General features: G+C 25.4%; 1 protein-coding gene across 1 annotated transcript; it reads left to right on the top strand.

The window, feature by feature from the left end:
• The first annotated feature begins 1,824 nt into the window (after positions 1-1,824).
• Positions 1,825-13,218, top strand: Arl5 (ADP-ribosylation factor-like 5). Its single transcript, XM_077445195.1, has 5 exons — positions 1,825-2,049; positions 4,335-4,543; positions 9,800-9,925; positions 11,360-11,469; positions 11,545-13,218. The coding sequence occupies exons 1-5, from the start codon at positions 2,004-2,006 to the stop codon at positions 11,591-11,593; spliced, it is 540 nt and encodes a 179-aa protein (XP_077301321.1). The 5' UTR covers positions 1,825-2,003; the 3' UTR covers positions 11,594-13,218.
• Positions 13,219-57,667: the final 44,449 nt, after the last annotated feature.

Raw genomic sequence — 57,667 nt, 5'->3', positions numbered from 1 at the left:
AATAGTAAAAACATAAAATATAAAAATATAAATTGTAAAAATAAAAATATAAAATATAAAATTGTAAATACATGAAATATAAAAATATAAAAAACATGAGAAATAAAATTATAATGAAAAATAATAATATGAAAGATAAATATATAAAAATATGAAACATAAAAATATAAAAATTTGAAAATATAAAAATGTAAAAATATGAAACATAAAAATATAAAAATTTGAAAATATAAAAATGTAAAAATATGAATATAAAATGCAAGATGTTACAAAATGCTACGATCTCAAACTAAACAGTACCTCAACCAGATCAGTATCAGATCAGTATCTTTCTCCTTTTCGCGTTCCTTTTCCTTCTCTCGCCGATCGCGATCAGCTCATTTAAAGCTGAACGCAATTGGTCGGTAGAATCGCTGCTCGAAGAGTGCAGCAATCGCAGAGCTTGGCAAATGGTGGGGTCCAGCTCTAAGGCACACATCGTGACGTCGTAGACTGACAAGCTGTGACTGACGAAAAATTAACTGAAGGCCAAAGGTTGTCAGATTTAATCAATACTTCATTGGGATATGGGTGTATAATGGTCGACTACTGCATGACTTGTACAAAAACCAACTGTTGCTCTTTATTGCGAATCATCATTAGACACGATGTCAATGAATCTCACTGCTATTTTATTTAAGACACAACAAAGTAACAGGTGTTTTTCTACAAAATATATTATTTATTTATGAGAATACATGGGGAAGACGGCGGAAGTCGATAGGTCCACGGGGCCTAATCGCTTAGTATAGATAATGAGATAAAACACTAATTACTCATAACATTAATTTGGTAAAAGACAAAAAAAGTAAAAACTATAAAGGATATGACTAGAGATGATAAAAAATCTGTATAATGGAACATCTGGCAGCCGAAAAGTCCATCTTACTAACGATAACTATCATACTAACGAGAACTCGAGTGCCAAAAATTGTGTATTTGCGATTTTCATGGCAAAAGTTGTCTTTGTGACCACCGCAATGTGACGAATAGTCCAATTACCTTTTAGTACATAGGTAATAATTAAAGAAAGGTCATATTAATTTAAATATAAGACTTTTTATAAAATTATTTGAATGTCAAATATCATATTTATTCAAAATTTATGCATAAAATACATTTAATATATGTAATACAAGATCCTCTTAAACATTGAAAATTTTATGTATGTATTTATATTTTAACAATAGATAAAGGACAGTTTGATACATATATTGCTTTAGCAAATGCTCTATAAAGTTGATGACATTCAGAATCAGTAATATTGTCAAAATATGATTATATTCGCCTATGGTTTATGCTAAGTAAACGTGCAGTAGATTCAATGCATGAAGATTCAGAAGTAGTGGACTGGTCTATAGCATCCAAGTCAATAATATCTGTATCTACATATGTATTAAAAGTGATGTCTCAACTACGTGATTTTTTTTCTATTTTCTTGATATTTAGTGCAGGTAGATATGTATGTATATGATTTATCGCGCTCACATACGCACACGGTACGAGAGAGGGAGACAGAGCAGAGCCATCATCAGCGGAGACAAGACCACAGACGACGAAGGAAGACACCGTGAGGCCAAAGCCACGCTACTCTTACCGCTGAGCAATTCTACAAACATCACGTCCAAGTGGCTTCTCGATTGAGAACCCCCGGTTTATTCCTGGGAATAAAACGGGTTTTTCCTGTTGGCACAACTCTAGTTACGACTACCTATTTTTTATTCAATTATTTTAACTACAACACTGATCAATCGCGCTGACAACACTGTATCAAGTAGTAGCGCTCAGTAGTTGACGGCTCGTCGTCGAGGTTGGCTGTCGTGTGTGTCGTCATCCATGATCGCCCGCCCATTCACCACCGCAAGTGTCACCGATCGCACCCCGTCTGCGCCCCCATCGCCATACAGTTGAGATGACAGGCGTCGCTTACTCGTGAAACACCAACTAACCAGTCACTGCCGACCATGGGGCTCCTGTTTGCCAAGCTGTGGAATCTGTTCGGAAACGAAGGTTCGTACATTCATTCATTCACTCACAATAACACAATATGTCAAAATTTCGCGGCCCTCTAGCGGCGACATTCTACAACACTCGTTCCGCTCTACGTGGATAATATAATTGGAACAACTTTCACCTAACCCTCCATTCTAATATGCTATTTGCACAACAATACATATTTCGCACGCAAATTATCATCCTACATACTAACACTACCATATGTTTCAATTTTTATTCCATTTGATGAAGCTGTGTTTATATTATCTTTTCAACTTGATCTGCATACACATATGACATTCTTATACTCTACCATAAAATTAAAAATTTTATTATTCTATTATAATATAAATTCATTTATTACGAGGCTTTGAAAGGTTGAACGTTCATCATATCAATTTCCATGGCACTACTGTATAATAATAAACATTGTTTTGTAAATGGAAATATTGTATCATGCTATAGTGATTCAATTAAAAAAAATTAGAAAAATTCACGGCTTTAGCGACACAATAAAAGAAAAAGTGCTGAAATTTTTTACACAGATGTATGTATTCAGAATTGTATGCTTTTGTACAATGAAATGAAAGATTAAATCAATGCGAGTGAATATTTCCAATAAAAATTGATCGAATCATTACCCATATTTGTCATCATCATATCTTATTATCATATTAATCGGCTCATTTATTGAAATAGAGCTTTTTTTTATTCTAGCAACAGCTAAATTGAAAAAACGTATTTTATTAAATGATACCATCAACATATTTCATTGTGAGTAATTTTATATTAACATACATTTAATATAACACGTATATATATTTATGAGTTAATTTAATGAAAAAAAATATATCAGCACGACATCTCCCTTAAATTTATGTTTATTAAATTATAAAAATGATTATTTTTCAATAATAATAATATAATTGGATTATTTTTTTTATAATTCAAAAAGAAAAAAGCTCATTATTATATTATATATATATATATATAAATACGCCTCTGCGATAACGCTTGCTTCAATTCAACATAATTGTATGCCACAGTTAAAACACTGCCAGCAAAATGTACGAATATAATACGAACATAACAACAAATCAAAAAAAAACTTCTATATATACTGTTTGCTACCAAGGTTTCCTCTAGGGCAATAGTTTCAAAGCATTATTCAAACTATCTATTGAAAATTTATTTAATTAATTAATCTTTCTATTAGTGTTTTATATTGTTTATATGTAGGTAGGTAGGTAGATAGTTTATACAATTTTTTTTTCATATTAAACAATTAAATTAAATATATTTAAAAAAAATTCGACCGCATGCGGATCAAACACAGCATATTTCTTTTATTTAATAACTCAATATGCCATAATCCATGCAATGTACAATTATATTAACAATTAAATATTAATATGATTGTACATTTAAAAAAAATTTTGCTTGTGATGCCCGTTTTTATTTTTTAAATATATATATATATTTATTTTTTATATATAGTACCAGGAAAGCCTAATAGGTAAACCCCTATGGGGCTTCCTTAAACCCTAAGTCGCTGAATTACGAGACACTGAAAACTCGAAATTAATAAGACATCTATGAATATTAATCATACTCAAATAGTGTTGACATAATCGAGGAACCGTTTCAATAATGAAATCAGAAAAATTGGCAAACTCTGTTAGAAAACGGTCGACTTGGAGTCACAAATATCCAAGTCTGACCAGCAGAATTACAGATATACTCGGAATAAACTCTTTTCGATCGAGATCGAACCCGGCGCCTCTCGGTGCTAGGCAAAAGCCATGCTTCCGGGTTATATTATATATCTTCTCATTTCGTATAGGCTCCTAAACCACTGAACCGATTACTGTGTAGTCAAGGAAATGTGTTCGTTGGTGACCACATTACCAGTTGGTTTATGACGACACGGCGTTGAAGAGACGTTGTTGAGTTCCAAATATCACTTATGCATGCCTTATTCTGGCATTGTAACGCATGCCGGGTTCAGCTAGTATTCTATATAATGTTTTAAATAGTATAATACAGCCAAGCTTCCTACAATTTTTCCACTCTCTTGCTAAACAGATGTGAACAGTTGCCTGTATATGAATCTGCTTATACTTTTTGATGAAAGCCTTGAAGAATTACTTTGGTTTCAAGTGTAAGAAGCCATGCGCTTATATGTTATAAGTCGTACTTACGCATAATTCGATTTTCGGCTGAAGTGCGTTGCTTGTTCAGATGTTCCCCGACACTGTCGACTGCAAATATTTAACCGTGGCAATTTCACAACGTTTCAGAACACAAATTGGTGCTGGTGGGGCTCGACAATGCGGGAAAAACGACCATATTGTACCAGATGGTCTTGGGCGAAGCCGTGCACACCAGTCCCACCATTGGATCGAACGTTGAAGAAGTCATATGGAAAAACATCAGGTTTATAATGTGGGATTTGGGCGGACAGCAAAGCTTGAGAGCGGCGTGGACCACATACTATACAAACAGTGAGGTTAGTTCACTTAACACTTTAGGGACCGCGCGATTACCATAGAAACTTACGCCAAATACCGCTAATTTTTTGCGAAAATCGGCAAATACGAATGGTTTTACTAAAAACTTTGTAACTTTTAAACCAATAGACATATATGTATAAAATTTTCAGGAAATGTTTTCATGACCATAATGGATCGAGGGATGTCTTTCATTCATTGGTTATTAACCCCTTGCCTGCCGTCTAACCAATAGCATTTCATAAATTTTCGTTTATCAATATTTTTAAAACCATATTTTTTTTTTCTCTTAAATCTTGTTATTATTATTACATAAACTGTCTTTATGTATAATCAGAATGACCATTTGCGTATGTTTAATTTTTATAATAAAAAAAAAGGTAAAAAAAAAATTATGATCCATGATCGATTTTTTATGAGTTTATAAAAACGTCTACACTAATTAAATGCACTATATTTAAAAATAACTATATTTATTATAAAACTACGAAAAAAACACTAATATTTTATATTTCTGGTATAATTTTCCTCTAACAGCGTATCATCTCCTGTATTCTCCGTGATCGATTTTTTATGAGTTTATAAAAACGTTTACACTAATTGAATGCACTATATTTAAAAATAACTATATTTATTATAAAACTACGAAAAAAACACAAATATTTTATATTTTTGAAATAATAATCACTAGAGTAAAAGTTACCGAAATGCTATTCGCGCGATGGTCCATTGGATTTTTTCAAATATTTTTGTGCCTTCAGGATCAAGTTGAAAAGTCATCCATGGATAACAAACCATACTATATGGAAATATCAAATAACTTGCATTCAATGCATAGTGAATAGTCGAAGAAACAACGAAAACACATTTATATAAATGGTGCAGGCCGACTGCAAGGGTAGGTCCATAGCATGTGTTTCGGAATTCCGAATTCTGACACGTCTGTAACACATAATTCACATAGTTTATAGTATAGGGGTGTGTATTACTGGACCTTCCAAGAACTTCATAGATATTTTGATGGGAAAATTTTTTAAATAATCGATTTTGTATCGATACACAATCGATTATTTATTTTATTATTTACATTATTTTTTTTTCTTTTATTTAAAACAAATTACACAAATGAAATAAATCATACATTATCGACAACTCTGTCATCTTTCGGCTAAATCATAAATTCCTTTGTCGTAAAATCTTCCTGGTTTAGATACAAAATAGTTGGGAGGAGCTGATTTCACTTCGTTTGCAGAGTTAAATTTTTTTCCTTCAAAATATGTTCCATCGACCGAAACGAATGGTAATCCGATACAATAATGCGACTAAACTAAGGGATTTTTTTCACACGAGTCAATTTTGTAATGTGAGAGTGGGCGTAACTAGACGATACTTTTGTCTATTCACAGTGCTCTTTTGACACAGATGTGCCGAAACAGATGTGTCGTTAAATAATTCTTCGGTGGTCATTATCGGATGCGCTGTATGCATGATAAAATTAAAAAAATTTCATGTTTCAGTATTTAAAAACACGAAATTTCAAAATGATTGACATCTCCCGAAAATAGTGAAACTTATAAATATTTTATCATTAATTGATTTTTCGTATATATATCTAGACATCTCTTGATAATTTTTCGAAGCATAAATGGAATATCCATATTTTTTTTGTTGGCAAAGTTGTATGTATTTGAGAACGCCACTGTGGCGTCCGCGGGCGCCAACGCATCAAATATCCAGGACGCCAATGTGGCGTCCGCGGACCCTAAAGTGTTAACAACGTAACAATGTCGTATCGAAACCTCTCTTTAAGTTTTAGTTTATGCAGTTCATATAATGCAAGTACCGAAATACATATCTATAACTATTGACAATCCTAAAATTTATTTTTTTTGAAATCTCTATACTTGTCGATCGACTTGCCACATACACACATACATCATCCATTTTTTTTTAATATATATATATATATATATATATATATATATATATATATATATATATATATATATATATATATATATATATTATTATATATGTGGGCTGCGAATTTATTCAAAGCCTTTTTATTTTATGAATATTTATCCGATTTTATTTTATTTTTACAATCAATATACACTCGTCATTACAGATCGCTCCAATGCGACGAGTGTACGATAACGGTCAGAAATACAATAATACATATACAATCAGAATACATAGCATATAACAATTAATCAGTACAGAAATAATAAACATAGAGACATCTATGGATTATTTTTAGATTTTTCTCTACAATTATTATTACAATTTTTAGAGATATCTATAGATTTCAGATGACTGTGCATAATTTTTACAAATTATACACACAGATTTTGTGACAACAGGAAATGATCTAATACCAATTTTCAGGAACCGTTTCAACAATGATCAGATAAAATTGGCAAACTCTGATAGAGAAACGATCGATTTGGAGTCACAAAACCCCCAAACCTAACCAGCAGTTTGACGAGGACACGAACCTTCGACTTCAGTGGTGCTAAATATATACGCTACCATTAAGCCAAACTGCTGGCTATGACCCTATGACCCTTTACTTATATTTAACCCTTTGAATGCTGACCAACGCCGATCGGTGTTTTACCAACAAATCCATGGGCTTGAAATACGCCAATAGGCGTATTTTGTAAGTTTTATTTTGAACATGTATAAAGTAAACAAGAATACTATCTGCTAAGCCTTTCCAGGCAGCATTGAACATGGGTCGTGTAATCCGTTTCAATGTTTATAAAGACTGGTTTACACTGGAATATCTGAATAATATTTATAACCATAGCAGAATATCCCTAACTGCTTAGTATTTTAAATTGTGGCTTGGCATTTACAACAATGAAGAAGATGGAAGTAGTTTTGGGAAATACATTCATCAATAGACTTCTTTTGTATTGTTGCAAGATATATTAGAGAGTCTAAACACACCTTTACAAAACTCGAAATCCTCGGCGCTAGTTATCTAGGGTAGTGATCTAGCGTTTGTTTGGATAAGCTACAATTTTTATATCTGCTTTCAGAATAATTCTAGTTAGAAATGTTGGCGAAATTTTCGGCATGGCGAGCTTTCATCAGAAAAGACGCCAGCACTCAAAGGGTTAATAGTATAAATATTATATTATTTCTAGCAGAAGATTTTGTATTTTAAAATATATTATGTCTTCGACTTGGGATCAAGTATCGATATTGGATACAAATCAGTCGAAGTCTCATGGTCAAAATTTCTTACACACACACATACACAGTATTTCATTTGAAACTTCTTATGCAGATAAAGTAAAAAAAAAAAAATGTCAGACTAAACATCGTGAACGGTTCAAATGTGATATCATTGAATAAATAATTACACAAGCATACACATTCCGAGACCGAATTGAGTATGGAACGTTAGTGAATCTTTCCGACATGGCTAAAGCGATAACTGGGATTGTTTGTTTGGAATTCAATGGGCAAGGTTCAATTTCTGACAAAGGTCTCCAAAAAATGTATATTCTATCTTTATATTATAGATTTGAGTACCGAACGAGCGAATATCATATGCACAGTTTTCACTGAACGCTTACAACGATTTATAGAAGCTCTGGAAGACACATTTGAACAATTTAAATTTGGTTCTAACATTTTCCCACACAATCGATCGATTGCATTAAATCGCTATTTTATTTATTACTTTAAATTTAACATAGATATATACCAGGAAGGCCTAACATGTAAACCACAATGCGCCTTCCTAGACAATTCAGATATTTGTGATATAGCGGTTAGGATGGTTTTTTGCCAATTTGATGGAGGAACCGTTTTTCAACAATGAAATCAGATAAATTGGTAAACTCTGATAGGAAACGATCGACTTGGAGCACATATATCCAAGTCTGATCAGCAGAATCAAAGATTAGCACGGGATCGAACCCGGTGACCTCTTGGTGCTAAATATAAACGCAACCACCGAGGCATATTCTGAGATAATTCTGCAAAAATGCTAAAAATTCCAAAGGAAAGTTCAATTTTAGGTCCTATTTTGATAAACGAGCTAATCTCCCACATCCTGTATTATGGGAATAATTTAAATATCTATTTTATAAAATAAATGTGCATTTCAAAAAAAAATTCTACATTAAAAAAAGTTTCTGTATATTACAAATAATTTGTGTGCATTTCATAATGATGGATACAGATTGCATTAGAAACTTTGCTTTGATCATTGAAAAAAATATTTGCTACTTAACGCTTCTCTCTACTGGATTCCTTCTTTTTTGCGACCTTGGCTTCGACTCATCATCATTCAGTTGACCTGACTGTTGACTGTTGTCAATGTTAATTGGATTATTAGTCACATCACGATCGCCCTAAAGACAATTTTTGCCATGAAAATCGCGAATACGGAATATTTGGCACTCGAGTTCTTGTTAGTATGATAGTTATCGTTAGTATGATGGACTTTTCGGCTGCCAGATGTTCCATTATACAGATTTTAGTGACTTGGGCGAGCACTTTGTGACGGTTCTACGACATAAGGTCCAATTATATAAGATCCAACGACGAAAGAAGATCCAGACGATAAAAAACCCAGATGATAAAACGTCCAACCGGTTAAAGGTCCAGCCACAAAAAACGTTGGATCTTATATCATTTGGACCTTATGTCGTGATGCGCTTTGTGACCAATAATCACCGAACCGTTGTCAATAGCGGAAGTTTTGCCACTTTTTGTATCTATTCTAATGCTAAATTCTTTAATGGTCACTTTATAATGCCAAAATATTTTATGCGATGCACAAATACGAGATTGTTTAATGCACCGAAAATAATGCAAATTTTTAATGCGCAAACATTTTTTTTTAATATACAAAGTATTTTTCTCAATGTACAGTTAAATCGTACCCCTATATTAAAACGAGCTGGTCTATAATTGTATATATGTTCATATGCATATTTGTCAGGTTTTTTTTTTCGAAAAATAGTCAAAATCCCAATTTCTGGCCTTAAATTTATACTGAAATTGGTATTGACTCATTCAGAGGTGAAATTGCCTAATTATAACGCATCGTTGAAAATTGGCAAACTAAACAATTCAATTTGAAAACTGGAAAAATAGGTTGGCGACTCTTTTCAAGATAACTTATGAGTGTTTCATTGAACACACAGTTTTTGAAATCTAAGTTCTGTTTACTTTCATGTACCTCTTTATATAATATATATATATATATATATATTTTGATTGTTTCACAGTGTGTTATCATGGTGATAGATTCAACGGATAGAGCTCGTCTTAGTGTGTCACGGGATGAACTGAAGAGAATGCTCTCGCACGAAGAATTGAGTCACTCATGTCTTCTAGTATTTGCCAATAAACAGGTCTGTATTATGATAAAAAAAAAAAAACAACTTTGCGATGCGTTCCGTTTACATTTGCTGCGAGTTTGTTAATATTTGCGAATGTTTTTATATATGTACATTCTGGCTGCATTTTTTCATTTCATTTTTCGACTGCTATAAAGCGATGTTTACTGAACTTCTAATGGCATTTTTGTGCGACAATTTTATATTACTTTCAACAAGGAAGTGGTAAGTCACTGATTTTCTGTGGAAAAATTGTCAGTTGACTCACCGTCGTCCATTTAAATAATTGTGCTTATCTATACATTTGTTAATTTTTTCCTCAAAAAGTAAACTGATGGTTTTGCCGTAACTTTAATCCCATAATCCCACTGTTCTGAGGCTGCTTTACAATGCTCTGGTGAGGAATATTGTTGCGTAGGGGTGGGTGGAGGATCCAAATTAAAGGCCAAAGTCGCTTCACAGCATTTATTGGGTGATTAAGGAGATCCATGCACTGCCAGTGCTACGTCCAGAATGCCTTCATATGGCCTAAGTACCTGCTTATAAAGGGCAGGTCGCTCACTGCATCTTCCTCGACGCTTTTGCTTACCTATTGTTATAGTCACGTACCAGATATGCAGTCCCACACATTCGCGCAGTCAATTCTGAGAACTCTAGCGGGAAGCGAACGAATGCCGTCACTGACCACTAAATCCAATCGGGGGTCTCCAGTGTTAGCCGACAGCACTTAAGCCTGAAGATAATCCTCGAAAACCAATTATAACGGTGGCTCCTTTTAGCATATGCCACAGTATCACGGAGTACGCCTCTATGATCTGGAGTCCTTCAGCCGAAACTCAATCTATTAAACTTGAACTTATCCAATGACACTTTCTCCGGCTTCTTTGTAAGGAGCATTATGGGATTTACCCATATTTATTTCCTTCAAGATTGGTCATGGGTATGGTCGGCTTCACTACTCTTGAACACAGGAGAATTGCCCTCATCAGGTTCTTGTTTTCTATATTTACCTCATTCCAGTCTATTCTGGCGGAGATTAACCTTCATGCTCCGGAGAGTTTGATCTGGACCCCCCATCGTTCCATATTTCATATTCCTCTGGCAAGAACTGTGGCATATTATAATTCTCCCATTCCTCGAGGCGTCCGTTTTTTAAATCCACTGGATGGCTCCATTGACAATAGTCATATCTCTTTTCATTCGCTGCACCGCTCTCTAGGTTACGGGGCTGTTGACTCGGCTGTTTTATTATATTTTTATTTATTGTAAGAAGTTTTAATGTCATGATGTATTACATTTAAAATTTGATTTTGTATAATTGTATACTTAGCATCCCGTTTGCACACACACATAAAACGTGCGATTTTAGGCCAAACATTATATATGTGTGTATGTATGTTGCAAATAGTAAATAACGAAACGTTGAATAATGTTTGATTGTCCCAATAGGATATTAAAGGTTCCATGACCGCGGCAGAAATCTCACAAGAACTTCATTTGACGTCTATCAAAAGGCAACAGTGGCACATACAACCTTGTTGTGCCCTCACCGGAGAAGGGTATGATCTTGTGAACTCTATATGTATATTGTAAATGTATTGTGTGGGAACTAATTTTTGATGATGTGATTTCAGATTACTGCTCGGCCTGGATTGGATAGCCAGCCGGATAAAAAAGAAGTGACAATACAATTGGAATTTGTAAATACTCTGTATATTGCTATTTATAAAAATATAATGTCAATAGCTCTACAATAACATTCCGCCAACTTGAAATGTGTATGACATTGAAAAAATCATATTTATACAATATATACATTTATATCAATTTAATAAATGTGTACAAATTTTTCTTAAAAAAGTGAACCGATTGTGATAATAGGATATGATTTAATTTTTGGTTAATTCAACCGGTCCTTCAAAGTCGATTTTTTTTCTACCCACTATTTGTGTAGTATATTTGACCCATATTTTTAGCATTTAAAAATGATTTTCTTTTTCAATTGTATGTAGTATTTTCATGTTTGCTCTTTGGCGAATAGAATGTTCAGTTTTAGCAAGATTATTTACAATAATTCGTAACATGTATGCAATTTGAAGCTAACAACAAATAAAAAGTAATAATATAAAATGACACTTACAAATGTATAATATTAGCAAATAGAAAATATGAGAAAATACAATATATAAATTGGCATTTTTGAGAATTTTTAACATCTATCGTAAATTGATAAAAAAAAATCTCTGAATCAATCAGTTATTTATTGTGCTGATTTTTTTAAAAATATATTTATCCTATTAATGTTAGACTATGCACAGTAATGCCAAACTAGTTATTTATGTTTCTTTTTTTAAGGATGTTTTTTTTTGTGAATGGCAGCTAAAAGCGTTCATATTAATTTACTCACTTAAGTATATATGTAATACATATATATGAGGGTCATTTTGAAGTAAAAGTATATAGTTTTCATATGCAAGTGGATGCGTTGAACTGTAAACTGGCCGGGAACATGTCTGTCAGTTCGATTTAGCTTTTGAATGCTTCAGAAATTGCTGATTGTCAGAAAACGTCAGAACATTTAATAATAAAATTGTTTTAAACATACAGCCCGAACCAAACATCATTGCATTTTCAACTTAAAAACATCCACTAAACTGCTTTAAGTACCAGCGAACGAAAATCCGGCTATTTTGAAAATATACTCATTATAATTTGAATTGTGACGAAAAAATAAAGAAAAATGACCCTCATATCACTATTTCATCGATTCTTTTTAAAATGCTTATATATGTACTATCGAATATCGCTCACTCATTTACCATTAATTTTTTTATTTTTAAGATAAGTTTTTAATAATCCCAAGCCGGTTTATTTATTATAAAATTATAATCTTTTATTTTTTTTTTTGAGTTTACTTTTTATGATAGACGTAGTGAATGTTCTAAATTGAGCTTCCGAAGGCAGCGGAAGGGGCTATTTGTATGCATAATTATGTGTATGTATTGCGAGATTTTAATTGTGTTCTTTGTTTAGTAGTTTGTAATAATAGTAATAATACAATGTTCTAAATACTTAAAAATTCTAACAATTTTGATGTTTTCTAGTTTATACGTACATCGTCTTTTCAATATTTTGCTAATTATTTTATTAAGATATAAAAACATAATTCATAGGCTGTATATATATTTTTATTATAATGTATAATACTTATTGAATCGCTGTTTTAGCGATGCGTATCAGTTTTGTTTAGTGTTTTGCAACCGTCGATGTAAACTGCATAATGATAGATTTAAATGTTCTAGTCTTTTAAAAAAAAAATGCAGAATTACAAGGAATTTTCACAAACCGATTATTATAAGTAATATTTTAATATATTTTTTAAAACGGTTGGCTAATAGTGTTATTGCAACGGGATAAAAATGAAATTCTAAAATTGTCCCATGTAATTTTTCCAAATATGTATTTTATTCAAGTATCATAATTCATACATACGTATCAGTGGCGTGCGGTCCATGGATGCGGTGGATGCGGCGCATCCCCTATAACTTTAAAAAGCCAAGAGTATTTTTAATAAATATTTGAATTTCGCTTCGATGTATTCTTAGTGATGTACGTGATTATGATGTAGTATATGATATATATTTCACATATCACGTGTTTTTTGTTACATGATGCATTATATAGGATCTTTTGATAATTTTTATTAAGGATTCGCATAGGCCGCATTCGCATAGGCCGGCCACAGGCGAGTGACGCTGGCGAGTAGACGCTGAGTGAAGTGCGCGCGCGTCATGGATTCGGAGTCGCGACCGATCCCATTTGCGCATGCGCACTATGAGGCTGTCATATTCGCGCGGACGCGTTGACACTTGTTTAACCTCTACGGTGGATTCGGTTTCTCTGTTTGCTTATCTATTGAGTTTCACTTGGAAGCCGCTGTTGATCGATATTTCCGCACGCTACGCCCCAAGTTATTTATCAAAAAGCTAGCCGATTCATTTCTTTAGACGAAGTTAATCATTTATACTGTAAGTTGGTTATTTTTTACTTTTGAATTAAGTTTTCATTTAAATTAGTTTCGTCTAACTTTATTTTTAGTTTACTGTTCCACTACTTACGAGTTTTCATTATTGCCTTTAATATGGATATCGAAAATAACAATGAGAGTGGACTTGTCGTCGAGATCAATAATAATTGCAATTGTTTAATTGAAAATGTGCTGAAAAGAAGATTTGCTTCTCTCCCATTTAATGAAAAGGAGATTATTGTTAAGAGCCCCAAACCCACACCAATATTAAATATTCAGTCTAAAACAAAAACATTTAAAAGGTATTTTAACACAGAAACATACGAAAAAATTTCATGGATTTGTGGATGTGCTCACTTAACGAAATTATTCTGTTGGCCATGTATTTTATTTTCTCAAGAAGTGAATGTCTGGAGTAAATTTGGATTTTCTGACCTAAACAATTTAAGTAAATCGCGCAAGAGACATGAATGTTCTCAAGCTCACATATGTTCTGCTGCTCAATTTAAAAAATTTGGAAAGGGACCTCGTATAGAAAATTTTTTAAGTGCTCAATTTAAAGCAAATATTGAAATGCACAACAAAGAAGTTACTGCAAATAGATACATTTTGTCGAAATTAATAAGCGCGATCTGTTTTTTAGCAAAACAAGAACAACCTTTACGAGGACATTTTGAGCACCAGGAATCGGAAAATAGAGGGAATTATATTGAATTGCTGTATCTGTTGAGTGAATCAGACATAAAATTGAAAACTCATTTAGATAACTCTACGGTGTTTACTGGACTATCGAACCATATACAAAATGACTTGGTATCCGCAATATCAAAAGTCTTGCTAGATGAGATTAAAACTGAAATACGTGCATAAAAATTTGTTTCCATAATTGTGGACGAATCTACAGATATCAGTCGCAAAGCTCAGCTATCTACTATTTTTAGATATGTAGATGAAAATAATGAAATTCAGGAGAGATTTGTTGGATTTGTCGATGTTAGTCCCAATAGAACAGCTAATGCTCTTTTTCAGCACATACGTGAGACCTTGGAAGAATTTGGTTGTTTGGACAAATTAATTGCACAAACGTACGATGGAGCGGCTGTAATGTCCGGGGAGCATAATGGAGTGCAACGAAAAATTCGAGATATTTGTCCTAATTCTTTATTTGTCCATTGTTACGCTCACAGATTGAATTTAGTTTTGTCGCAATCTGTTAAACATATATCCGGATGCAAACGTTTTTTCAGCCGTATGTTGTCATTTTCAACTTTTTTTTGTAAGTCTTCAAGAAGAATTTCCCTTCTCGATTGTCAAATAAAAAAACGATTTCCCACTGCTGCCCCTACACGATGGAACTACAATAGCAAAATTTTAAATATGATATTAGAATATCAAACAGAATTAATGGAAATATTTAATCAAATAATTAATGACGAAGACGAATGGGATACTGATGCTGTCATAAATGCTGAAGTCCTTCATCGTTATTTAAAAGAGTTTGAATTCAATTTCAATTTGCATTTATTTTCTGCAATATTTAATTCGGCAGATTTTTTATTTGAAATTTTACAAAAAAAAACCTTTGACATATCGTATTGCGTAAGTGAAATTAAAAAATTTGTAAAATATTTAGATAACAAAAAAGACGATTTTGATTCATTGTGGAACAAAGTAATAACTAAAAATTTTAATAGAAAAAGAAAATATGCTGAATGTGAAGAAGATGTGAAAACAACGTATAAACTTCACTATTCTGAAATTTTAGAAACTCTTTCAGTAAATACAACCAATCGATTTCGAGATATCGAAAATTTAAAATTTCTCGAATTTTTTAACGTCAAAAAATTTAAAGAATATGAAAATAATTTTCCAGATTTCCTATTTAAATCACTCCACCTAACTTATGGAAAATACTTTGATTTTATGAAATTAAAAAGCGAATTAATTTACATGTACTCAACGCAAGATTTTCATTTGAAATCTATAAATGACGTAAAGGAATTAATTGTGAAAGATGATCTAATAGACGTTTTGGAACAAGTATTTAGTTTAATACAATTAATTTGTACGATACCTTCCACGAGCGCATCGGCTGAACGATCATTTTCGACTATGAAAAGAATTAAAACGTTCACCAGAAGTAGTCAAAGTGAAGAAAGACTCTCTGGTCTTGCTTTAATTGCAATCGAAAAGAAAATAATGTCAAATTTAAAAAACAATAAAAAATTCTATGATGCGGTTATCGATGAATTTTGTAAAAAGGAACGAAGAATAAAATTAAATTTTAAAAAATAAATTGGTCGGTTTTTTTTTTCAAACAAGGGACAGCATCCCTTGTTTGAAAAGTCACCGCCCGCCACTGATACGTATATATATATATATATATTTACAAATTAGAAATAAAAGACATTTCATACAAATTCTACACCATACAAATATATATAATATATGTATATGTATAATATAATATTTAATAATAAAATTCTGATTTTGACTAAAATAGTGGTTTATTTTAAACATTAGCTCCCCCAAATTTTAGTTTAAACAATAATCTACATACACATATGTATGTACATGCGTTTATAATAAATATTTCACAAATGCATAACTATACAAATGATATATCTTAATTATAAATTGTTAAACGTGTTTATTTTAAACATCGTATGTACATTAATATTCATTCGTTCCCACAAATTTTAGTTTTAACAACAATTTACACACATACAAACATTTACAATGGATATTTTACAAAAGTATAACTATAGAGATGTCATCTTAATCGTTAGTTGTTAGCTGTGTTTGTTTTAAACATAGTGTGTACTTAAAATATTAGTATTTAAATCAATCAATTGGATATTTCATAAGTTACCCCTAATTTTGATTTTTTGATTTAGATACAAACATATTCCAAGCTTTCTCGCCCAGGGCAAACTAAAAAAAAGAAGTATTATTGTGTTCCCCCAAATTTTAGTTATAACAATAATTTACACACATACAAACATTTATAATGGATATTTTACAAAAGTATAACTATAGAGATGTCTTAATCATTGTGTGTACTTATAATATCAGTATTTAAAACAATCAATTGGATATTTCACAAGTTACCCGAAATTTTAGTTTTTAAACTGTGTTTATTAATGTTTCATTAGTTCCCTCAAGCTTAAGTGCTAATAATAATCTCCACACATTGTCGTGTTTATAATAAATATTTCATAAAAGTATGACAATGCAGATGTCATCTTAATTGTAAATTATCATACGTTTTTATTTTAAACATCATGTGTATGGAAAATACTAACATTTAAACCATTCAATTACTTGTTTAATTAGTTCCCCCAAGCTTTAGTGTTAATAATAATCTCCACACATTGATGTGTTTATGATAAATATTTCACAAAAGAATAACTATACGGATGTTATCAAAATTATAAACGGTTAAACGTATTTATTTTATACATCATGTGTTCGGAAAATACTAACATTAAAGCCATTCATTGGAATATTTCATTAGTTTCTCCAAGCTTTAGTGTAAGTAATTATCTGGACACATTGATGTGTTAGTAACATATATTTCATAAAAGTATGACAATGCATAGTGTTAATAATAATCTCCACACATTGATGTGTTTATGATAAATATTTCACTAAAGTATAGCTGTGCAAATTTTATCATAATTTTAAATACTTAGACGTGTTTATTTAAACGTCATGTGTACTTAGAATACTGACACTTGAAACATTCAATTAAATATTTCCTTAGTTCCCCCAAATTTAAGTGGAACTAATAATCTACAAATATTGATGTGTTTATTATAACTACTTTAAACAAGTATAGCAATGCAGATTTTTTCTTAATTGTAAATTGTTAGATGTGTTTATTTTAAACATCACGTGTACTTAAAATACTGACATTTAACACAATCAATTGAATATTTTAATAGTTTCCCCAAACATTAGTGTACTTAATAAATGTTTAAAAAAGGATAATGATGGTGATTTTATCTTAAATGTATATTGTTAGACGAGTTTATTTTAAACATCACATGTACTTAAAATACTGACATTTAACACATTCAATTGAATATTTAATAAGTTTCCCCAAACTTGAGTGTACTTAATAAATGATTAAAAAAAGACAACGATGCTGATTTTATCTTAAATGTATATTGTTAGACGTGTTTATTTTAAACATCACATGTACTTAAAATACTGACATTTAACACATTCATTTGAACATTTTATAAGTTTCCCCAAAAATTACTGTACTTAATAAATGATTAAAAAAGGACAACGATGCTGATTTTATCTTAAATGTATATTGTTAGACGAGTTTATTTTAAACATCACATGTACTTAACATACTGACATTTAACACATTCAACTGAATATATTATTAGTTTCCCCAAACTTTAGTGTACTTAATAAATGTTTAAAAAAGGACAACGATGCAGATTTTATCTTAATTTTAAATACTTAGATGTGTTTATTTTAAACGTGATTTATACTTAAATACTGACACTTTAAACATTCAATTGAAAATTTAATTAGTTCCGCCAAACTATAATGTAACTAATGATCTAAATACATTGATGTGTTTATTATAAATATTTCAAGAAATTATAACTATGCAGATGTCATATTTATTATAAATGGTTAAACGTGTTTATTTAAACATCATGTGTACCGAAAATAATATTTAATTATGTCGCCCGAACTGTAATGTGAGTAATAGTCTACACGCATTGATTTGTTTATTATAATCATTTTTTAATTCGGAGTTCTTTGATTCTTCGTGGACAGTGCATCGTCGGGACAGAGAGCAACGACGAGTTGGGGGTGTTTTATTTGCTTCTCGTGTCTGGTTGCGGTCTGTCAGGTTGAAGAACTTCGAAACTCCTTCTGGCGAGGACTTATGGGTGAGAGTTGATTTTGTATTTGCGAGAGTTTTTATTTGTGTTGTTTACATTCCGCCCGCTGCGAAAGACGACCTAGTACAGGTTGGTTCACCCATTAGTCCAAGTAAGCTTGATATTATGTTGGTGAATGAATCCAATGTGTCAGCAACGATGATCCTATGCCCAAAAGGAACTGCGATCATCCCTGAGGACCTATATAATGATGCATTATAAATTGAGCTTCTGTTTTTATCTTCTGTGAGACCTGTTTCAGCTTTTTCATCTGTTGGGGTCCCTTCATCACGATGGAATTTTGCTCGCGCTGATTCTGAATTGGTTTATAATGAGGTACGTTCAATGGACTGGCGCCAAATGTACTTCATGAATACTGGTGATGCTGTTGAATTTTTGTATAACACACTTTATAATATTTTTGACAGTTATGTTCCTCGGTTCATCAGTTATCCTAATTTAGAACAACATCGTCGGGTTTTTTCCACCGTGGTTTGGGTCCAAACTTATAGCTGATGTTCGTGCAAAATGGTTGTCTCATAGAAGATGGAAGCGTAGCCAATCATTTCGTGACTATGAGAAATTCCGAATTCTTAGGAAGATCGTGAAACGTGGTGTGAGTGAGGGTTATACCCTCTATCTCAAAGAGATGGAGAGTGCTATCGCAAGTAATCCTCACCACTTTTTCAGATTTATTAAGAGTAAGCATATTTCACATGGCATTGAGCATTCGTTATCATTTAATAATAAAAGTTGTGTCGGTCCTGAGATCGCTAATGCTTTTGCTAGTTTTTTTTAGCTCTGTATTTGATCAGAGATCACCATCCCTTGATGCTAATTTGGCTTCCCAAATTGGTACTGATGGTGTCGGTATAGACATTCCGCGGATCTCGCTTGGAGATGTTAGGATAGCAATTTTGAAGCTGAAGGGGTCTGTTGGGCCTGATGGTGTGCCCCCTGACGTATTAAAGGCATGCTGTAATTCGCTCTTAGAGCCTCTTCAGTTTATTTTTAACCTTATTCTGGGTTCTGGTAATTATCCTGAAAAATGGAAATTATCTAGTCATTCCCATTCATAAAAGTGGCTCTAAAAATGAGGTTGAAAATTACAGACCTATTGCTATCATCTCGGCTATTCCCAAAATTTTTGATAATATCCTTCACCGTTGGATTCTTTTGCAGTTGTTGTTCAAAAGATTGTTGTGTGATGAGCAGCATGGTTTTTCACCATGTCGTTCCACTACCACTAATCTTGCCTGCTTTTCATATTATACCATGTCTAAAGTTGACGGTGGTCAACAAGTTGATGTAGCCTAATTTGATTTTCGTAAGGCCTTTGATCTTGTTAATAATGACGCTTTTATGATCAGATTAGCTGAAGTGGGCTTTTCTCCACGTCTTCTTAAACTATTTGCTTCTTATCTTAGTGATAGGAAGCAATTTGTTAGATATGGTATTTATGAATCTCTTTCATATTTTACGCGATCTGGTGTAACTCAGGGGTCCACCTTAGGCCCTTTATTATTTACTATAGTTATTGTTACGTAGGGGTGGGTGGAGGATCCAAGTAAAAGGCCAACAGTCGTTTCACAGCATTTATTGATGATTAAGGAGATACACGCAGTGTTACCAGAATGACATGATATCGCCTACGTACCGCCTTATAAGGGGTAGATCTCTCAGGACGTCTAATCTGTTTACCTACTGTATAGTCACGTATTCGGATATGTATTCCCACGGTATGAGAAGTGCAATCATTGTTTAGCTTTCATGCCCTTAGCTTGTCGCTAATCCCTAAAACCACTTACACCGGTCTCACGGTCTCTCAGGACGTCTAATCTGTTAACCTACTGTATAGTCACGTATTCGGATATGTATTCCCACGGTATGAGAAGTGCAATCATTGTTTCATGCACTTAGCTTGTCACTCATCCTTAAAACCCACTTATACCAGTCGCACGGTATGCATTTAATTAATCCGTTAACAGATATCCGTTACAGATAATCTTTGAACGGTCACAGTCTCTGGGATTCTATTCGCTTAATCCGCGGCGTACGTTACATTATTAATAACCTCCCTAAAGTTCTACGCACTGCTTCATGTCTCTTGTTTGCAGACGACGTTAAATTATTCTTTGCTGTTAAGGATGAGAGGCAAGCCTCTCTCCTTCAAACGAATATTAACGCTGATTTAGAGTTCAGTTCCAGTTTAGGGCTTGAACTGAATACTAGTAAATGTGCCTAGATAACAAATTACAATAATTAATATTGAGCACAATACATCAATTTGAGATTAAAATATTTTAATTTATCGAGGACATATTGTTACAATACAAATTACATTAATTTTGAGATTAAAATTTGTTATATTTTTCAGGATACAACATTACAATAAATAATAGTAAGCTCAATACATCAATTTGATATTCAAATATTTAAAATAATCGAGGACATATTGTTACAATACATATTACATCAGATTTGAGATTAAAATATTTGATATTATTCATGATAACACATTACCAGCCAGCAGCATAGCTCGGACGTTAAGCTTCTGCTTACCGTCAAGAAGGTGCCGGGTTCTATCCCTGAATGAAAATGAATTTTTCAGAGTATGCTGTTGGTCAGACCTGGATTTGTGACTCCAGGTTGATCGTTTCCTATCAGAGTTTGCCAATTTTCTCTGATTTCATTGTTGAAACGGTTCCCGGAAAAAAAAATTGGCTAAAAATCCTTCCTACCTACTATGTCACCACTATTTGAAAATTTGATGGATGTACAATAAGAATTTATGTACAATTCATAGATGTCTCGTTAATTTGCGAGTTTTTTCAGTGTCTTGCAATTCAACGAATTATAATAAAAAATGCTGCATTTGTATTTGTAATTGGCCAGGAAGGCGCATTGGGATTTTCCTGTAAGGCCTTCCTGGTATATATGTAAAAAAATAAAAATAAAAAATAAAATTACAATAAATAAGAGTGAGCACAATACATCAATTTGAGATTCAAATATTTTAATTTATCGAGGACATATTGTTACAAAACATATTACATCAATTTTGAGATTAAAATATTTGTTATTATTCTGGATACAACATTACAATAAATAAAAGTGAGCACAATACATCATATTGAGATTCAAATATTTGTATTTATCGAGGACATATTGTTACAATACAAATAACATCAATTTTGAGATTAAAATATTTGATATTATTCTGGATACAACATTAGAATAAATAAAAGTGAGCACAATACATCAATTTGAGATTCAAATATTTTAATTTATCGAGGACATATTGTTACAATACATATTACATCAATTTTGAGATTAAAATATTTGATGTTATTCAGGATACAACCTTACAACAATTTTGAGATTCAAATATTTGATATTCATCTGGATACAACATTACAATAAATAATAGTGAGCACAATTCATCAATTTGAGATTCAAATATTTTAATTTATCGTGGACATATTGTTACAATACATATTACATCAATTTTGAGATTAAAATATTTGATGTTATTCAGGATACAACCTTACAATAAATAATAGTAAGCTCAATACATCAATTTGAGATTCAAATATTTTAATTTATCGAGGACATATTGTTACAATACATATAACATCAATTTTGAGATTAAAATATTTGATATTATTCATGATAACACATTACAATAAATAATAGTGAGCACAATACATCAATTTCAGATTCAAATATTTAAATTTATCGAGGACATATTGTTACAATACATATTACATCAATTTTGAGATTAAAATATTTGATATTATTCAAGATAACACATTACAATAAATAATAGTGAGCACAATACATCAATTTGAGATTCAAATATTTAAATTTATCGAGGACATATTGTAACAATACATATTACATCAATTTTGAGATTTAAATATTTGATATTATTCAAGATAACACATTACAATAAATTATAGTGAGCACAATACATCAATTTGAGATTAAAATATTTTAATTTATCGAGGACATATTGTTACAATACATATTACATCAATTTTGAGATTAAACATTTGATATTATTCAGAATACAACATTACAACAATTTTGAAATTAAAATATTTGATATTATTAAATATTTAATATTTGATATTATTATAATATTTGATATTACAAATATTTGATATTTTTATAATATTTGATATTACAAATATTTGATATTATTCTGGATACAACATTACAATAAATAATAGTGAGCACAATTCATCAATTTGAGATTCAAATATTTTAATTTATCGAGGACATATTGTTACGATACATATTACATCAATTTTGAGATTAAACATTTGATATTATTCAGGATACAACCTTACAATAAATAATAGTAAGCTCAATACATCAATTTGAGATTCAAATATTTTAATTTATCGAGGACATATTGTTACAATACATATAACATCAATTTTGAGATTAAAATATTTGATATTATTCATGATAACACATTACAATAAATAATAGTGAGCACAATACATCAATTTCAGATTCAAATATTTAAATTTATCGAGGACATATTGTTACAATACATATTACATCAATTTTGAGATTAAAATATTTGATATTATTCAAGATAACACATTACAATAAATAATAGTGAGCACAATACATCAATTTGAGATTCAAATATTTAAATTTATCGAGGACATATTGTAACAATACATATTACATCAATTTTGAGATTTAAATATTTGATATTATTCAAGATAACACATTACAATAAATTATAGTGAGCACAATACATCAATTTGAGATTAAAATATTTTAATTTATCGAGGACATATTGTTACAATACATATTACATCAATTTTGAGATTAAACATTTGATATTATTCAGAATACAACATTACAACAATTTTGAAATTAAAATATTTGATATTATTAAATATTTAATATTTGATATTATTATAATATTTGATATTACAAATATTTGATATTATTATAATATTTGATATTACAAATATTTGATATTATTCTGAATACAACATTACAATAAATAATAGTGAGCACAATTCATCAATTTGAGATTCAAATATTTTAATTTATCGAGGACATATTGTTACAATACATATTACATCAATTTTGAGATTAAACATTTGATATTATTCAGGATACAACCTTACAATAAATAAAAGTGAGCACAATACATCAATTTGAGATTCAAATATTTTAATTTATGGTGGACATATTGTTACAATACATATTACATCAATTTTGAGATTAAAATATTTGATATTATTCATGATAACACATTACAATAAATAATACTGAGCACAATACATCAATTTGAGATTCACATATTCAAATTTATCGAGGACATATTGTTACAATACATATAACATCAATTTTGAGATTAAAATATTTGATATTATTCATGATAACACATTACAATAAATAATAGTGAGCACAATACATCAATTTCAGATTCAAATATTTAAATTTATCGAGGACATATTGTTACAATACATATTACATCAATTTTGAGATTAAAATATTTGATATTATTCAAGATAACACATTACAATAAATAATAGTGAGCACAATACATCAATTTGAGATTCAAATATTTAAATTTATCGAGGACATATTGTAACAATACATATTACATCAATTTTGAGATTTAAATATTTGATATTATTCAAGATAACACATTACAATAAATTATAGTGAGCACAATACATCAATTTGAGATTAAAATATTTTAATTTATCGAGGACATATTGTTACAATACATATTACATCAATTTTGAGATTAAACATTTGATATTATTCAGAATACAACATTACAACAATTTTGAAATTAAAATATTTGATATTATTAAATATTTAATATTTGATATTATTATAATATTTGATATTACAAATATTTGATATTATTATAATATTTGATATTACAAATATTTGATATTATTCTGGATACAACATTACAATAAATAATAGTGAGCACAATTCATCAATTTGAGATTCAAATATTTTAATTTATCGAGGACATATTGTTACAATACATATTACATCAATTTTGAGATTAAACATTTGATATTATTCAGGATACAACCTTACAATAAATAAAAGTGAGCACAATACATCAATTTGAGATTCAAATATTTTAATTTATGGTGGACATATTGTTACAATACATATTACATCAATTTTGAGATTAAAATATTTGATATTATTCATGATAACACATTACAATAAATAATACTGAGCACAATACATCAATTTGAGATTCACATATTCAAATTTATCGAGGACATATTGTTACAATACATATAACATCAATTTTGAGATTTAAATATTTGATATTATTCATGATAACACATTATAATAAATAATAGTGAGCACAATACATCAATTTGAGATTCAAATATTTAAATTTATCGAGGACATATTGTTACAATACATATTACATCAATTTTGAGATTTAAATATTTGTTATTATTCTGGATACAACATTACAATAAATAATAGTGAGCACAATACATCATATTGAGATTCAAATATTTTAATTTATCGAGGACATATTGTTACAATACATATTTCATCAATTCTGAGATTAAAGGATTTGATATTATTAAATATTTAATATTTGATATTACAACATTACAATAAATAAAAGTTAGCACAATACATCAATTTGAGATTCAAATATTTTAATTTATCGAGGACATATTGTTACAATACATATTACATCAATTTTGAGATTAAACATTTGATATTATTCAGGATACAACCTTACAATAAATAATAGTGAGCACAATACATCAATTTGAGATTCAAATATTTAAATTTATCGAGGACATATTGTTACAATACATATTACATCAATTTTGAGGTTTAAATATTTGATATTATTCAAGATAACACATTACAATAAATAATAGTGAGCACAATACATCAATTTGAGATTCAAATATTTTAATTTATCGAGGACATATTGTTACAATACAAATTACATCAATTTTGAGATTTAAATATTTGATATTATTCAAGATAACACATTACAATAAATAATAGTGAGCACAATACATCAATTTGAGATTAAAATATTTTAATTTATTGAGGACTTATTGTTACAATACATATTACATCAATTTTGAGATTAATATATTTGATATTATTCAAGAAAACACATTACAATAAATAATAGTGAGCACAATACATCAATTTGAGATTCAAATATTTTAATTTATCGAGGACATATTGTTACAATACAAATTACATCAATTTTGAGATTAAAATATTTGATATTATTCTGGATACAACATTACAATAAATAAAAGTTAGCACAATACATCAATTTGAGATTCAAATATTTTAATTTATCGAGGACATATTGTTACAATACAAATTACATCAATTTTGAGATTTAAATATTTGATATTATACAAGATAACACATTACAATAAATAATAGTGAGCACAATACATCAATTTAAGATTCAAATATTTTAATTTATCGAGGACATATTGTTACATTACATATTACATCAATTTTGAGATTAAAATATTTGATATTATTCAAGATAACACATTACAATAAATAATAGTGAGCACAATACATCAATTTGAGATTAAAATATTTTAATTTATTGAGGACTTATTGTTACAATACATATTACATCAATTTTGAGATTTAAATATTTGATATTATTCAAGATAACACATTACAATAAATAATAGTGAGCACAATACATCAATTTGAGATTCAAATATTTTAATTTATCAAGGACATATTGTTACAATACAAATTACATCAATTTTGAGATTAAAATATTTGATATTATTCTGGATACAACATTACAATAAATAAAAGTTAGCACAATACATCAATTTGAGATTCAAATATTTTAATTTATCGAGGACATATTGTTACAATACAAATTACATCAATTTTGAGATTTAAATATTTGATATTATACAAGATAACACATTACAATAAATAATAGTGAGCACAATACATCAATTTGAGATTAAAATATTTTAATTTATCGAGGACATATTGTTACAATACATATTACATCAATTTTGAGATTAAACATTTAATATTATTCAGGATACAACATTACAACAATTTTGAGATTCAAATATTTGATATTCATCTGGATACAACATTACAATAAATAATAGTGAGCACAATTCATCAATTTGAGATTCAAATATTTTAATTTATCGAGAACATATTGTTACAATACATATTACATCAATTTTGAGATTTAACATTTGATATTATTCAGGATACAACCTTACAATAAATAATAGTGAGCACAATACATCAATTTGAGATTCAAATATTTTAATTTATCGTGGACATATTGTTACAATACATATTACATCAATTTTGAAATTAAAATATTTGATGTTATTCAGGATACAACCTTACAAAAAATAATAGTAAGCTCAATACATCAATTTGAGATTCAAATATTTTAATTTATCGAGGACATATTGTTACAATACATATTACATCAATTTTGAGATTAAAATATTTGATATTATTCATGATAACACATTACAATAAATAATAATGAGCACAATACATCAATTTAAGATTCAAATATTTAAATTTATCGAGGACATATTGTTACAATACATATTACATCAATTTTGAGATTTAAATATTTGATATTATTCAAAATAACACATTACAATAAATAATAGTGAGCACAATACATCAATTTGAGATTCAAATATTTTAATTTATCGAGGACATATTGTTACAATACATATTACATCAATTTTGAGATTTAAATATTTGATATTATTCAAGATAACACATTACAATAAATAATAGTGAGCACAATACATCAATTTGAGATTCAATTATTTTAATTTATCGAGGACAAATTGTTACAAAACATATTACATCAATTTTGAGATTAAAATATTTGTTATTATTCTGGATACAACATTACAATAACTAAAAGTGAGCACAATACATCATATTGAGATTCAAATATTTTAATTTATCGAGGACATATTGTTACAATACAAATAACATCAATTTTGAAATTATAGAATTTGATATTATTCTGGATACAACATTAGAATAAATAAAAGTGAGCACAATACATCAATTTGAGATTCAAATATTTAAATTTATCGAGGACATATTGTTACATTACATATTACATCAATTTTGAGATTAAAATATTTGATATTATTCAAGATAACACATTACAATAAATAATAGTGAGCACAATACATCAATTTGAGATTAAAATATTTTAATTTATTGAGGACTTATTGTTACAATACATATTACATCAATTTTGAGATTTAAATATTTGATATTATTCAAGATAACACATTACAATAAATAATAGTGACCACAATAAATCAATTTGAGATAAAAATATTTTAATTTATCGAGGACATATTGTTACAATACATATTACATCAATTTTGAGATTAAACATTTGATATTATTCAGGATACAACATTACAACAATTTTGAGATTCAAATATTTGATATTCATCTGGATACAACATTACAATAAATAATAGTGAGCACAATTCATCAATTTGAGATTCAAATATTTTAATTTATCGAGAACATATTGTTACAATACATATTACATCAATTTTGAGATTTAACATTTGATATTATTCAGGATACAACCTTACAATAAATAATAGTGAGCACAATACATCAATTTGAGATTCAAATATTTTAATTTATCGTGGACATATTGTTACAATACATATTACATCAATTTTGAGATTAAAATATTTGATGTTATTCAGGATACAACCTTACAAAAAATAATAGTAAGCTCAATACATCAATTTGAGATTCAAATATTTTAATTTATCGAGGACATATTGTTACAATACATATTACATCAATTTTGAGATTAAAATATTTGATATTATTCATGATAACACATTACAATAAATAATAGTGAGCACAATACATCAATTTGAGATTCAAATATTTAAATTTATCGAGGACATATTGTTACAATACATATTACATCAATTTTGAGATTAAAATATTTGATATTATTCATGATAACACATTACAATAAATAATACTGAGCACAAAACATCAATTTGAGATTCGATTATATAAATTTATCGAGGACATATTGTTACAATACATATTACATCAATTTTGAGATTTAAATATTTGATATTATTCAAGATAACACATTACAATAAATAATAGTGACCACAATACATCAATTTGAGATAAAAATATTTTAATTTATCGAGGACATATTGTTACAATACATATTACATCAATTTTGAGATTAAACATTTGATATTATTCAGGATACAACATTACAACAATTTTGAGATTAAAATATTTGATATTCATCTGGATACAACATTACAATAAATAATATTGAGCACAATTCATCAATTTGAGATTCAAATATTTTAATTTATCGAGGACATATTGTTACAATACTTATTACATCAATTTTGAGATTAAACATTTGATATTATTCAGGATACAACCTTACAATAAATAATAGTGAGCACAATACATCAATTTGAGATTCAAATATTTAAATTTATCGAGGACATATTGTTACAATACATATTACATCAATTTTGAGATTAAAATATTTGATATTATTCAAGATAACACATTACAATAAAAAATAGTGAGCACAATACATCAATTTGAGATTCAAATATTTTAATTTATCGAGGACACATTGTTACAATACAAACTACATCAATTTTGAGATTAAAATATTTGATATTATTCTGGATACAACATTACAATAAATAAAAGTGAGCACAATACATCAATTTGAGATTCAAATATTTAAATTTATCGAGGACATATTGTAACAATACATATTACATCAATTTTGAGATTTAAATATTTGATATTATTCAAGATAACACATTACAATAAATAATAGTGAGCACAATACATCAATTTGAGATTAAAATATTTTAATTTATCGAGGACATATTGTTACAATACATATTACATTAATTTTGAGATTAAACATTTGTTATTATTCAGGATACAACATTACAACATTTTTAAAATTAAAATATTTGATATTATTAAATATTTAATATTTGATATTATTATAATATTTGATATTACAAATATTTGATATTATTATAATATTTGATATTACAAATAATTGATATTATTCTGGATACAACATTACAATAAATAATAGTGAGCACAATTCATCAATTTGAGATTCAAATATTTTAATTTATCGAAGACATATTGTTACAATACATATTACATCAATTTTGAGATTAAAATATTTGATATTATTCAAGATAACCAATTACAATAAATAATATTGAGCACAAAACATCAATTTGAGATTAAAATATTTTAATTTATCGAGGACATATTGTTACAATACAAATTACATTAATTTTGAGATTAAAATTTGTTATATTTTTCAGGATAAAACATTACAATAAATAATAGTAAGCTCAATACATCTATTTGATATTCAAATATTTAAAATTATCGAGGACATATTGTTACAATACATATTACATCAGATTTGAGATTAAAATATTTGATATTATTCATGATAACACATAACAATAAATAAGAGTGAGCACAATACATCATTTTGAGATTCAATTATTTTAATTTATCGAGGACATATTGTTTCAAAACATATTACATCAATTTTGAGATTAAAATATTTGTTATTATTCTGAATACAACATTACAATAAATAAAAGTGAGCACAATACATCATATTGAGATTCAAATATTTTAATTTATCGAGGACATATTGTTACAATACAAATAACATCAATTTTGAGATTAAAATATTTGATATTATTCTGGATACAACATTAGAATAAATAAAAGTGAGCACAATACATCAATTTAAGATTCAAATATTTAAATTTATCGAGGACATATTGTTACAATACATATAACATCAATTTTGAGATTAAAATATTTGATATTATTCAAGATAACACATTACAATAATTAATAGTGAGCACAATACATCAATTTGAGATTTAAATATTTTAATTTATCGAGGACATATTGTTACAATACAAATTACATCAATTTTGAGATTAAAATATTTGATATTATTCAGGATACAACATTAGAATAAATAAAAGTGAGCACAATACATCAATTTGAGATTCAAATATTTAAATCAATCGAGGACATATTGTTACAATAAATATTACATCAATTTTGAGATTAAAATATTTGATATTATTCAAGATAACACATTACAATAAATTATAGTGAGCACAATACATCAATTTGAGATTAAAATATTTTAATTTATCGAGGACATAATGTTACAATACATATTACATCAATTTTGAGATTAAATATTTGATATTATTCAGGATACAACATTACAACAATTTTAAGATTAAAATATTTGATATTCATCTGGATATAACATTACAATAAATAATATTGAGCACAATTCATCAATTTGAGATTCAAATATTTTAATTTATCGAGGACATATTGTTACAATACATATTACATCAATTTTGAGATTTAAATATTTGATATTATTCAAGATAACACATTACAATAAATAATAGTGAGCACAATACATCAATTTGAGATTCAATTATTTTAATTTATCGAGGACAAATTGTTACAAAACATATTACATCAATTTTGAGATTAAAATATTTGTTATTATTCTGGATACAACATTACAATAACTAAAAGTGAGCACAATACATCATATTGAGATTCAAATATTTTAATTTATCGAGGACATATTGTTACAATACAAATAACATCAATTTTGAAATTATAGAATTTGATATTATTCTGGATACAACATTAGAATAAATAAAAGTGAGCACAATACATCAATTTGAGATTCAAATATTTAAATTTATCGAGGACATATTGTTACATTACATATTACATCAATTTTGAGATTAAAATATTTGATATTATTCAAGATAACACATTACAATAAATAATAGTGAGCACAATACATCAATTTGAGATTAAAATATTTTAATTTATTGAGGACTTATTGTTACAATACATATTACATCAATTTTGAGATTTAAATATTTGATATTATTCAAGATAACACATTACAATAAATAATAGTGACCACAATAAATCAATTTGAGATAAAAATATTTTAATTTATCGAGGACATATTGTTACAATACATATTACATCAATTTTGAGATTAAACATTTGATATTATTCAGGATACAACATTACAACAATTTTGAGATTCAAATATTTGATATTCATCTGGATACAACATTACAATAAATAATAGTGAGCACAATTCATCAATTTGAGATTCAAATATTTTAATTTATCGAGAACATATTGTTACAATACATATTACATCAATTTTGAGATTTAACATTTGATATTATTCAGGATACAACCTTACAATAAATAATAGTGAGCACAATACATCAATTTGAGATTCAAATATTTTAATTTATCGTGGACATATTGTTACAATACATATTACATCAATTTTGAGATTAAAATATTTGATGTTATTCAGGATACAACCTTACAAAAAATAATAGTAAGCTCAATACATCAATTTGAGATTCAAATATTTTAATTTATCGAGGACATATTGTTACAATACATATTACATCAATTTTGAGATTAAAATATTTGATATTATTCATGATAACACATTACAATAAATAATAGTGAGCACAATACATCAATTTGAGATTCAAATATTTAAATTTATCGAGGACATATTGTTACAATACATATTACATCAATTTTGAGATTAAAATATTTGATATTATTCATGATAACACATTACAATAAATAATACTGAGCACAAAACATCAATTTGAGATTCGATTATATAAATTTATCGAGGACATATTGTTACAATACATATTACATCAATTTTGAGATTTAAATATTTGATATTATTCAAGATAACACATTACAATAAATAATAGTGACCACAATACATCAATTTGAGATAAAAATATTTTAATTTATCGAGGACATATTGTTACAATACATATTACATCAATTTTGAGATTAAACATTTGATATTATTCAGGATACAACATTACAACAATTTTGAGATTAAAATATTTGATATTCATCTGGATACAACATTACAATAAATAATATTGAGCACAATTCATCAATTTGAGATTCAAATATTTTAATTTATCGAGGACATATTGTTACAATACTTATTACATCAATTTTGAGATTAAACATTTGATATTATTCAGGATACAACCTTACAATAAATAATAGTGAGCACAATACATCAATTTGAGATTCAAATATTTAAATTTATCGAGGACATATTGTTACAATACATATTACATCAATTTTGAGATTAAAATATTTGATATTATTCAAGATAACACATTACAATAAAAAATAGTGAGCACAATACATCAATTTGAGATTCAAATATTTTAATTTATCGAGGACACATTGTTACAATACAAACTACATCAATTTTGAGATTAAAATATTTGATATTATTCTGGATACAACATTACAATAAATAAAAGTGAGCACAATACATCAATTTGAGATTCAAATATTTAAATTTATCGAGGACATATTGTAACAATACATATTACATCAATTTTGAGATTTAAATATTTGATATTATTCAAGATAACACATTACAATAAATAATAGTGAGCACAATACATCAATTTGAGATTAAAATATTTTAATTTATCGAGGACATATTGTTACAATACATATTACATTAATTTTGAGATTAAACATTTGTTATTATTCAGGATACAACATTACAACATTTTTAAAATTAAAATATTTGATATTATTAAATATTTAATATTTGATATTATTATAATATTTGATATTACAAATATTTGATATTATTATAATATTTGATATTACAAATAATTGATATTATTCTGGATACAACATTACAATAAATAATAGTGAGCACAATTCATCAATTTGAGATTCAAATATTTTAATTTATCGAAGACATATTGTTACAATACATATTACATCAATTTTGAGATTAAAATATTTGATATTATTCAAGATAACCAATTACAATAAATAATATTGAGCACAAAACATCAATTTGAGATTAAAATATTTTAATTTATCGAGGACATATTGTTACAATACAAATTACATTAATTTTGAGATTAAAATTTGTTATATTTTTCAGGATAAAACATTACAATAAATAATAGTAAGCTCAATACATCTATTTGATATTCAAATATTTAAAATTATCGAGGACATATTGTTACAATACATATTACATCAGATTTGAGATTAAAATATTTGATATTATTCATGATAACACATAACAATAAATAAGAGTGAGCACAATACATCATTTTGAGATTCAATTATTTTAATTTATCGAGGACATATTGTTTCAAAACATATTACATCAATTTTGAGATTAAAATATTTGTTATTATTCTGAATACAACATTACAATAAATAAAAGTGAGCACAATACATCATATTGAGATTCAAATATTTTAATTTATCGAGGACATATTGTTACAATACAAATAACATCAATTTTGAGATTAAAATATTTGATATTATTCTGGATACAACATTAGAATAAATAAAAGTGAGCACAATACATCAATTTAAGATTCAAATATTTAAATTTATCGAGGACATATTGTTACAATACATATAACATCAATTTTGAGATTAAAATATTTGATATTATTCAAGATAACACATTACAATAATTAATAGTGAGCACAATACATCAATTTGAGATTTAAATATTTTAATTTATCGAGGACATATTGTTACAATACAAATTACATCAATTTTGAGATTAAAATATTTGATATTATTCAGGATACAACATTAGAATAAATAAAAGTGAGCACAATACATCAATTTGAGATTCAAATATTTAAATCAATCGAGGACATATTGTTACAATAAATATTACATCAATTTTGAGATTAAAATATTTGATATTATTCAAGATAACACATTACAATAAATTATAGTGAGCACAATACATCAATTTGAGATTAAAATATTTTAATTTATCGAGGACATAATGTTACAATACATATTACATCAATTTTGAGATTAAATATTTGATATTATTCAGGATACAACATTACAACAATTTTAAGATTAAAATATTTGATATTCATCTGGATATAACATTACAATAAATAATATTGAGCACAATTCATCAATTTGAGATTCAAATATTTTAATTTATCGAGGACATATTGTTACAATACTTATTACATCATTTTTGAGATTAAACATTTGATATTATTCAGGATACTACCTTACAATAAATAATAGTGAGCACAATACATCAATTTGAGATTCAAATATTTTAATTTATGGTGGACATATTGTTACAATACATATTACATCAATTTTGAGATTTAAATATTTGATATTATTCAAGATAACACATTACAATAAATAATAGTGACCACAATACATCAATTTGAGATAAAAATATTTTAATTTATCGAGGACATATTGTTACAATACATATTACATCAATTTTGAGATTAAACATTTAATATTATTTAGGATACAACATTACAACAATTTTGAGATTAAAATATTTGATATTCATCTGGATACAACATTACAATAAATAATATTGAGCACAATTAATCAATTTGAGATTCAAATATTTTAATTTATCGAGGACATATTGTTACAATACTTATTACATCAATTTTGAGATTAAACATTTGATATTATTCAGGATACAACTTTACAATATATAATAGTGAGCACAAAACATCAATTTGAGATTCAAATATTTTAATTTATCGAGGACATATTGTTACAAAACATATTACATCAATTTTGAGATTAAAATATTTGATATTATTCAGGATACAACATTACAACAATTTTGAGATTAAAATATTTGATATTCATCTGGATACAACATTACAATAAATAATATTGAGCACAATTCATCAATTTGAGATTCAAATATTTTAATTTATCGAGGACATATTGTTACAATACATATTACATCAATTTTGAGATTAAACATTTAATATTATTCAGGATACAACATTACAACAATTTTGAGATTAAAATATTTGATATTCATCTGGATACAACATTACAATAAATAATATTGAGCACAATTAATCAATTTGAGATTCAAATATTTTAATTTATCGAGGACATATTGTTACAATACTTATTACATCAATTTTGAGATTAAACATTTGATATTATTCAGGATACAACTTTACAATATATAATAGTGAGCACAAAACATCAATTTGAGATTCAAATATTTTAATTTATCGAGGACATATTGTTACAATACATATTACATCAATTTTGAGATTAAACATTTGATATTATTCAGGATACAACATTACAACAATTTTGAGATTAAAATATTTGATATTCATCTGGATACAACATTACAATAAATAATATTGAGCACAATTCATCAATTTGAGATTCAAATATTTTAATTTATCGAGAACATATTGTTACAATACTTATTACATCAATTTTGAGATTAAACATTTGATATTATTCAGGATACAACCTTACAATAAATAATAGTGAGCACAATACATCAATTTGAGATTCAAATATTTAAATTTATCGAGGACATATTGTTACAATACATATTACATCAATTTTGAGATTAAAATATTTGATATTATTCAAGATAACACATTACAATAAAAAATAGTGAGCACAATACATCAATTTGAGATTCAAATATTTTAATTTATCGAGGACACATTGTTACAATACAAACTACATCAATTTTGAGATTAAAATATTTAATATTATTCTGGATACAACATTACAATAAATAAAAGTGAGCACAATACATCAATTTGAGATTCAAATATTTAAATTTATCGAGGACATATTGTAACAATACATATTACATCAATTTTGAGATTTAAATATTTGATATTATTCAAGATAACACATTACAATAAATAATAGTGAGCACAATACATCAATTTGAGATTAAAATATTTTAATTTATCGAGGACATATTGTTACAATACATATTACATTAATTTTGAGATTAAACATTTGTTATTATTCAGGATACAACATTACAACAATTTTAAAATTAAAATATTTGATATTATTAAATATTTAATATTTGATATTATTATAATATTTGATATTACAAATATTTGATATTATTATAATATTTGATATTACAAATAATTGATATTATTCTGGATACAACATTACAATAAATAATAGTGAGCACAATTCATCAATTTGAGATTCAAATATTTTAATTTATCGAAGACATATTGTTACAATACATATTACATCAATTTTGAGATTAAAATATTTGATATTATTCAAGATAACCAATTACAATAAATAATATTGAGCACAAAACATCAATTTGAGATTAAAATATTTTAATTTATCGAGGACATATTGTTACAATACAAATTACATTAATTTTGAGATTAAAATTTGTTATATTTTTCAGGATACAACATTACAATAAATAATAGTAAGCTCAATACATCTATTTGATATTCAAATATTTAAAATTATCGAGGACATATTGTTACAATACATATTACATCAGATTTGAGATTAAAATATTTGATATTATTCATGATAACACATAACAATAAATAAGAGTGAGCACAATACATCATTTTGAGATTCAATTATTTTAATTTATCGAGGACATATTGTTACAAAACATATTACATCAATTTTGAGATTAAAATATTTGTTATTATTCTGAATACAACATTACAATAAATAAAAGTGAGCACAATACATCATATTGAGATTCAAATATTTTAATTTATCGAGGACATATTGTTACAATACAAATAACATCAATTTTGAGATTAAAATATTTGATATTATTCTGGATACAACATTAGAATAAATAAAAGTGAGCACAATACATCAATTTAAGATTCAAATATTTAAATTTATCGAGGACATATTGTTACAATACATATAACATCAATTTTGAGATTAAAATATTTGATATTATTCAAGATAACACATTACAATAATTAATAGTGAGCACAATACATCAATTTGAGATTTAAATATTTTAATTTATCGAGGACATATTGTTACAATACAAATTACATCAATTTTGAGATTAAAATATTTGATATTATTCAGGATACAACATTAGAATAAATAAAAGTGAGCACAATACATCAATTTGAGATTCAAATATTTAAATCAATCGAGGACATATTGTTACAATAAATATTACATCAATTTTGAGATTAAAATATTTGATATTATTCAAGATAACACATTACAATAAATTATAGTGAGCACAATACATCAATTTGAGATTAAAATATTTTAATTTATCGAGGACATAATGTTACAATACATATTACATCAATTTTGAGATTAAATATTTGATATTATTCAGGATACAACATTACAACAATTTTAAGATTAAAATATTTGATATTCATCTGGATATAACATTACAATAAATAATATTGAGCACAATTCATCAATTTGAGATTCAAATATTTTAATTTATCGAGGACATATTGTTACAATACTTATTACATCATTTTTGAGATTAAACATTTGATATTATTCAGGATACTACCTTACAATAAATAATAGTGAGCACAATACATCAATTTGAGATTCAAATATTTTAATTTATGGTGGACATATTGTTACAATACATATTACATCAATTTTGAGATTTAAATATTTGATATTATTCAAGATAACACATTACAATAAATAATAGTGACCACAATACATCAATTTGAGATAAAAATATTTTAATTTATCGAGGACATATTGTTACAATACATATTACATCAATTTTGAGATTAAACATTTGATATTATTCAGGATACAACATTACAACAATTTTGAGATTAAAATATTTGATATTCATCTGGATACAACATTACAATAAATAATATTGAGCACAATTCATCAATTTGAGATTCAAATATTTTAATTTATCGAGGACATATTGTTACAATACTTATTACATCAATTTTGAGATTAAACATTTGATATTATTCAGGATACAACTTTACAATATATAATAGTGAGCACAATACATCAATTTGAGATTCAAATATTTTAATTTATGGTGGACATATTGTTACAATACATATTACATCAATTTTGAGATTAAAATATTTGATATTATTCATGATAACACATTACAATAAATAATACTGAGCACAATACATCAATTTGAGATTCACATATTCAAATTTATCGAGGACATATTGTTACAATACATATTACATCAATTTTGAGATTAAAATATTTGATATTATTCAAGATAACACATTACAATAAAAAATAGTGAGCACAATACATCAATTTGAGATTCAAATATTTTAATTTATCGAGGACACATTGTTACAACACATATTACATCAATTTTGAGATTAAAATATTTGTTATTATTCTGGATACAACATTACAATAACTAAAAGTGAGCACAATACATCATATTGAGATTCAAATATTTTAATTTATCGAGGACATATTGTTACAATACAAATAACATCAATTTTGAGATTATAGAATTTGATATTATTCTGGATACAACATTAGAATAAATAAAAGTGAGCACAATACATCAATTTGAGATTCAAATATTTAAATTTATCGAGGACATATTGTTACATTACATATTACATCAATTTTGAGATTAAAATATTTGATATTATTCAAGATAACACATTACAATAAATAATAGTGAGCACAATACATCAATTTGAGATTAAAATATTTTAATTTATCGAGGACATATTGTTACAATACATATTACATCAATTTTGAGATTTATATATTTGATATTATTCAAGATAACACATTACAATAAATAATAGTGAGCACAATACATCAATTTGAGATTCAAATATTTTAATTTATCGAGGACATATTGTTACAATACAATATACATCAATTTTGAGATTTAAATATTTGATATTATTCAAGATAACACATTACAATAAATAATAGTGACCACAATAAATCAATTTGAGATAAAAATATTTTAATTTATCGAGGACATATTGTTACAATACATATTACATCAATTTTGAGATTAAACATTTGATATTATTCAGGATACAACATTACAACAATTTTGAGATTCAAATATTTGATATTCATCTGGATACAACATTACAATAAATAATAGTGAGCACAATTCATCAATTTGAGATTCAAATATTTTAATTTATCGAGAACATATTGTTACAATACATATTACATCAATTTTGAGATTAAACATTTGATATTATTCAGGATACAACTTTACAATATATAATAGTGAGCACAATACATCAATTTGAGATTCAAATATTTTAATTTATGGTGGACATATTGTTACAATACATATTACATCAATTTTGAGATTAAAATATTTGATATTATTCATGATAACACATTACAATAAATAATACTGAGCACAATACATCAATTTGAGATTCACATATTCAAATTTATCGAGGACATATTGTTACAATACATATTACATCAATTTTGAGATTAAAATATTTGATATTATTCAAGATAACACATTACAATAAAAAATAGTGAGCACAATACATCAATTTGAGATTCAAATATTTTAATTTATCGAGGACACATTGTTACAAAACATATTACATCAATTTTGAGATTAAAATATTTGTTATTATTCTGGATACAACATTACAATAACTAAAAGTGAGCACAATACATCATATTGAGATTCAAATATTTTAATTTATCGAGGACATATTGTTACAATACAAATAACATCAATTTTGAGATTATAGAATTTGATATTATTCTGGATACAACATTAGAATAAATAAAAGTGAGCACAATACATCAATTTGAGATTCAAATATTTAAATTTATCGAGGACATATTGTTTCATTACATATTACATCAATTTTGAGATTAAAATATTTGATATTATTCAAGATAACACATTACAATAAATAATAGTGAGCACAATACATCAATTTGAGATTAAAATATTTTAATTTATCGAGGACATATTGTTACAATACATATTACATCAATTTTGAGATTTATATATTTGATATTATTCAAGATAACACATTACAATAAATAATAGTGAGCACAATACATCAATTTGAGATTCAAATATTTTAATTTATCGAGGACATATTGTTACAATACAATATACATCAATTTTGAGATTTAAATATTTGATATTATTCAAGATAACACATTACAATAAATAATAGTGACCACAATAAATCAATTTGAGATAAAAATATTTTAATTTATCGAGGACATATTGTTACAATACATATTACATCAATTTTGAGATTAAACATTTGATATTATTCAGGATACAACATTACAACAATTTTGAGATTAAAATATTTGATATTCATCTGGATACAACATTACAATAAATAATATTGAGCACAATTCATCAATTTGAGATTCAAATATTTTAATTTATCGAGGACATATTGTTACAATACTTATTACATCAATTTTGAGATTAAACATTTGATATTATTCAGGATACAACCTTACAATAAATAATAGTGAGCACAATACATCAATTTGAGATTCAAATATTTAAATTTATCGAGGACATATTGTTACAATACATATTACATCAATTTTGAGATTAAAATATTTGATATTATTCAAGATAACACATTACAATAAAAAATAGTGAGCACAATACATCAATTTGAGATTCAAATATTTTAATTTATCGAGGACACATTGTTACAATACAAACTACATCAATTTTGAGATTAAAATATTTGATATTATTCTGGATACAACATTACAATAAATAAAAGTGAGCACAATACATCAATTTGAGATTCAAATATTTAAATTTATCGAGGACATATTGTAACAATACATATTACATCAATTTTGAGATTTAAATATTTGATATTATTCAAGATAACACATTACAATAAATAATAGTGAGCACAATACATCAATTTGAGATTAAAATATTTTAATTTTTAGAGGACATATTGTTACAATACGTATTACATTAATTTTGAGATTAAACATTTGTTATTATTCAGGATACAACATTACAACAATTTTAAAATTAAAATATTTGATATTATTAAATATTTAATATTTGATATTATTATAATATTTGATATTACAAATATTTGATATTATTATAATATTTGATATTACAAATATTTGATATTATTATAATATTTGATATTACAAATATTTGATATTATTCTGGATACAACATTACAATAAATAATAGTGAGCACAATTCATCAATTTGAGATTCAAATATTTTAATTTATCGAAGACATATTGTTACAATACATATTACATCAATTTTGAGATTAAAATATTTGATATTATGCAAGATAACCAATTACAATAAATAATATTGAGCACAATACATCAATTTGAGATTAAAATATTTTAATTTATCGAGGACATATTGTTACAATACAAATTACATTAATTTTGAGATTAAAATTTGTTATATTTTTCAGGATACAACATTACAATAAATAATAGTTAGCTCAATACATCTATTTGATATTCAAATATTTAAAATTATCGAGGACATATTGTTACAATACATATTACATCAGATTTGAGATTAAAATATTTGATATTATTCATGATAACACATTACAATACATAAGAGTGAGCACAATACATCATTTTGAGATTCAATTATTTTAATTTATCGAGGACATATTGTTACAAAACATATTACATCAATTTTGAGATTAAAATATTTGTTATTATTCTGGATACATTACAATAAATAAAAGTGAGCACAATACATCATATTGAGATTCAAATATTTTAATTTATCGAGGACATATTGTTACAATACAAATAACATCAATTTTGAGATTAAAATATTTGATATTATTCTGGATACAACATTAGAATAAATAAAAGTGAGCACAATACATCAATTTAAGATTCAAATATTTAAATTTATCGAGGACATATTGTTACAATACATATAACATCAATTTTGAGATTAAAATATTTGATATTATTCAAGATAACACATTACAATAATTAAAAGTGAGCACAATACATCAATTTGAGATTCAAATATTTTAATTTATCGAGGACATATTGTTACAATACAAATTACATCAATTTTGAGATTAAAATATTTGATATTATTCAGGATACAACATTAGAATAAATAAAAGTGAGCACAATACATCAATTTGAGATTCAAATATTTAAATTTATCGAGGACATATTGTTACAATAAATATTACATCAATTTTGAGATTAAAATATTTGATATTATTCAAGATAACACATTACAATAAATAATAGTGAGCACAATACATCAATTTGAGATTCAAATATTTTAATTTATCGAGAACATATTGTTACAATACTTATTACATCATTTTTGAGATTAAACATTTGATATTATTCAGGATACAACCTTACAATAAATAATAGTGAGCACAATACATCAATTTGAGATTCAAATATTTTAATTTATGGTGGACATATTGTTACAATACATATTACATCAATTTTGAGATTAAAATATTTGATATTATTCATGATAACACATTACAATAAATAATACTGAGCACAATACATCAATTTGAGATTCACATATTCAAATTTATCGAGGACATATTGTAACAATACATATAACATCAATTTTGAGATTTAAATATTAGATATTATTCATGATAACACATTACAATAAATAATAGTGAGCACAATACATCAATTTGAGATTCAAATATTTAAATTTATCGAGGACATATTGTTACAATACATATTACATCAATTTTGAGATTTAAATATTTGATATTATTCAAGATAACACATAACAATAAATAATAGTGACCACAATACATCAATTTGAGATAAAAATATTTTAATTTATCGAGGACGTATTGTTACAATACATATTACATCAATTTTGAGATTAAAATATTTGTTATTATTCTTGATACAACATTACAATAAATAATAGTGAGCACAATACATCATATTGAGATTCAATCATTTTAATTTATCGAGTACATATTGTTACAATACATATTTCATCAATTCTGAGATTTAAAATATTTGATATTATTAAATATTTAATATTTGATATAACAACATTACAATAAATAAAAGTTAGCACAATACATCAATTTGAGATTCAAATATTTTAATTTATCGAGGACATATTGTTACAATACAAATTACATCAATTTTGAGATTTAAATATTTGATATTATTCAAGATAACACATTACAATAAATAATAGTGACCACAATACATCAATTTGAGATAAAAATATTTTAATTTTTTAAGGACATATTGTTATAATACATATTACATCAGTTTTGAGATTAAACATTTGATATTATTCAGGATACAACATTACAACAATTTTGAGATTCAAATATTTGATATTCATCTGGATACAACATTACAATAAATAAAAGTGAGCACAATTCATCAATTTGAGATTCAAATATTTTAATTTATCGAGGACATATTGTTACAATACATATTACATCAATTTTGAGATTAAACATTTGATATTATTCAGGATACAACCTTACAATAAATAATAGTGAGCACAAAACATCAATTTGAAATTCAAATAATTCAATTTATCGAGGACATATTGTTACAAAACATATTACATCAATTTTGAGATTAAAATATTTGTTATTATTCTTGATACAACATTACAATAAATAATAGTGAGCACAATACATCATATTGAGATTCAAATATTTTAATTTATCGAGGACATATTGTTACAATACATATTTCATCAATTCTGAGATTAAAATATTTGATATTATTAAATATTTAATATTTAATATTACAACATTACAATAAATAAAAGATAGCACAATACATCAATTTGTGATTCAAATATTTTAATTTATCGAGGACATATTGTTACAATACAAATTACATCAATTTTGAGATTTAAATATTTGATATTATTCAAAATAACACATTACAATAAATAATAGTGACCACAATACATCAATTTGAGATAAAAATATTTTAATTTATCGAGGACATATTGTTACAATACATATTACATCAATTTTGAGATTAAACATTTGATATTATTCAGAATACAACCTTCCAATAAATAATAGTGAGCACAATACATCAATTTGAGATTAAAATATTTTAAGTTATCGAGGACATATTGTTACAAACATATTACATCAATTTTGAGATTAAACATTAGATATTATTCAGGATACAACATTACAACAATTTTGAAATTAAAATATTTGATATTATTAAATATTTAATATTTGATATTATTATAATATTTGATATTACAAATATTTGATATTATTATAATATTTAATATTACAAATATTTGATATTATTCTGGATACAACATTACAATAAATAATATTGAGCACAATTTATCAATTTGAGATTCAAATATTTTAATTTATCGAAGACATATTGTTACAATACATATTACATCAATTTTGAGATTAAACATTTGATATTATTCAGGATACAACCTTACAATAAATAATACTGAGCACAATACATCAATTTGAGATTCACATATTCAAATTTATCGAGGACATATTGTAACAATACATATAACATCAATTTTGAGATTTAAATATTAGATATTATTCATGATAACACATTACAATAAATAAAAGTGAGCACAATACATCAATTTGAGAATCAAATATTTAAATTTATCGAGGACATATTGTTACAATACATATTACATCAATTTTGAGATTTAAATATTTGATATTATTCAAGATAACACATTACAATAAATAATAGTGAGCACAATACATCAATTTGAGATTCAAATATTTTAATTTATCGAGGACATATTGTTACAATACAAATTACATCAATTTTGAGATTTAAATATTTGATATTATTCAAGATAACACATTACAATAAATAATAGTGACCACAATACATCAATTTGAGATAAAAATATTTTAATTTATCGAGGACATATTGTTACAATACATATTACATCAATTTTGAGATTAAACATTTGATATTATTCAGGATACAACATTACAACAATTTTGAGATTCAAATATTTGATATTCATCTGGATACAACATTACAATAAATAAAAGTGAGCACAATTCATCAATTTGAGATTCAAATATTTTAATTTATCGAGGACATATTGTTACAATACATATTACATCAATTTTGAGATTAAACATTTGATATTATTCAGAATACAACCTTACAATAAATAATAGTGAGCACAATACATCAATTTGAGATTCAAAGATTTTAATTTATCGAGGACATATTGTTACAATACATATTACATCAATTTTGAGATTAAACATTTGATATTATTCAGGATACAACATTACAACAATTTTGAGATTCAAATATTTGATATTCATCTGGATACAACATTACAATAAATAATAGTGAGCACAATTCATCAATTTGAGATTCAAATATTTTAATTTATCGTGGACATATTGTAACAATACATATAACATCAATTTTGAGATTAAACATTTGATATTATTCAGGATTCAACCTTACAATTAATAATAGTGAGCACAATACATCAATTTGAGATTCAAATATTTTAATTTATCGTGGACATATTGTTACAATACATATTACATCAATTTTGAGATTAAAATATTTAATGTTATTCAGGATACAACCTTACAATAAATAATAGTTAGCTCAATACATCAATTTGAGATTCAAATAATTTAATATATCGAGGACATATTGTTACAATACATATTACATCAATTTTGAGATTAAACATTTGATATTATTCAGGATACAACCTTACAATAAATAATAGTGAGCACAAAACATCAATTTGAGATTCAAATATTTTAATTTATCGAGGACATATTGTTACAAAACATATTACATCAATTTTGAGATTAAAATATTTGTTATTATTCTTGATACAACATTACAATAAATAATAGTGAGCACAATACATCATATTGAGATTCAAATATTTTAATTTATCGAGGACATATTGTTACAATACATATTTCATCAATTCTGAGATTAAAATATTTGATATTATTAAATATTTAATATTTGATATTACAACATTACAATAAATAAAAGTTAGCACAATACATCAATTTGAGATTCAAATATTTTAATTTATCGAGGACATATTGTTACAATACAAATTAGATCAATTTTGAGATTTAAATATTTGATATTATTCAAAATAACACATAACAATAAATAATAGTGACCACAATACATCAATTTGAGATAAAAATATTTTAATTTATCGAGGACATATTGTTACAATACATATTACATCAATTTTGAGATTAAACATTTGATATTATTCAGAATACAACCTTCCAATAAATAATAGTGAGCACAATACATCAATTTGAGATTAAAATATTTTAAGTTATCGAGGACATATTGTTACAAACATATTACATCAATTTTGAGATTAAACATTTGATATTATTCAGGATACAACATTACAACAATTTTGAAATTAAAATATTTGATATTATTAAATATTTAATATTTGATATTATTATAATATTTGATATTACAAATATTTGATATTATTATAATATTTGATATTACAAATATTTGATATTATTCTGGATACAACATTACAATAAATAATAGTGAGCACAATTTATCAATTTGAGATTCAAATATTTTAATTTATCGAAGACATATTGTTACAATACATATTACATCAATTTTGAGATTAAACATTTGATATTATTCAGGATACAACCTTACAATAAATAATAGTGAGCACAATACATCAATTTGAAATTCAAAAATTTTAATTTATGGTGGACATATTGTTACAATACATATTACATCAATTTTGAGATTAAAATATTTGATATTATTCATGATAACACATTACAATAAATAATACTGAGCACAATACATCAATTTGAGATTCACATATTCAAATTTATCGAGGACATATTGTAACAATACATATAACATCAATTTTGAGATTTAAATATTAGATATTATTCATGATAACACATAACAATAAATAATAGTGAGCACAATACATCAATTTGAGAATCAAATATTTAAATTTATCGAGGACATATTGTTACAATACATATTACATCAATTTTGAGATTTAAATATTTGATATTATTCAAGATAACACATTACAATAAATAATAGTGAGCACAATACATCAATTTGAGATTCAAATATTTTAATTTATCGAGGACATATTGTTACAATACAAATTACATCAATTTTGAGATTTAAATATTTGATATTATTCAAGATAACACATTACAATAAATAAAAGTGACCACAATACATCAATTTGAGATAAAAATATTTTAATTTATCGAGGACATATTGTTACAATACATATTACATCAATTTTGAGATTAAACGTTTGATATTATTCAGGATACAACATTACAACAATTTTGAGATTCAAATATTTGATATTCATCTGGATACAACATTACAATAAATAAAAGTGAGCACAATTCATCAATTTGAGATTCAAATATTTTAATTTATCGAGGACATATTGTTACAATACATATTACATCAATTTTGAGATTAAACATTTGATATTATTCAGAATACAACCTTACAATAAATAATAGTGAGCACAATACATCAATTTGAGATTCAAAGATTTTAATTTATCGAGGACATATTGTTACAATACATATTACATCAATTTTAAGATTAAACATTTGATATTATTCAGGATACAACATTACAACAATTTTGAGATTCAAATATTTGATATTCATCTGGATACAACATTACAATAAATAAAAGTGAGCACAATTCATCAATTTGAGATTCAAATATTTTAATTTATCGTGGACATATTGTAACAATACATATTACATCAATTTTGAGATTAAACATTTGATATTTTTCAGGATTCAACCTTACAATTAATAATAGTGAGCACAATACATCAATTTGAGATTCAAATATTTTAATTTATCGTGGACATATTGTTACAATACATATTACATCAATTTTGAGATTGAAATATTTAATGTTATTCAGAACACAACCTTACAATAAATAATAGTAAGCTCAATACATCAATTTGAGATTCAAATAATTTAATATATCGAGGACATATTGTTACAATACATATTACATCAATTTTGAGATTAAAATATTTGATATTATTCATGATAACACATTACAATCTTTAAATTTATTGAGGACATATTGTTACAATACAAATTACATTAATTTTGAGATTAAAATTTGTTATATTTTTCAGGATACAACATTACAATAAATAATAGTAAGCTCAATACATCAATTTGAGATTCAAATATTTTAAATTATCGAGGACATATTGATACAATACATATTACATCAATTTTGAGATTTAAATATTTGATATTATTCAAGATAACACATTACAATAAATAAACGTGACCACAATACATCAATTTGAGATAAAAATATTTTAATTTTTTGAGGACATATTGTTATAATACATATTACATCAGTTTTGAGATTAAACATTTGATATTATTCAGGATACAACATTACAACAATTTTGAGATTCAAATATTTGATATTCATCTGGATACAACATTACAATAAATAAAAGTGAGCACAATTCATCAATTTGAGATTCAAATATTTTAATTTATCGAGGACATATTGTTACAATACATATTACATCAATTTTGAGATTAAACATTTGATATTATTCAGGATACAACCTTACAATAAATAATAGTGAGCACAAAACATCAATTTGAGATTCAAATATTTTAATTTATCGAGGACATATTGTTACAAAACATATTACATCAATTTTGAGATTAAAATATTTGTTATTATTCTTGATACAACATTACAATAAATAATAGTGAGCACAATACATCATATTGAGATTCAAATATTTTAATTTATCGAGGACATATTGTTACAATACATATTTCATCAATTCTGAGATTAAAATATTAGATATTATTAAATATTTAATATTTGATATTTTAACATTACAATAAATAATAGTGAGCACAATACATCAATTTGAAATTCAAAAATTTTAATTTATGGTGGACATATTGTTACAATACATATTACATCAATTTTGAGATTAAAATATTTGATATTATTCATGATAACACATTACAATAAATAATACTGAGCACAATACATCAATTTGAGATTCACATATTCAAATTTATCGAGGACATATTGTAACAATACATATAACATCAATTTTGAGATTTAAATATTAGATATTATTCATGATAACACATAACAATAAATAATAGTGAGCACAATACATCAATTTGAGAATCAAATATTTAAATTTATCGAGGACATATTGTTACAATACATATTACATCAATTTTGAGATTTAAATATTTGATATTATTCAAGATAACACATTACAATAAATAATAGTGAGCACAATACATCAATTTGAGATTCAAATATTTTAATTTATCGAGGACATATTGTTACAATACAAATTACATCAATTTTGAGATTTAAATATTTGATATTATTCAAGATAACACATTACAATAAATAAAAGTGACCACAATACATCAATTTGAGATAAAAATATTTTAATTTATCGAGGACATATTGTTACAATACATATTACATCAATTTTGAGATTAAACGTTTGATATTATTCAGGATACAACATTACAACAATTTTGAGATTCAAATATTTGATATTCATCTGGATACAACATTACAATAAATAAAAGTGAGCACAATTCATCAATTTGAGATTCAAATATTTTAATTTATCGAGGACATATTGTTACAATACATATTACATCAATTTTGAGATTAAACATTTGATATTATTCAGAATACAACCTTACAATAAATAATAGTGAGCACAATACATCAATTTGAGATTCAAAGATTTTAATTTATCGAGGACATATTGTTACAATACATATTACATCAATTTTAAGATTAAACATTTGATATTATTCAGGATACAACATTACAACAATTTTGAGATTCAAATATTTGATATTCATCTGGATACAACATTACAATAAATAAAAGTGAGCACAATTCATCAATTTGAGATTCAAATATTTTAATTTATCGTGGACATATTGTAACAATACATATTACATCAATTTTGAGATTAAACATTTGATATTATTCAGGATTCAACCTTACAATTAATAATAGTGAGCACAATACATCAATTTGAGATTCAAATATTTTAATTTATCGTGGACATATTGTTACAATACATATTACATCAATTTTGAGATTGAAATATTTAATGTTATTCAGAACACAACCTTACAATAAATAATAGTAAGCTCAATACATCAATTTGAGATTCAAATAATTTAATATATCGAGGACATATTGTTACAATACATATTACATCAATTTTGAGATTAAAATATTTGATATTATTCATGATAACACATTACAATCTTTAAATTTATTGAGGACATATTGTTACAATACAAATTACATTAATTTTGAGATTAAAATTTGTTATATTTTTCAGGATACAACATTACAATAAATAATAGTAAGCTCAATACATCAATTTGAGATTCAAATATTTTAAATTATCGAGGACATATTGATACAATACATATTACATCAATTTTGAGATTTAAATATTTGATATTATTCAAGATAACACATTACAATAAATAAACGTGACCACAATACATCAATTTGAGATAAAAATATTTTAATTTTTTGAGGACATATTGTTATAATACATATTACATCAGTTTTGAGATTAAACATTTGATATTATTCAGGATACAACATTACAACTATTTTGAGATTCAAATATTTGATATTCATCTGGATACAACATTACAATAAATAAAAGTGAGCACAATTCATCAATTTGAGATTCAAATATTTTAATTTATCGAGGACATATTGTTACAATACATATTACATCAATTTTGAGATTAAACATTTGATATTATTCAGGATACAACCTTACAATAAATAATAGTGAGCACAAAACATCAATTTGAGATTCAAATATTTTAATTTATCGAGGACATATTGTTACAAAACATATTACATCAATTTTGAGATTAAAATATTTGTTATTATTCTTGATACAACATTACAATAAATAATAGTGAGCACAATACATCATATTGAGATTCAAATATTTTAATTTATCGAGGACATATTGTTACAATACATATTTCATCAATTCTGAGATTAAAATATTTGATATTATTAAATATTTAATATTTGATATTACAACATTACAATAAATAAAAGTTAGCACAATACATCAATTTGAGATTCAAATATTTTAATTTATCGAGGACATATTGTTACAATACAAATTAGATCAATTTTGAGATTTAAATATTTGATATTATTCAAAATAACACATTACAATAAATAATAGTGACCACAATACATCAATTTGAGATAAAAATATTTTAATTTATCGAGGACATATTGTTACAATACATATTACATCAATTTTGAGATTAAACATTTGATATTATTCAGAATACAACCTTACAATAAATAATAGTGAGCACAATACATCAATTTGAGATTCAAAGATTTTAATTTATCGAGGACATATTGTTACAATACATATTACATCAATTTTGAGATTAAACATTTGATATTATTCAGGATACAACATTACAACAATTTTGAGATTCAAATATTTGATATTCATCTGGATACAACATTACAATAAATAATAGTGAGCACAATTCATCAATTTGAGATTCAAATATTTTAATTTATCGTGGACATATTGTAACAATACATATTACATCAATTTTGAGATTAAACATTTGATATTATTCAGGATTCAACCTTACAAGTAATAATAGTGAGCACAATACATCAATTTGAGATTCAAATATTTTAATTTATCGTGGACATATTGTTACAATACATATAACATCAATTTTGAGATTAAAATATTTAATGTTATTCAGGATACAACCTTACAATAAATAATAGTAAGCTCAATACATCAATTTGAGATTCAAATAATTTAATATATCGAGGACATATTGTTACAATACATATTACATCAATTTTGAGATTAAAATATTTGATATTATTCATGATAACACATTACAATCTTTAAATTTATTGAGGACATATTGTTACAATACAAATTACATTAATTTTGAGATTAAAATTTGTTATATTTTTCAGGATACAACATTACAATAAATAATAGTAAGCTCAATACATCAATTTGAGATTCAAATATTTTAAATTATCGAGGACATATTGTTACAATACATATTACATCAATTTTGAGATTTAAATATTTGATATTATTCAAGATAACACATTACAATAAATAATAGTGACCACAATACATCAATTTGAGATAAAAATATTTTAATTTTTTGAGGACATATTGTTATAATACATATTACATCAGTTTTGAGATTAAACATTTGATATTATTCAGGATACAACATTACAACAATTTTGAGATTCAAATATTTGATATTCATCTGGATACAACATTACAATAAATAAAAGTGAGCACAATTCATCAATTTGAGATTCAAATATTTTAATTTATCGAGGACATATTGTTACAATACATATTACATCAATTTTGAGATTAAACATTTGATATTATTCAGGATACAACCTTACAATAAATAATAGTGAGCACAAAACATCAATTTGAGATTCAAATATTTTAATTTATCGAGGACATATTGTTACAAAACATATTACATCAATTTTGAGATTAAAATATTTGTTATTATTCTTGATACAACATTACAATAAATAATAGTGAGCACAATACATCATATTGAGATTCAAATATTTTAATTTATCGAGGACATATTGTTACAATACATATTTCATCAATTCTGAGATTAAAATATTTGATATTATTAAATATTTAATATTTGATATTACAACATTACAATAAATAAAAGTTAGCACAATACATCAATTTGAGATTCAAATATTTTAATTTATCGAGGACATATTGTTACAATACAAATTAGATCAATTTTGAGATTTAAATATTTGATATTATTCAAAATAACACATTACAATAAATAATAGTGACCACAATACATCAATTTGAGATAAAAATATTTTAATTTATCGAGGACATATTGTTACAATACATATTACATCAATTTTGAGATTAAACATTTGATATTATTCAGGATACAACATTACAACAATTTTGAGATTAAAATATTTGATATTCATCTGGATACAACATTACAATAAATAATATTGAGCACAATTCATCAATTTGAGATTCAAATATTTTAATTTATCGAGGACATATTGTTACAATACTTATTACATCAATTTTGAGATTAAACATTTGATATTATTCAGGATACAACCTTACAATAAATAATAGTGAGCACAATACATCAATTTGAGATTCAAATATTTAAATTTATCGAGGACATATTGTTACAATACATATTACATCAATTTTGAGATTAAAATATTTGATATTATTCAAGATAACACATTACAATAAATAATAGTGAGCACAATACATCAATTTGAGATTAAAATATTTAAATTTATCGAGGACATATTGTTACAATACATATTACATCAATTTTGAGATTAAACATTTGATATTATTCAGGATACAACCTTCCAATAAATAATAGTGAGCACAATACATCAATTTGAGATTAAAATAGTTTAAGTTATCGAGAACATATTGTTACAATACATATTACATCAATTTTGAGATTAAACATTAGATATTATTCAGGATACAACATTACAACAATTTTGAAATTAAAATATTTGATATTATTAAATATTTAATATTTGATATTATTATAATATTTGATATTACAAATATTTGATATTATTATAATATTTGATATTACAAATATTTGATATTATTCTGGATACAACATTACAATAAATAATAGTGAGCACAATTCATCAATTTGAGATTCAAATATTTTAATTTATCGAAGACATATTGTTACAATACATATTACATCAATTTTGAGATTAAACATTTGATATTATTCAGGATACAACCTTACAATAAATAATAGTGAGCACAATACATCAATTTGAGATTCAAATATTTTAATTTATGGTGGACATATTGTTACAATACATATTACATCAATTTTGAGATTAAAATATTTGATATTATTCATGATAACACATTACAATAAATAATACTGAGCACAATACATCAATTTGAGATTCACATATTCAAATTTATCGAGGACATATTGTAACAATACATATAACATCAATTTTGAGATTTAAATATTAGATATTATTCATTATAACACATTACAATAAATAATAGTGAGCACAATACATCAATTTGAGATTCAAATATTTAAATTTATCGAGGACATATTGTTACAATACATATTACATCAATTTTGAGATTTAAATATTTGATATTATTCAAGATAACACATTACAATAAATAATAGTGAGCACAATACATCAATTTGAGATTCAAATATTTTAATTTATCGAGGACATATTGTTACAATACATATTACATCAATTTTGAGATTAAACATTTGATATTATTCAGGATACAACCTTCCAATAAATAATAGTGAGCACAATACATCAATTTGAGATTAAAATAGTTTAAGTTATCGAGAACATATTGTTACAATACATATTACATCAATTTTGAGATTAAACATTTGATATTATTCAGGATACAACATTACAACAATTTTGAGATTAAAATATTTGATATTCATCTGGATACAACATTACAATAAATAATATTGAGCACAATTCATCAATTTGAGATTCAAATATTTTAATTTATCGAGGACATATTGTTACAATACTTATTACATCAATTTTGAGATTAAACATTTGATATTATTCAGGATACAACCTTACAATAAATAATAGTGAGCACAATACATCAATTTGAGATTCAAATATTTAAATTTATCGAGGACATATTGTTACAATACATATTACATCAATTTTGAGATTAAAATATTTGATATTATTCAAGATAACACATTACAATAAATAATAGTGAGCACAATACATCAATTTGAGATTAAAATATTTAAATTTATCGAGGACATATTGTTACAATACATATTACATCAATTTTGAGATTAAACATTTGATATTATTCAGGATACAACCTTCCAATAAATAATAGTGAGCACAATACATCAATTTGAGATTAAAATAGTTTAAGTTATCGAGAACATATTGTTACAATACATATTACATCAATTTTGAGATTAAACATTAGATATTATTCAGGATACAACATTACAACAATTTTGAAATTAAAATATTTGATATTATTAAATATTTAATATTTGATATTATTATAATATTTGATATTACAAATATTTGATATTATTATAATATTTGATATTACAAATATTTGATATTATTCTGGATACAACATTACAATAAATAATAGTGAGCACAATTCATCAATTTGAGATTCAAATATTTTAATTTATCGAAGACATATTGTTACAATACATATTACATCAATTTTGAGATTAAACATTTGATATTATTCAGGATACAACCTTACAATAAATAATAGTGAGCACAATACATCAATTTGAGATTCAAATATTTTAATTTATGGTGGACATATTGTTACAATACATATTACATCAATTTTGAGATTAAAATATTTGATATTATTCATGATAACACATTACAATAAATAATACTGAGCACAATACATCAATTTGAGATTCACATATTCAAATTTATCGAGGACATATTGTAACAATACATATAACATCAATTTTGAGATTTAAATATTAGATATTATTCATTATAACACATTACAATAAATAATAGTGAGCACAATACATCAATTTGAGATTCAAATATTTAAATTTATCGAGGACATATTGTTACAATACATATTACATCAATTTTGAGATTTAAATATTTGATATTATTCAAGATAACACATTACAATAAATAATAGTGACCACAATACATCAATTTGAGATAAAAATATTTTAATTTTTTGAGGACATATTGTTATAATACATATTACATCAGTTTTGAGATTAAACATTTGATATTATTCAGGATACAACATTACAACAATTTTGAGATTCAAATATTTGATATTCATCTGGATACAACATTACAATAAATAAAAGTGAGCACAATTCATCAATTTGAGATTCAAATATTTTAATTTATCGAGGACATATTGTTACAATACATATTACATCAATTTTGAGATTAAACATTTGATATTATTCAGGATACAACCTTACAATAAATAATAGTGAGCACAAAACATCAATTTGAGATTCAAATATTTTAATTTATCGAGGACATATTGTTACAAAACATATTACATCAATTTTGAGATTAAAATATTTGTTATTATTCTTGATACAACATTACAATAAATAATAGTGAGCACAATACATCATATTGAGATTCAAATATTTTAATTTATCGAGGACATATTGTTACAATACATATTTCATCAATTCTGAGATTAAAATATTTGATATTATTAAATATTTAATATTTGATATTACAACATTACAATAAATAAAAGTTAGCACAATACATCAATTTGAGATTCAAATATTTTAATTTATCGAGGACATATTGTTACAATACAAATTAGATCAATTTTGAGATTTAAATATTTGATATTATTCAAAATAACACATTACAATAAATAATAGTGACCACAATACATCAATTTGAGATAAAAATATTTTAATTTATCGAGGACATATTGTTACAATACATATTACATCAATTTTGAGATTAAACATTTGATATTATTCAGGATACAACATTACAACAATTTTGAGATTAAAATATTTGATA

Source organism: Arctopsyche grandis, chromosome 2 (genome assembly GCF_051622035.1).
Source record: "Arctopsyche grandis isolate Sample6627 chromosome 2, ASM5162203v2, whole genome shotgun sequence".
NCBI classification, from domain to species: Eukaryota; Metazoa; Arthropoda; class Insecta; order Trichoptera; family Hydropsychidae; genus Arctopsyche; species Arctopsyche grandis.
The sequence above is the reverse complement of the archived record's forward strand: the minus strand, read 5'-3'. Positions and strand labels throughout refer to the sequence as shown.

What these genes read in the sequence shown, in the direction of transcription:
- Arl5 (XM_077445195.1), top strand. Translation starts at nt 2,004, where the DNA reads ATGGGGCTCCTGTTTGCCAAGCTGTGGAATCTGTTCGGAAACGAAG. An exon ending in GAATCTGTTCGGAAACGAAG is followed by an intron (nt 2,050 to 4,334) that starts GTTCGTACATTC and finishes ACAACGTTTCAG; the next exon opens with AACACAAATTGGTGCTGGTG. An exon ending in TAGTATTTGCCAATAAACAG is followed by an intron (nt 9,926 to 11,359) that starts GTCTGTATTATG and finishes TTGTCCCAATAG; the next exon opens with GATATTAAAGGTTCCATGAC.